General features: G+C 41.0%; 1 protein-coding gene and 1 long non-coding RNA gene across 2 annotated transcripts; one reads left to right on the top strand and one right to left on the bottom strand.

The window, feature by feature from the left end:
- Positions 1 to 41,173: 41,173 nt before the first annotated feature.
- Positions 41,174 to 41,776, bottom strand: LOC119494657. The gene is made up of 2 exons (XR_005208261.1): positions 41,476 to 41,776; positions 41,174 to 41,223 (listed from the first exon to the last, which is right to left on the bottom strand). It is a non-coding gene; the product is annotated as an uncharacterized LOC119494657 (long non-coding RNA).
- A 2,684-nt stretch (positions 41,777 to 44,460) lies between these two features.
- On the top strand, positions 44,461 to 48,526 carry LOC119494936 (snake venom serine protease BthaTL-like). The gene is made up of 6 exons (XM_037781174.1): positions 44,461 to 44,488; positions 46,393 to 46,588; positions 47,351 to 47,536; positions 47,635 to 47,696; positions 48,077 to 48,234; positions 48,368 to 48,526. The coding sequence occupies exons 3-6, from the start codon at positions 47,355 to 47,357 to the stop codon at positions 48,524 to 48,526; spliced, it is 561 nt and encodes a 186-aa protein (XP_037637102.1). The 5' UTR covers positions 44,461 to 44,488; positions 46,393 to 46,588; positions 47,351 to 47,354.
- The last annotated feature ends 23,563 nt before the right edge of the window (positions 48,527 to 72,089 follow it).

Raw genomic sequence — 72,089 nt, 5'->3', positions numbered from 1 at the left:
CACACACAGCCATGTTCACATTGAAACACACACACACACACACACACACACACACACACACACACACACACACACACACAGCAAAAGAAAAACCCGGTCCCTTAGAGACATGGATGCGTACGCAAGCAAGCGTGAGCACACAGGCATTGACAAGCATCAGTAAGTATACTGGATGTAAAGGGGAAATGCACTCATAAAAGCAGAAATATACACACATACATTTAATATAAGCTACAAATACATTAAAGACCATAATATCCTTAAAATTAATCCAATATCAAGGATATAACTTTTATCACACAAACGTTGACAGCAAACTGATGTCCTATGTTCCCAGTAGGGCTGGGACGATTCACCTATCTCCCTATTTGATACTATCACGATGCTTGGGTGCCGATTAGATATGCGATTCTACAAGTATCGCGACTAGATATTGCGATTTATTGCGATTTTTGTTAACTTTTTTAACACTAAACCATGGGAAAAAGTTGAATCATACACTTCTAGGGACTTTTACTTTGTAAAATGTCTAACATAACATGGTGTGTGTTTGATTTTCAACATGTATGAAGTCTAATATATCAGTAATTGTCAGGCATTATTTGTTACATTTTTTCCAGCAACCCAAAAATCAAAGAATAAAGACATTTCCCTCACACATTAGTGTTATTTTCTTTTTAATTTATAAGGGACATCGCCCTGTCAGGGTTTATTTCACAACAATGACCGGCTCACCGTACATTATCCTGCTTATTACACGGCTACTTACTTAAAAAAATCAATTTGAAACAAAAACGGTCCACCAGAGTCTGACATCAGAACTGCGCCCATAGCAACGGTCTGTTATACATAGCAACGGTCTGCCATAAAGAAATAACAGACTGTAGAACGCAGTGATTGACCAATCAGAATCGAGTACTCAACAAAGCCGTGTAATAAAACCATTTAAAAGCTTTTTCTGTTATTATTTCACTGCCTTTAACATGTTTTGAATGCCATATTTGATCCTATAAGGGCTTCCTGTAAACAACCATATATAATCGATTAAATGTATAACAAAACAAACGGCAATATATTGATCAGTGATAGTCAAGACTCTTATTAATATGAGTGTGACAGCAGTAAAAACAGTACTGTGGTTTTAAAGAAGAGTACATTTGTACAATTTCTTCTTGTAGTACTTTCCAAAATAATCCACCCTGACAAGCCACTTTACTGTCTCATTTCCCTCTCAAAGGCACCTTTGCATGCAATTACTCAACGCCTCACTGTTCCTCTAACACAAGACATGCACACACATACAAATACACACATACTCATACCTTCTATTAACCACAACTGAATGACAAGCAGCAATCGGAAACTCACTCAGAGATCACCACCACTGCAATAAAACGCTGTGTACAATCGCGCTCTCTGACTTCACACAACTCCCTCTTGTGATGTTCAGTGTCAGTTTAAAAGGAAGAAGAAAATAAGCAGTTCTCTTGAGGAGTCAGCAACTAAAAATAGAGCAGTAATTGGACACAATCAAGAGGAAAGGGATGGGAGATGAATATATAGGAGGGGCAGAAGGAGAGTGATGATGATGTAGGGGTAAGAAAGACATGTACAATGTGCAGCGGATAGAGGAAAACAGAGACATGCTCACACTGAAAATGGTCAATAATCAGCAGGAGTCCATTTAGCTTCTGTAGGATTACCTCGGTTTATAGACCTGCGTTGTGTTATCTGTTCTGCAACAGGAGGGGTTGCATTAAGGATGCAGAAAGGCTGTGTTCACGCAGGATGTCGAACAGCTGCAAAGCTGCTGAGCTATTTGTCCCAGAGGCATATCTCTACACTCTGACCAACAAACTTTAACCAGCAGAATAAAACTGTCAATTGGCATTTTGTATATATACTTAAAGTGATAAATGTTCCCTCTCTTTTTTATAGGCAACAGTAAAGACAGTATGAACAGAATACATTGTTTTTGTGCTAATATGTAGTAAATTGATCAAATGATGTGTGAAAATTCAACGAACCGACTGCCAAGCCATGCCCCACTTAGTTACTGTTGCTACAACGGTCAAGTTTTACACTCTCACACGAACCTGCAGTTTAGAATTATAATTATCATATTAAGACGGCCAAACATAAGTGGTGGCTACAAGCTGGACTTTACAGCTGGTCTTATTGGAAAATTCTAGGAGCATTTTACATGTGCTAATATACTAAATGAAAAAAATAATTGTCCCCCGTCCTGACGAAAACACTGTGCATGAGTGCATACATATGCGCATGCATGAATGTGCGGTACACTTAAAGCTGCAATGCGTAGAAATGGAGCAAAATGTCATTTTTTTATAAGTTGTAAGTTATTTTTATAAAACGGTCACTCTATCCTGACAGTAGTTCATGAGACAAGTAATGTGAAAAAAATAATGTGTCTCTGGTGTCCTCCGGTGCTCCTAATGGCATCTGCAAGATTTCACAGACCGGAGGAAAACAAGCAGTAAGAGCTGATCTGGAGTCTACCGTCCAGCTTCTGTCTATGAAAGCCAAGAGTCAATCACTCACGAACTCCGACCAAACAGTCAAACTAGGCAGCGCTGATCAAATATGAATCAACTTTCTGTTACTGTAATGCCTATTTCTCTCCTCAAATGTTGTCAGAATCATCTTGTAGTGTACTGTTTAGCTGTGAAATGAGAAAGTCTATGACCCGGCAGCCATGTTGAGATCTCTTAAGGAAATACCAAGCACCGCCCACCGGCCGGAGCACAGCCAATAGGATCGCTCTCTCTCTCTGAAATGACCTGTGATTGGTCAAAGTCTCCCGTCACGGGCTAGATGTTTTAAAGCCTGTAAACAGAGCCATGAGGAGGTGCAGAAGTCTAGTTTTCTCTCCGAACACTTGAATTACAACATACTGAAAGGTTATTATGGAGTTTTTGCCAAATGATGCCAAGACATTTCTGCCTACTGAAGTGTTAAGACCAAACATCCTACCTTAAAACATTTTAGACCATAGGATTTATATCACTAAAACATAATGGCAATGAACTTGTAACAAACCGTTGTGTTAACAGCCCTAGTTGGTGTCATTACAATCAGCCCCATCTACATGGTAAGAAATGGCAAATCACAAAACAAATCCTTTTCTTGTTTCAATGTTTCCAATCATCAGCCAGTCATTTATTACCCCGTAGTCTGTTTTTGTTCAGAGTTTATTTTTTTTTGCTTAAAAGGTGTGTAAGAAAGGAAGAGAATGACAGAAAAACGATTTCTGAGGTGATAGTGCGAGGAGGAGGTTGACAGAAAAAAAAAAAAGAAGTTTGTCGCTTCATGAAAACGAATGGATACTGTTCTGTTCCTTGGATCATTTTAACGCATCATAAACTCTCCCCGTCTCTCGCTTTCCCTCCTAGCTTTCCTTTTCTTTCAGCAACTCTCGCTCTGGTTTCATTTGAAAGGTGCATGCCTCAGAGGTTTGAGTAATATTCCCAACTGACTGTCAGATTTCATATGGAGGCAGCTTTTTTTCCCCCTTGCTAACGCAGCATCCGACCACTGGCCTTTGTTAAAGGGGATGAGTGGCACCTCAAAGAGATGCAGTATTAAAGGGAATCATTTTTGGACAGCAGAGACAGAAGAGACAAAAGAGCGGAGATCAATACAATGTGTGAGACTGAACTATCAAGAAGCGCGATGACTGTATCTGTTTCTAACATCGTCTCCTTTGAGTCCTGCTGATCAGTGAGTTTAACTTACAGACAGTGAGTTAAACTTCAGTCTTGAAAGTGCATCTGCTGCTCATTTTATGTCACTGGAGTCACATTAGTATCACTCAAGTCTTCTTAAGGAAACTTTGTTGGTTTTCCGACACCCACGTATGTCAGATTTTAGGCATCATCTTCTCAGTATCTACACTTTAGTTTGAAGCCAAGATCTCCAAACTCTTACTAATGCCAAGAGTCAGAGTCAACTGTCACATATAGTAGCTCCAAAAATACACTGTACATTTCAAAAAGTTGTAAAGAAGTAAGAAATATGTCATATTTTTAGATTGGTTTCCAAAACTTCTTTAATTATTCAGTACTGTCTTGAAAAGGTTATTTAGGCCCCATGTTTACACAGTGCTTCAAGCAAAATAGATTAAAATAGACAATGTCTGTTCAGTTCAAGATGAAAATAAAGTAGACAGCTCACAAATTTGGATGAAAAAGGTTCAAAAGCAGTAGTTCACTCCAATCAGTTTACTGTTCCTCTAAAGCAGTAACTCCCAAAGACTGGGACGAGACCCACAGGTGGGTCGCAGGAGATTTTATTATATGAATAAAAATAAATATATATAATATAAATATAAAGACAAATCAATTTGCATAATTTCTTCCGTAGTCTTTTTATTTAAGATTTATATTTGCAGTACACCTTTGAGCCACATGAGGGAGCCTGAATGTTTGTATTGTTCTGATAATTGTAGCCTACTAACAGCATTGAATCTAATATGAAAGGCTGGTGTACATTCTGTTTGTTTTACTGATGGCCGGAAAAAACGAGAGCCTGTTAACTCCGCCTACACTGATGAGAGGAAATGAAAAGAATAAGATAGCCTGTTAATTCTGCCTAAGTGTATTTATTTGGTCTAATTTAAGCATTTAACATATGTATATATAATGTTTTTATTAACGCATGCATAAAAGGAAGTTGTGATTTATCAAACGTATATCTCTTTAAAATGGCTGGTCTATTAAAGATGATATGAGGTGATGTGGAAATGGCAATAAAAATGGTCAGGAACGTTCATTTAAGCATAAATTTTCACTTCTCATGATTTATAGTTTTATCTCCGGCTCTGGCTGCAACCACTGTCACAATAAAAAATAACTGTATCTACTGGGTTTGTTTTCACCTTGTGAGTGTGCGTGTGTGTCATCATGGAGGTTATAAGTCTGTCTGTGGAAATCAACGCGATAGCATCACAACCATGCAAACATGCACTCGTAAAATGAAGGCTGAGTTTGAAGATGGGTGTGGTCCGAGCAAGAGGGCCAGAAGCAGAGGGTAGGAAGTGAAGGAAGGGACCTTTGACCCCCAACTTTACGCCCGATTAGGGGTAGCGGCTGGTGTGATCCCTTTTGCATGATGGTCTCTCGTTTATAGTTTGCAATAGTTCATTATTTACTATAATCTACCTACTTTTCCTGCTAAGGAGAAGTTAACTGTTTTCCATTTCTTTAAGTCCAGTTTGATTTTCTCAAAAAGAGAAGGAAAGTTGTCCTGATAAAGGCTCAGCATGTCTCTTGTGATGTTAAAGCTGGAAAATGTCAGTTTATCAGTCTGGCCTGGTTCGCCTGTTTGACCAGAAATCTTGAAATCTTTGCGCCAGTATGAGCTTGACTGAGCACTGGGTGAGGGCTGCATGCTCACTCGGGGGCTGACAGTGATGTGGGGCTGGTGCAGGAAATCCTTAACAGTGATATTAACTGTATAGTTGTCTGCTCAATTTCCTCTGTTTCTCTCTCATATTCAGTTTGTTCCATCTCGTTATCGATGCCTCTAATCATATCTGTAATTTTGTCTTTCAGTAGCAACAAAACCAACTCTGTCAAGCTACCTCATAATATGATTGGATTGTCCTTCAACATCTGCTCTTGCTAAGCTTGATATGTGGAGAAAATCACAGATTTCCAGTAAATTGTCTCTAGTCAGGGTGTGCAGCTCTACTACCTCTTCCTATAGCTCTTCCAGGGTTGTCATGTTGACAGGAGAGGAGGGACTTTTACTGCGCAGGAGCTGACTCTGAACCGGATGGTCTTTAATGTCCCCAATGATCTCTGATTGGCCTCAGGTGAGGCGTACTCAACCACCAGCTTCCACCTCGAACAGCAACACTTTCTTCAATGCAGCCTACCTGGGTTTTAGTGTGGGGGATTTAGCTGCCTCGGAATTCAGAGTATGGATACCGGACATCTGGACAGCAATACCCAGCGGTACCTCCAAAATGTTACGCCCCTGAAAAATGGTAAGAATAGAATAGAATAGGCTACATCTAATAAACCCATTAATTTACCGGAATACACACATTATAGATATAGTCAGATCTATTCAAGCTCTAGTTGGGACAGTGATATTTTAAGCCTATTAACGCATTCACACTGTCTACGATTTCTTTGGCGGCTGTCCTTCCTGCATTTGGCAGTTTAAACTGTGTTTTAGCTTTTAGTCTGAATTATGTCTTTAACTTATTCGTATTTGTGTAGTAGTATCTTATAATCCACGCACTTTGATTGGTCAGCAGGCGGTGCTTTTATATATGAACTGATCTGGTATCTCCAACATAACCTGCTCCGGAGGACTAAAAACCCAGGGTTAAACCTGAAGTTACCTCACTAAACCCAATCCAGCTTCGCAGTACAGGCCTCTGAAAAATGGGGAGAAATAATCACAGGAGTGATAGTGATGTTTCCTCAGCGAGAACTTTACAAGCGACTTCCCTAGGTATGTGGGTGGAGACCAAAATAATCCATCTCAGGATACTAGATTAAGACCATTTTGTAGATCACAGATCACCACTTTTACATCTTAAATTAAACAATAAAGTAAACAATGTAACACACCTTTTTAACCATTTTTAAACAATATAAGACAGGTTTTAACTATCTTACCCAATTATACGGGTTTTAGGCAATCCTTGTATGTATGATGTAATGTATGATCTTTTGAACTTCTTTTTAATATCAATATTGACTATGAACTTACTATGCTTTTGTAATTTATTAACAGGCTATGAGTGCATCTTTTAACTTGTCACATATGCATAGCCTTTAAGAAATCCACATGTTTGCAACCATGTTGGTTCCAGTTTGAAAACTGTGAGAAGCCGCCCGAGAGGGAAATCATTCGTCCAATCAGGTGCCTAGTGCCTTGTGTCTCATGGCAGCCCATCGAGCATCCAGTGCTGGGAAGAGAGGCGATCCCTCGTGATAGTAAACACCCCAGTGGACATGTACCTTTGGTAGTTTTTAACTTTTGTAACGCATTAACGCGCACCGCATGTCATGTGAGGAGGAACAACCAAATCAATGCCGGCTAATATCTTTTTTTCTTCCGTAAAATATCAGTCTACAGTAAACATATGGAGGAGAAGTTAATCATTTTAGTGCAGGGCTACCCAGAGCTTTACATGTGTCCCGTGGATTATTTTACTTGCTTCGCCCCTTTCCGTCCAAGGATGTCACAACATCCGGTTGAAAGGTAAGCCAAATAGACACAGACAAATCGAGCAGTAAAGCTAGTGCTGGAAATCCATTTATCTTTGTTCTGACTTTGTATAGTTAGTGAGGCTCACTGCTAAATTACAGCAACTTCATCATCATCGTAATCACAGCGTGCAGGTTTTGGTTGCTTAGTAACGACAGGAGCGTCAGGAGCGAAAGCTTTCATCCCTTCATCCAAGCACCTTGCATAAAAGGATGAAAGCGGCACGGTTGGCGTCTTCCACACATTTTCAACAGGTGAAAAATGTGCTGGGTTCCATTTAGACTGGTAATACAGTATAGGCAGGGCTTGAAGTGGAAAAAATAAGTGTCAGTACTCCTTTTATTCACATGTGTATCGGCCAGCATCAGCAATCTCTTGTGACTTATTCTTATTTATTCATTATTTCTTTAAGCATGTTATACTGTGTCAATCATAATCAGCAGTGGTTTTATTGCTATTATTATACTTGGGCTTTGCATCTTCTATAGTAGGCCTATAATACTCCAATAATAATCCAACTGAAACATTATAGGGTTAAGGTGGTGTGTTTGTTTACCCATAGTGTTAATACTTACAATGCTTTCCTCTGTTATTAGTAGCCTATAGTACAGTATCATTCAAGTTTTAGGAGTAGTGTCCCAGTCAGGATGCTCCTACATATTATACAGCAGGAGAAGGAGACACATTCTGAATTTCTACAGTGAATAAAAGATGTATGGTTTGGGGGTCCCCCCCAAGAAAATTTGAAGGTTTTTGACTTAAAACTATGCAATTTTACATAATTTTGAACCATTATTATCACTATTTAAATGATTATTTTAGTATTTACATATATCACAGCCTTCTGAACATTTAATTCTTCTGGAACTGTTTGCCCTAAAAGAGCAGATTCAGAAAACTTTTAAATAATGTTTAATCATTTAATTCTCACCCCTCCTCTCCCGTGCCGTGTGTCGGCTCATCCAGATCCTCCCCACGTAGTTTTTCGGTTCATTACGGCGTATGAGGCGCGGCACAATTGGGTGGCGCTGCATCGTTACGAATCGCCATTATGTACATCCCAGAGAACCTGAAATGGAGAGGGCAGAAAAGAGTACAGGCAGCTTGTGAGAAGTGCCGGTGTGCAAGAAAAAGTCAAGGAGTAAGATGAAGAAGTGCCAGTACTGCGTATACTGGTGAGTATCAGCCCACTTTGAGCACTGAGTTTATGTAAATTTGGTAGGAAATTCAGAGTATCCACTGAAGCTGTCCGTGCTGTAGCCACTGTTTGCCATGTGTCAGATACGCATTAGCCCCCTTACATACTCTCATATTCTTCTAAAAATGAGAGACACAGCAAAAAATCTGAAAGACGGTGTGGGAGGATACGATGCTTTCGTGCCTAACAGAGAAACAGAGACAGGCGGAGAGAGCCTGCAGAACCAGCCAGTAATTTGGACTAAAAAGGTCAGAGCAGCTGATGGCTCCATCCATCTAAAATGACAGCTGACCTGCGAGAGAGGGTTTTGGGTCGGGGTGGATTAGAAAGAGAGATATGTAACAGCTACACAACAACCAACATCTACTGCTGTAGCTCCAGTGCAGACTGTTATAGCTATTGTTTGTGCTGTATTCACAGTCAACCTGGATGTGTGCACAGATGTGTCTGTCTCCATTTTCTGTTTACATTTCATTAAGTCGATGATGCGTCCTAATACCTCTCCTTCATCTCATCTCCAGCGAGGAGTCACAAAGGGCCGACTGATGGCTCAATCCATCTAACATGGCAGCTGACCCCTGTGAGTGTGCACCACGACCGAGAGGTGTGGAAGAAACACAGGAAACACAGATGCACACAAGTTAAAAAGAAAGTGAGAAAATATCTGTGGATTTTTGAGTTTTGTTTGAATCTCTTCTATTGCCATGTACCTCCATCATATCTAACACCCCTCTCCACCACAGGCTGTCCGCTGATGGCGTCATCGATCTAACATGACAACCAACCACTGAGAATTGCTTTGGGTGTCATGATGGGTCAATGCTGGAGAAAGAAAGAAAGATAGAAAGAGAAAGAGAGAGAATAACGGGTTGATTGAGTTCATTGCGCTTTGATACAGCATCAATGATAAACGACCTAATCAAGGATCAGTATTGACGTGACGGGGCCGTGTGAAACCCGGCTAAAGTTCAAGATGTGTAAGATGCAGCCACATGCTCCGAACAAATAGGGGTCAGCATTTCACCTCCACTACTGCGTTCATCTAAATACACTCATGAAATAAAGAGAGCCGGTCAAAATAACACTGCTGTCTTATATTCTTCACGTGTGGCATGGGCCTGTAGTTTACGTTAGCCATCTTTGCATTTACTGTGCAACTAACCGTGTAGAAGCGGTTCTACTCGGGTCCGTGTAGAAAACGACCCGCACCTTTGTCTTGTCCTCTAAGAGACCACCCTGCCGGGAGGAGAGCAGTCGGCACTCGGCAGCTCCAGGAGACGGACGCCCAGTCAGCGGCCACAGCAAATCAAATTCATCCAGCACAAACTCCAGCGCCGGGAGTCACGGCGGGCTGGTGAAGCACTGGGTCTAACCTGTGTAACGGCAACAACAGAAAGTTTGCAGATCCGTGGTCTGATCGTGGCAGTCGCCCAGGATCAGACCCCTGGGCACTGGGGTTTGCACTGGCTGAATTCTGGGGGTAGCTATGTTTCCTGGAGCTGCCGTATGTTCTACTTCCGGTGAAGCAGCCTCCTGGCGGCAGGGAAAACGAGGCGAGGGTGCGTGTCATTTTCTCGTTTCTGCCATCATCCATCCATCCATCCATCCATTTTCTTACGCTTATCCGGGGCCGGGTCGCAGAGGGCAGCAGGCTTAGCAGAGAATTCCAGACATTCCTCTCCCCAGCAACTATTTCCAGCTCTTCCTGGGGGACCCCGAGACGTTCCCAGGCCAGACAAGATATATAATCATACCCCCGCGAAAACGTAGTCGGGGGTATATAGCGCTCTGTGTGTCCGTCCTTCCGCGTGTCCATCCTTCCGTTCGTTCGCGTGTCACACTTTCGTTTCCGGAGCAGAACTCGAAAGCTATTTAACTTAGGATCTTCAAATTTGGTATGATGGTTGACAGTGAGGTCTAATTGTGCCTTTTGGGGGTTAGAAGTCCAGGGTGCCCAAAATCTTTGAAATTTTTCCAAAAGGGCAAAACCTTTGGCCCTACTTTAGTAGGGGTCAAGCAGTGAGCGGGGTATGTGAGCCATGCTCACTTTTGCCTTGTCTCTCCAGCGTGTTCTGGCTCAACCCCGGGGCCTCTTACCAGTTGGCCGTGTCCGGAAAACCTCCCAAAGGAGTCGTCCAGGAGGCATCCTGATCAGATGCCCGAACCACCTCAGCTGGCCCCTTTCGACGCGAAGGAGCAGCAGCTCTACTCTGAGCTCTGCCACTTTGGATTTAATACAATAACACACACAAACCATGGATGTATAATTGACAAGCCCCCGGGGCAGCTGTAGACGTCTCTGACATAACGTCAACACTTTAACCTCTTCACATTCTGCTGACAATGCTAGTTCATTTCTGAACGTTTTAAACTAAAATTCTGTCCAGATCTTACACATTGCATCTTTCAAAGAAATGTCTACCTTTAAAAGAAGCCCTACTGTCTACTGTTTTGTAAATCACCTGGGATACTGGAGTGCCGGAGGAATTGCGTTAATCTTTAATGCCAACCTTAACCTTCCCATAAACTTGAAAACTGAACTCTCATGTGGAGGTGCTCATTATGTTTGTCCCTGACATCATGCTGGCCCATTGCCATTCCAATCCAATAACCGTCAGTCAAGGTCATGGAAAGATTTATTCATTAACAGATTGAGCAGTCCATGTCATACTAGTCCTTATATTTCATATGAATTACAGTCAGGTTTTAGACTGTACCACTCCACCAAAACCTGTATTTTGTGTACAATCAGCCACATCAAGGAAGTAGGTTGCTAAGTGACAGGGTCGTGTTGGATCATATTTTTGAACCTGGGCATTTAGCTGTATAAATTAAGAACCATTGGTTCCTGCAAAGAAGTAATCAAAAGGGCGTCATCCTATTTAAGAGGTAGCTTTTAAAAACAGCTGATTGCCAGTTCCAGGTCTATAAGTCCTGGGGCCAATATTTGTTTTATTACATTGTTACGGCCACAGCTGACGCCCGCTCCATGTGTCTAGCCCTCGTCGTGTTTTGATGTGAAGATGCGAGGTCCCCTGCACGAGACTGACTCCACCTGCTAAGGCATCACACATCTCCTCCCTGTCTGACGAGCCGCGAATCCTGATTGGAGAAGCTCCTGGTTCAGCTTTCCAATGCAATTTGGGTACTGAGCAGAACTTTACAAATGCTCGGCCAGTACGGAGGACCACAAGAGTCATGTAAATAGTAACAGAACTATTAATTAATAATGAATTGTACAATAAAAATTGGCATTAATAGATGCGTTTACAAATTAATTTGTTAATTGTACAATAAAAACAGGTATCAATAAATGTTTCATTATTTGACATTTTAATGGGCAATAAAAGATGAATTATGAAAATAATTTACAAATGAAATATTAATCCATCAATAAATACTTCAAATTAAAAAAAGGATTTACAAAAACACCATTAAGCAGTCAATAAGTACATCATTTAAAAATGCATTAATGAACTCATAAATAAATAAATAATGGAATTTAAAATTCTATTTGAAAACGCAGTTTAAAAAGAAGAATAACTGGATTCACAAAGTGAATTAAGAATACTGGTTTTATTCGTGATTCATCTTTTTATTTCCCATTAAAATGTCAAATAATTAAACACATGTATTAATACCTGCTTTTATTGTACAATTAACTTAATTTGTGACAGGTATTTGTCAACATTTCACTATCAGCTTTTATAGGAGAATTTATTTGTATGTGTATGTTGTATGTCCGAGCTGCAAATATATTTCAATGTGGCTTAAATAATAAACATTCCTCTTATTTATGGAAAACTGAGAACATTCTTTTTGGAGCTCAAAGAAGAGGATACCATGAATGTTTAGTTCAGTCAGTAACTTCTTTACAGTATATAAGAAGCAAGTAAGCAATCACCTTAACACACAACTCTTCATTATAAACACTTTAAAGCTGCAGTGCGTAGAAATCCGGAAAACGCAAAATCCTGCATCCCCTCGAGCTGCTCTCTCCTCTCTCTCCTCTCTCCGCTCTCCCCTCTCTGTCCGAAGCCCCTCCCCCCACACGAGAACGGGCATATGCACGCGCTTCATACGTGCTCGCTACATCTGAGGAGGCTACCACAGCGAGCTACACATTACCTTCTAACGACATCAACAGTTACCATGGTAACATCATCTTCTAACGACATCAACAGTTACCATGGTAACATCATCTTCTAACGACATCAACAGTTACCATGGCTGAGTCACAGGTGAGAAAAATACTTTGTCACAGACCACATTTAGCTACCACGGACAACTTTGAACATATGACAACAAACAGTATTTATGCTTAGTGTAAAATAACGCTGGAGACCGACGTCAACAAAAGCTAAAGTATTGTAAGACTTTGCTGCATTTGAAGTGTTTCGTTTATAGACCGAATAAAAGCAACTGTTTATTTTCTAGACGAAATGACGAGCTAAACTTTAGAAACAACGTAGCCCAATGTTTTATTCAATCTATAGCATAGCTAGCTGGCTAACGTTAGCCAACGGCCAGTTGCTTCTTCAAGTTTCAGTAATGCTATCTTTCTAACTTCAGTGTTTTTAGTCTGTATAGATAACTTTACACATCTGAAAATAAATGAAACCATGACCATGTTATTCATAATGGAAATGGTAATTTTACATTTGTTACATATATATTACTAACAGAGCACCGTCGAGTCAGATCCTGACTATGTCCTGGAGCAGCCGGCTACGAATGGACGAGGAAGAGGGCGAGGAAGAGGGCGAGCTAGTGGACGTGGACGTGGCAGAGGGTCTGGCCGGGGGAGAGGACAGAGTCAGCTTGAAGACCCTCTGGCTGAAGATGACTTCAGCAGAGTACAACAACTACAAGCTCGACAGATATCAGATGAACAGGTATCTCAAAATATAACATGTCCATACTTTATGTCCACATTATGATCATTATTGTTTATTCATAAATAAAGTAATACTTTTTCCCTGATCTACTGTCTTTCTAGGCCAGAATTCAGTGTTTGAGCCTGCAGCAGTGTCAGGAGCTTCTGGGGAGATGTCTGTTGAGGGATCCCAGCCTCATATTTGATTTAATGGTCAGCGCTCCTCCACCAGGTCCTCCTGGCCAGGACCCCAATCAACCTGAGGTGTGTCTGCATGAGGTGCAGGGAAATGCCCACTGACGTGGAAAGGAAGTGCTGTGGCCAGCCACCACAGAACTGCATTTCCCTGCTACCTCATGTGGACCTCTACATCCTCCATGAGGGTGTCCTTCGCCTGGCCAGGAGGATCTGGAACGACATTAGGGCTCAGCAGGACGTACCCAATCCCGGAGAGGACAACAGACAGTTCCGGTATGCTGCTTACCGGCAGTTTGTTGTGTGGCAGTATGGAGCCTTGGGGCGGGGTAACAGAACTGTAATTCCCAGCTGTTGTGTGTGGAGGATTAGGGACAGATATCCTGACCCCCACCACCAATATGTGGGCTTTATCCCACACAGGCTCTGAAACAACCCCCCCCCACCCCTCCTGTGTGATGTGATATTTTTGTAGAGTATTTACATTTTACTTATTGTTATTCTTGCCATTGTTTTTGTAAAAATAAATCCATTGAAGGATGACCACCTGCTTTTTTTGTTCACGACTGCCAGTGTCAATACCATGCAGTAAAGAAATTCAGCTCACTTGGGTAACACTTTTATTACATTCAAAAATATAGATGACAATCCCAAACATTCATAACACACCACAAAAAAAGTTTAAAAAAAGGTAAATTAAAAAACAAGTACACCATCTTTCAGTGGGGCTAGGCCTATAGAACATGTCTGACCCCTGGTCAGTATTTTTGAGTGGTGGCCATAGTAGGGGTGTAGATGGGATCGACTCAGGTGAGGTGTCGCAGGGGTCACATCTTCTCCTATGGTCGGCTGCTCACTTAGGTAGTCCTTGGCCCTGCGAATGAACAAAGAATAGCATGTTAGAATTTTGAAATCAGTTGTTTAGTTTTGACTATAACGTCACACATATAGGCCATATATATAGGCTATAATATTTTTTAAAAGGCTGCTGTAATGCATATATAATAACTTATTTAGCATGCAACTCTATGCTGGTCTTTTGTTGGTTGAGAAGTTTCTTACTCTGCCTCTCATGCTATAGTACCATATTATTTCAATGACAATATGTCAATGCGTCTCTTTTTGTGTGTCAATGCGTGATGTCTTTACATTATCATAAATGATACCTTTCATATAACATCTCTGTAGTCGTCAAAAAGCTGCTTGTAATTAACAAAATCTATATGCAACCTTTATCAACTAAAATCAGAATCAGTGTAATGAGAAACTATGTTGTGAAGGCTGCAAGGGTTAGTGTGAAAACATGCAATTTAGGTTTCTGAAGAAGGGATGTTGAATGAGGCCCACTGAAAGAACTTCTATACCTTGTCGTCGACTGACTTGTGTGTGCAGTAGCTCCTCTGTGGTTGGAGGTGGAATACCACATAGCACACCATACTGCCGCGGGTCATCAGGCCTCTGGCGTCTCACACGCGGCATGCCTCTGTCTGCTGTGGTGCAGCTACGGAGGATGGCCCTCTAGAGGTCAGGAATGTAGCCATAGTCCTTGTCGACCTTCATTGTGTACAGGCTCCACTTCCGCGACTTCTTGTTGTACAGCTTCCGGTATCTGACATAATGAAATTAGCATATGACCGAAACAGGAAAAGATGGTTATTGAAAAATGAATTTGTGATAAATTTGCAAAACTGCTGCCTGTGCAAGGGCAACATTCATTATAATTATTCATGTATAAATTTGACCTTATATTATAAAACTAATATACTTCCGTTTTAGTGGGTATACTGTTGTCAATTTTAAGAACTTACTCAATGGAGCCATCAGCTTTTCTCTGCACTGGTCGGTGGACATGATGATTATAATCCAAACCAGCAAGTAGGGTGCGAGCTGAATAGACGGGCGGGGTGAAACTGAATCTCTTGCTGGCATACATCAGTATGTGGTTGTGAAAGGACTCAAGTTCTGCTGTAGACCTAAACAGTAAAAAACAAGTGTTAGATCTTTTATGTTGTCATTAGTCATTAGTTGATACATATAGTCACAATCAGTGGTGGACAGTAAAAAAATAAAAAGGACTTTGATCAAGTCACTGCATGATTTACAATCATCTGTATTTTAGAGATTTTTCAAAAAGGGACCCACTCTCTGCATGATCTTTCCCAAGATTTACTCACTTTTTTCTTCCCTATGTGGGTTTATAGGGAGTAAGCCAGGAGCTTCCTTTGTTTGAGTTAAATACTTGTGAACATAAACATTACATGTAAAACCCATGCCCACATACCTAAATCCCAGGTACTTCACTACTTCACCCAGCCAGCATGCATTTAGCACTATCTCAATGAGTGCTCTGTGTGCCACAGATCCCTTCTCTATCCATTCCTTGTCCCTGTTGTCCGACAAGGGTCCATGGTGACAGGCGCCAAGAGCCCACTCGTGTTCTCCTGTGACGTGATGGAGTAGGCCAGCCCACATGTCCTAAGAGAACAATAACGCATCAGCAATGATCCGACACATTACGCTGAAATGATGTCTGCAGCTGTGAAATATTTCTGGCTCCACAAGTGTAGCAATATAAATAACAGTTCATATAGTACTTACAAAGAAATCGTCATAGGTTGCCGACATTTTGGCACAAAACCAAAAGTGGTTGCACACTGGCTCGCCTGACCACAGAATGAAATGCAAAAACAATCAAAGAAAATTATTGGTGTAAGCAAGTTTTGTGACGAAGTGACAATGAGTTCAAATGAAATACATTCCATAATATTACCTGGTGGATCTTCTTTCCAAGGTTTTTCGATCCGTGCCACATGTCAAGGGTATGGCGAACTCCCCATGACTTATATATGCCCTTGGCTGTATGAACAGTGAACAAAAGACATTTGTAAGTACAGACATCTGCACGACTCCTGCACAAGTCAACACACATATTAAAAATGAATAACAAACTAAAAACCTATATACGTACTAAAGAGTGCAGCTATCTGGCTATGAGCATCAGTACATATTTCGCTCAAATTTCCTATTTACTGACGAAGTGTGTCAAAAGTCCGGATGAAGGCTTCCTTCTCCATGATGACACTGTTCCGCGCCGTTTCACGTTTGTCCACTGTCACCATGGAGATGATGTCTTTAGAGTCATTCTCCATCACACTATATGTGCAGTACTGTGCACAGAATCCAGGGCTGTCCATCCGACCATCTCCTTTTAAAACAAAACATAAATAATAATTTCAGAAATTGGAACACACTTTTTTTATGATTCACTCTAGTGGATATGATACTGACCACTTCCGGTTGTACAACAACCGGTATTTGTCAGTATCATATCCACAAATCTATGTCAAAATAGAACTTACCCAGGGCCACGACACTGGCTTTGGGCTTTAGCTGGGAAATAACTAATCCTCGCTTTTCTTCCCAGAACTGTTTTATGGTGTCCACACAGTAGGTGTCCTGTATTTTGAAAAATGTGGACCTTCCCACCATCCCCATGTTCATAAATTTGAACAGTAATGCCACTTTCGCATAGTTGTTTCCAGAGAGGAGGATATTGACAGCCAACATGAAGTCCCCTATCAGCATCCCATACTTGAGAGCGGACTGTGAACTTGAACGCCACACAATATGACCAAAGGGAAACGTCTAGAAAAAAAAGAAGAGTGACAGAAAGCAAAATGGGTTTTATTGTGCATATCAAAGCTTAGTGCGGTGCTGCATATATTTTGCACTATACAACACATAATATGGGCAAAAAGTACCACGCACTCCAAAGTCATGAAGTACACATATTTTCCAAAAATGGCTGTTCCTGGCTGGTGTCAGCTCAATGTACAAGATTCTTCACAGCCTTGCCCAATTCCCACCAAGGCAGTTTGTAACAGTTTGTGATGCAGCAATTACGATTTGCTGCTTACATTGTTAAAACATTTTAAAAGACAACATAATATCAATACTGTAAAATAAATACTCACCCACTCAATGATGGCAGCTGTGGCCCTGGATTTGACCGTCACCTGAAAGGGTCCATGGGCCTGGCACGCTGCATTGGTAACAGGGTCCTTCCATCACTGTCGACTTCCCTGGTCTCCTCCTCCTCCTCCAAAGATGAGACAGACTCTCTCTCTTCAGCGTGGCACAAAGTGTCATCTGCCCAGTCAATGCTATAGACAGGATCAAATTATTTAGTAATATTATCTTGCACCAATATACAAAGGGGCACATGCTCAAAATATAAAGAGGAAATTCAAAAACAGATAAACTTATATGGAATTCTGAATGTCGTTGAACTCCTCTACATTGATGCGGTCAGCATTCAAATCAAGTGATGTCATACTAAGCACAATGAAATAATAAGAGAATAAGATCACATTACTGCTCATCACAAACTCTGAGACCAGAATATAACCACCAAGAATGCAGGATATAACTCATATGCTACCATAATTAGTAACCTGTATGAGTAATGCTACTCATACAGGTTATTGTATGAGTAACACTACTGTATGAGTAACGCTACTCATACAGGTTACTGTATGAGTAACACTACTGTATGAGTAACGCTACTCCTACAGGTTACTGTATGAGTAGCAGTAACGCTACTCATACAGTAACCTGTATGAGTAACGTTACTGTATGAGTAGCGTTACTGCTACTCATACAGTAACCTGTAGGAGTAGCGTTACTGTATGAGTAGTGTTACTCATACAGTAACGCTACTCATACAGGTTACTGTATCGAGTACTACTGACTGTGATGTGTCGTTATATAGCGGCAATTCTATGGGAATTACCGTCCGTTATTTCTCTTAGTAAACTTATGGGTCTCTAAAGCCCTTTGAGATGACAGACTGTGATTCAAGGATCCAGCTACAGTAGCTACATAAACATAAACATGGACTTGAATTAGCCGCAGCAAGCCTCGGGCTACGGTTAGCAGAAGGCTAACGTACTTTCAACCTGGCTACTCATCGCCTGTTTTCACGGTAAAGCTACCTACAAACAAATCAGTACAAAACATTTAGATATTACAGGAAAACGAAGTTAGTAGCTTACCTGTCCAGGAGAAGAACTGCAAGCTCGGAGTCCAACGTGAGGCCGATGCTGTCCCGGAGATCTCTCCACCGCTGAAACGCTTCGCCGATATTGACACGCGTTTTATTCCGCTTATTGTCGGACTCTCTTTTGGACTGTCTTTTTGAAAGTCTGTCTTTCTTTTTTTGGGTTGTTTTGAGGTGTAGGCAGTTGCTGCCAATGCTGGAATAGCAAGCTTTTCAGTAGGTTGTTCCGCCATTGACCGAGTCTTTCACTATCTACAGAGACCAGACGTGAACGCGCATCTCCTTTTGTGGAACAGCCAATAGGAACGCTCTCTCTGAAATGCCCTGTGATTGGTCAAAGTCTGCCGTCACGGGCAAGATTTTCTAAAGCCTGTAAACAGAGCCATGAGGAGGTGCAGAGGTGTAGTTTTCTCTCAGATCACTTGAATTACAATATGCTGAAAGGTTATTATGGAATTTTTGCCAAATTATGCCAAAATATTGTTGCCTACTGCCACTTTAATCAAAGTGCTATCCCTAAAATTGACTCCAAACAGCATGTATGCATGTACAACACTAGAAGTGACTTGTTTATGTACTCTGAGTGGAATTTCATCCAACTATGTTTCAGGCCCCTTGCACCACTTCTTCATCTTAATTATTGAAGACTTCAATAATCATCTAAATAATGTATGTGAGGGCTATGTCATCACTTATCGACACGTTTGTCTTCAATTTGTACATGAAAAGACACTAACACTTTTGATCTGGTTCCTGGCTCATTGCAATACGGTTTTGTCATATCCTTCAGCTCTGTCTGATCATGTCTTCATTCATTTTTGATTTGAACTGCTTTATCAGAACACCAAACATGTTTGAACTAACCAGGGCACCATCAAAAATGAGACCTCAGCCTCAAATTGGTCTTCCCTGGCTAAATAACGTTTAAATAAATACAAAATAAAATTTAATTTTCATCACTTCAGCCATGCTAGTGGCTCTGTAGGGCTGTACTTATGCACAGTGTTGCTTTGAGCTAAATGCTAATGTCACATGCTAACATATTTATGATAGCAAGTTTAGCAGGTATAATATTTTAGCTTGTCTGCATGATAAGATGTGCTAATGAGCAGTAAACACAACTGAGGCTGATGGGAATGTCATTAGTTTTGCAGGTCATAAACCAAAGTACTGGACAAATTAACAGGACTTGATGGTGGTGTTAGATGAAACGTGAAGGGATCACTGGAGTTATTACTGGTGAATTTTTTTTTGCAATGTCTCTATTAATTTAAAGGAAAAGGCACCAGGTGAAAATTCTAAATATAATGGAATATAATGCAGTGTGGCTCTCAGGCATTCTGTATTGCTTTCATATATTTGTGCTCCTGTATATCAACTTTTCTCATTTAATGTTGTCCCTGCTGAGTCAGAACACAGGCATGATTTACTCTTCCATCCTCTTTTGTCTGGGGAATGTGGCATTTATTCATGCCAATAATACATGAATTCACTTTGATTCATTTATAAACCCTTATAAACCCTTCAATAACTCATACAGTATGCGTGTTTCAGCAAGATTTCTGGTCATGTTCAAAACCTGCACATTCAAAACATATCCCACGTACAGTATGTGTTCTCTGAGAAGTCGAGAATAAAGTTATAGCCTAATATATTGAGGAAAAAAGTAATGTTAGCCTACGATAATAAAGTTGTGATTTAATGACAATAAGGTCATAATATTTTAAGAAAATATGAACCTGCCCTATAGTCTGCTGTGCATTATATTATTGCTCTGCGCTCTGCTGATATAGTAGTATTCCCTTCAAACCGTCTGAGGGGACACAGATCAGTTTAGAGAAGCGGCTGCTCTTCTTCGAAGGTGGAAAACCGAAACTAACCGAAAACCCTATCACCCTGTATAGTTCTAGGCTAGCAGTTTCCTGCTGTTTCTAGCCTTTGTGTCTGTAGGCTATACATTATCTAAACTATCTGTGTACAAAAGAGATGGAACTGTTATGGATCTTTTCATCTGACTCTGAGTAAACAGACGATTAGACTGTTATCAGATCATTAAATGTGTATTATCAGTGGTTATAAACCTCATGTGTGCATCTGCTATACCCAGAAGTAGGTTTTGTCGTCTATTCACATGGTCGATCACCGAAACAAGGAACAAAAGAAGACGACAGCGACCTCAAGCAAACATCGGAATTATGACAGGAGCAAAAGCGGAAATGAGCCGCTGTACTATAGACAGCGTGAAACTCCATATCGCGGTAAAAAAATAGGCGAGACCTCGAATCTCTAGAAGAGATGCAGCTGACACGCAGCCGAGCCGAGCCGACCCGAGCTGAGCTGAGCGTCTCACGCGGGCTGTGTAGCTGCTCTAACCTGTTAACATGGACGCCGAAATTAAAAAACAACAGGTTCAGCAGCCGCCACGCGCTGCTCATGCGGGCGGTGTGGACACGCCGTTAGGGTTAGGTTGAGGTCATAATATGCGTACATTCAATGTACATTATTCACAAATAGAAAACTGTTGATGTCCCTCACTTTTCACTCAACTGTTTCTACCTGGGTCCTCCATCCAATGCTTTTGTTGTGGTGAAATATATTTCCCTCACTCTTTGTGCATAGAACACATTTGCATTGAAAGAGGAAAGATTCAAGAAAACATCACAGTAGAGGGGGCAAGAAGAAGAAGAAGTGGAAAACAGACTAGTTACTTGCCGGCCCAGGAGACTGCGGTGGCTGGGCAGACATGACAGACATCTTGGAGGAGCGTTTTCATTCCGTATGTTGCCTGTCAGGCGACAAAGCTTCGCCCTGTTGCACACACACCCAGGAGAGCGGAGATTTATAACGGAGCTGCTCGCACACACATATTGACAGACTCACACACCCTCACTCATGCATGGAAAACCACACACACAGGAGAGGAGGGATTTACACCTGAAATGCTGTTAACATGGGGCCTCTTGTGGAGCACGCGCGCGCGCGCGCGCACACACACACACACACACACACACACACACACACACACACACACACACACACACACACACACACACACACACACACACACACACACACACACACACACACACACACACACACACACACACACACTGATGTTAAATCCAGAGTGCTGTACTGTACAACACTGAGGCCGTCATTCTATGTGAAAACGTCATGGAGTAATAAATTTCACTCTCAAAATAACTAGAGGGATTTTAGTGTTACAGTACCATGAAGTCACATGTGTGATTTATCCAGAGAATACAGGATGAGATGAGGAGGCCATTCAGTCATGACAGCATCACTTTGCTTCACACACACCTTAGAGATATCCTTAATTGGAACATATGTCCCATAATACTGAGCTAGAATCTGTCTCTCTTGAGTTTTTTTTACCTTCATTTTGTTCCACAGCCAACAACAAAAAAAATAAAAAATAAATTAAATAAAAAATATTTTTTTTATATATATATATATATATATATATAATATATATATATATATGTAAATAACAGCAGGCCTAGCAGAGTGCATATGATCTGACAAGAAAATAAATTGTGAATTGATGTATTTAATTCAAACAAGATTTAATATCTTCTAGGTTGCCCTGCTGAAACCACAAAGGCAATGGCAATCTTTTAAAAATGAAATGATAAAAGAAGAGATGATTAATGCTGAAAATGCAAGTGTCGTTCTTACTTTCACTTGATGACTCATCTCTCTTTTATTCCAATTCAAAAGCATTTGCTAGGACTGAAAGATTCATCTTTGTGAACGTGATTCTGTGACTTGGCCAAATAATGAAAAGAAACTCTTGGCTGCCGTCTGGTTAATGTGCTCTTTGACTGTCTGTCTGTATTATTAGCTCTCACCCAAAGATGGTTTATTTAAAGCTACTATGAAGACATTTTGTGTTGATTTTGGCGGTCCCTGTGTACAAAAGTGTTGGTGATTCCGAGCACCAGAATCCCTTCAGAAAACCTCTCACTTTCAATCAGATGTCTCCTCCTTTTGAGCCAATCACATGAGCTAGCTTTGGTGAAGTGGTCCAAACATTTGACTTGTGCACCCCAGCTGTAGAAACAATCAAACATGGAGAGATAAGTCTGTTAAGATCCCCAAAAGAATCCAAACATGGGATAAAGCAACGGGGTCAACGTATTCTCATACAATGGTTCCTATGATATCTTATGAAAAGTTATTCCTCATTTTTCCTACAAATGTCCAGCGTCAATTTCCACTCCAGTCTTTTCTCAATAAACTTCCGTTTTCACAGGAAACAACTTGGTTAGGTTTAGGCAACAAAACAACTAAGTTAGGATTAGGAAATGATCGTGGTTGCGTTAAACAACACTAGAAGTGGTTACACTGCAACAGAGGTGGAGTAAATTTCATTATGGTTTCAGTCAAAGTTGAGGTTAGCATACGGTGACCAGACGTCCCGGTTTGTCCAGGATAGTCCCGGTTTCAAACTGATGTGTCTGACACATATCTGTAAAACACTCAAATATCTTGGTCTTCAACAGTCACTAACAAATTATCCCAGTTTTCACCACAATTAAAATAATAATATCATACTTACATAGATGTTTATCATGTCCCACTCATTAATTAATTTGTGCGCATGAGATAAGTATAAAGAGAGCCAGCACAGCGCACCGCTGCAATCTCTATAGAGTGATGTTGTGCGCAGTCAAGTCACAATTACGCACGAACACGGCACACAGAACCCTCCGTGCTTATGTGCACATCAAACGGGTCATTTTGATTAATTATTCTACACAGTTCCTTCTGCGCATCAACAGGCATTTCGTTCCGCTTATAACTCCGTCAGGGACCGTCCGTTCCGTCTCTCACCCGGTGTCTTCATCCTGTCCAAAATTTCATCTGAGCTCCACCATTTTAATTATAATTGCCTGAGACAAAACAAGTTGAAAAATAATGTATGTAGTCCCAGACAACAATACGTTTCCTCTGAGGGAAACTCTCTACAGGACACCCAAACTGTCAGTGCATCATGGCGGGGATAGCTCTATGATTAAATGGGGAGAAAGTAGTGAAGTCATGATTGTCACAGCCTCTAATGCAGCCTCTAATGCACCCCCCCATAATACTGCCTTCTTTCTGATCCCACTCTGTGCTCAAATGCGGCACAGGTGCACCAAGTAAGCCATCCTGATGAAAACACCTATGGTGCGAGCATATTAGCACGTGAACGTGCGTGCATCAACGTGTGGAACACTTAAGTGTCCCGGTTTGGGGATTTGAAAAAATGGTCACCCTAGGGTAGCAGCACTATATTATACAGCAAAGTCACAAATATCACCAAACAAACTTATAGCTAACGTTAGCCAACATTAGCTAGCTTAGCCAACTGCTCCTATATTACTAATATATCAAACTAATACAGGCTGGTCATGTCTCCTCTGACAAAATAGTTAATTGTGATGTCGACACTGAAAGCCATTTATTCTTTATAACAACTTTAGCTAGCAAGTTAGCTAGCCTACTACCGGGTGCCGGTAGTCTTTCCTTCAACACCGTGGATGTAACCCTCTGATTCTTAGACATAAGACGCATTTGAGAACATCTTGTAGACTACAAACACAGGTCTGATGTTTAATTTGTAGAAAAGTATCTCAATTTAAATCATAATCATCATCATCATCAGAAACATTCTAATTTTTCCTCAAAGTATGAAGGTCCAGCATTTACATATATTACAGGTTTTATTCCAAACAGGTGTAAAAATCTAAATAGCAAATGACCTCCACCATGTTTTATGTGTGTGTAGTCAGCACATGTTGCAACTGCAAACCATTTAACCTCATGTTTTAGCTCTTTTCCTTCATTAATTGGAAGTTTGCACGGTGATTAAAGAGTAAAGTTCGCCAGGGGACACATGAATCCTGTTAAAAACCCTTAAATCCAAAGAAAGGCTTCATGAGCATCAACGAGCTGTTACTTTTTATCCTTCAGCTGTGAATCAAGTAAGCAGCTATGGGCTTAAAGTTCGCTGCAATAAAATTAAACGGTTGTAGGCTACTAATTAGACTACTTATACTAATAATAATGTGTAATATTACATGAGCAGGGTCATAAATTTAATTACACTAGCCGTCAGTGAGGAACTGAGCCTTCAGACATAAATCCTATTAAACATGAAATATCTTTTAAATCGCCCGGAAACCTTCAGCCTCCTTTCATTTAACAATGAGGAATACTGTTGCAATCCACAGTAATTGTCAACCAAACTAGAAGCCATTAGGCTGCAAATCAAGGGAAATAAAAACCAACAAAGCCTGAATTTAAAATAGAGAAAGTAGTGGTGGAAAGAAAGAAAAAAAATACTGTTTCAATCCACCTAAAAAGCCCGAATGCTGCACTCTCAAGCTGAAGAGAGTAAACTCACACGTACTTTGAGGCACATACACCGCGGCTATAATATGGGGATTATTAATTGACAAAATGAGTTTGACGCCGGCTTGATAGATGTGCCGAACAGAGCAGACGGCAGACCTAATCAGTCCGGCCCTAAATGGATTCATTATGACGACCAGCCTGACGTGCTGCTGCTGCTGCAGTGTGGAGAGAAAGGCAGGGAGTGAACGGAGGGAGTTGACTAGAGGCCTAATATAGCACAATGACAGCAATAAAATCAGCTTTTGCTTTACGACAGGACATTAAACTGAGCTGAGAGTGGTGTACAGTGAGGGGAAGACAGTAAGTACAGGTTTTATACAGTCTCTTAGGCATTCCATTGTGATGGCATATAGACCTAATTAATTACCAGTTTATCTGCATGTAATTTCTGGCCCCTAGTTTATCATGTAGCCCAGAACAAATGGCATATACTGTACATTGGCGGCTACGCGTGTTTTTAGAAGTACAAATTGTGACACCACGCATACATACATGGGGGATTTGAACCATCTACACAGGATATAATCGGCTGACTACTGGTGTAATCCAACTAGGCATGCTACTTTTGAATTAGTTTTTCCAACCGATAACCGACCCACGATTATTAACGGTACTGTTTGTAACTTCTTACACGTATAAATCATTGCGGGTTGGTGTCCCATGCGCGCTCGCGTGTGGCTACGTTGTTCTGACTCAGACTCCAACACAAACTACACGGAAGCACCAAAACCGCAAAGTTATATCTAGTGAGGCCCGTCTTGCAAAACAGTGTTAACTCTTCCTGCTTCAGCCTCCCGACCGTGGTCAGAAGACACAGGGGAGACCGTAGCTTTGGTCTCCAGAACCGGAGTCTCTGCTGTACTCTGCTCCTCTGCCTGCTTGCCTTCATTCACACACCACGCTCATTCTCACTCGCTCTCTCGCTCCACCTCTCACGTTCATGCAAGCACACTACACACTGCAGAAGAGTTAGTTTAGCTCTGAGAATATCTAGTGAATGTACAGTGGACGTTTGTGCAAAAAATAAATGCTACAGCTCCTCCAGACCAACAGAGGTTTCCCGTGTCTTGTGAAGTGACGGGGCTCTGCAGAGAGAAACGTTATCGTCTCCGACCAAAACTCCGGTGTCTCCCCTGTTCCTTCTCACCGCGGTCGGGAGGCTGAAGCAGGAAAAGCCAACACTAGGATCAGCATTGATTCATGGCGAGACCTTTGTCTGGTCAGCTAACATTACTGCCAAGCAGCTGAAATATAGAGTGATATTGTGGTTTTAGCTGATGTGTGTCGCCTCACTGTTTTGACCGAGCGCGAGCAACAGGACGCTGACTTTCGTTGACTTAATGAGCACAGGTTTCGCTGTTAACAAGCAATTTCTGATTCTTACAAAGAGTCCCTTTAACCGTTAACCGACAAGATTTGTGCGTCACATGCAACGGTGCTATTTTTAGTGCCTAACAAGCCGCCCAGCTGCAACGAAAAGCCGACGAAAGTTAGCAGCCACAATGCTGCATGTAACTTTGTCTGCCCGGCGTAAGGTTAGCGAGTAGCCGACAGACCGCGCGTGTGTGTGTGTTTGTGCTTCGTTCACAGCTGTAGCATTGCTGGTGGCTTTGTGCCCACCGTTGTAACACACATACGGTCTGTCAGCGTGGCGTAGCGTTAGCGAGTGTCTGACAGACAGTGTGTGTGTGTGGCGGCGGTGAGTGTGGGGTTGTCGGTGGCGTTATAGCTGTGAGCGTAGCAGTGCAGTCTATGTACGGGCTTATGTACCCAAATTACTTGGCTCTCAAAGACCATTGTGTCATTGTAAAAAGAGTGCAACAGAGACTTTGACATAGAGTGAGAGCAAGGAGCGATGTTAAACAGAGAAAAAGAGACAGTGGGTAGTTGTTTCACAGCATCCGTTTATAACAGTACAAAGAGAGGGCTTGTTTTTGGAGCATCAGCTCTGGGACCAGCTTCTTACACTGAGACATCAGCTCAACAGTATGTGTGTGTCTGTTTGATGAGTGTGCATGTCAAAATTGTAAGTTCCACATTCACACAAGGCGCCGTAAACAGGACAGGTTTCTAAAACGTTGACCTGAGTTTTACACTCTCCACTCTTTGACTGTTTTGGTTGTTCTGGAAGACAGATCACATTTGCGGTGTACTGGCTGTGTCGGTGTGCCTTTAAGTATACAAAGCAGTTTTTCTACGGAGAAAACAAATAACATCACAGGAAAGTGTGATCTGGTTTTGCACACTGTGTGTCGAAGTTTACTTGTTTGTCTTGCAGTATTATATCTGTGTCAGAGTTTGACATTATGACCCCAAATGTTTAGACAAAAATAGAATGTGTCTACTTCTAAAGTGGAATGAGTGTGTTCTACTTGGGAGGACTAAGAATAGGAGTTATATAAGGGATTATGAGCAAGAACAAATTAGAAAAACTGACTTTGACAGCAAAAAAGTTGACAATTCAGCAGAAGGTCCTCTGTGCCAAGACCTTTGTTGTTTAAGAGACTAGAACGATGTCCGTGTTTAAGTGATCAAATGCTCCAGTGACCCATCAGTTGCTATCTTTGTTTGTACCCTGGGCACTGGGTCGGTTTTGTGTTATAAACCGTGGTTTTTATTTCGGCGTCCGTGTTGACAGGTTAACAGGCTGCGTGTCTTCTAGAGATTCGAGGTGTCACCTATTTTTAACGCGAGCCGCGCACGATTCACAGCAAAGACAGACAGTGAAAGTGATCATTTGATAGTATATTGACATCATACCAGCTACATTACTACAGTTTTGATGTCTAGACATCGGTAGAATATGTCACGGAGAGTGAAGCATTTTTTTCTGTGGACAGAATTCCTTAATTTGTTAACACAAGGCTTTTACTCAGAAATATTTGCAGGACAGTGTTGTAGAACATGCAGTGAATTGCAGAGCTCAATGAATGAATATACTATGGGGTTTTAATTGTGGATTATGTTGGAAATATCTCAGGATGTATTTTAAGATATGTCTCTGCGTAAGTAGAAAATCTAGTGTTACGTATGAAGTAACTGGGTCTAATCTCACTAGCAGACTGGTAGACGCCTAGCTATCAGAAAACCGGTTGAAATTGGATAATGACTTGCAAGGAATGTATGTATTTATGAAACAAAGATAGTCTATCTTTCTCTTTGTTTGAGTCTATACACTAATACAATCAAGTAGAAGTAGAGGTAAATAACATAAGGGTGTAAGAACATAGAATTATAATTGATCATACTAATAAAGGGATAATGTATGTAGAACATCTGTTTTATATGTAATAGTAATTCAATTGTAGGACTGGGTAATAGCATGTATGGTATGTGTGTACAAGTGTCATCTTTATATCTTATCGAGCCTGGGACAGAGGGAGGAAGGGGGTAGGGAACAGGGTGTTCTTGCAGAATGGATAACGTAGAATGGAGTCAGAAGTAGCAGAAGTGAGAGGTCATCTAGGTCACAAGAAAAGTAACATAACAAAGCTATGGAAAAGTACTGGGTCTTGCCCATTAAGAACGCCCTGTCCCTCCTTCAGACCCTAAAGGTGCATAAATATCAAGTGTAAAGAACGACTATTCATTCATTCTCTGCGAACTGACCTCCGTGCTGCGTGACGTCAGAGACACATTGATGAATCCAGATCTGTTGTAATAACTCTGTGCAACTATTGATGAGTATATCTTCGGAATAAATTGTTTGACTTTAACTAACATAATATCTTGTGTATGATTTATCTTTGAGCTTGTAGCTGCTTAGAAGACAAACCAACACGCAGAAGGTGAGACATCCCTGAGGGGATTTCCCTTCAATTGGTGACCCCGACGTGATCTTCCAAAAAGAGTGAAGCAAGCGACCAGAGACTGGACGACTCGGTGAGAGAGAAAAACAGGCCTGACAACATCAAAAGGTAAGCAGAACCTGTTAAATCAAATCTGCTAATTGGCATATTACTAAATTTAATCTCTCTTGCTGAGGAGTACTCCTCTCTGTTTTATTAGTTACATCATAGTCGCACAGTAAGAGGATTTGGGATCCTGGGGCTGGGAGCCCACAAAAGGTTAAAGTCCTTATGAATTAGGATTTGGGATCCTGGGGCTGGGAGCCCACAAAAGGTTAAAGTCCTTATGAATTCACAGTAAGAGGATTTGGGATCCTGGGGCTGGGAGCCCACAAAAGGTTAAAGTCCTTATGAATTAATGTTCTGAATTGTACTAACTGATATACTGAACTTGTATTAATAGTGTCATCAGAGGAAATTTAAAACTGCCTCAGATACCGTGCCTACACCGCTGACGAGAAATCGTTAGTAGAAGCTTGTGAAGGTGGGATCTGTTGTGGGGGCATGACGACCCAATTACTCTGATATCACTACTGTTTGAAAACTAAAAGGAGGAAAGTTGCCCTTTTAGTAACGTCTGGGACGTTAGAAAAGCGTTTGGAACGCTGCGCTTGGAGCGCTAGAGTAGTGCGCTTGGAGCGCTAGTTTAGTAACGTCTGGGACGTTAGAGTTTAGTAAAAATAGCGCTTGGAGCGCCTGTATGAGTGTACATTAATAACTAGTATTCAGAGGAAAAATTAAAACTGCCTCAGATACCGGGCCAGCACCGCTGACGGGAGACCGTTAGTAGAAGCTTGTGTTGGTGGGATCTGTGGTGGGGGCATAACGACCCATTTACTCTGAATCTAGTTACTGTCATAAACTGAATAAACCTGTGTGAAATAGTACTGGATAAAATGGATGGGGAATTTGATAGAGAATGTGAGGAACTCGGTGGTTGTAATAAAACAGGTCTGACCTTTGGCCAACAGTGGGCCAAGGTGCGGACAAATGTCATCTGTACCTTCAGTCCGAGGAAGGTAGATGAGAAGGCCAAGGATTTAGATGACTGGTATAATGAAATGGTTAAAACTAAAGAGTTTCCATCCGAGGATTCCACCGCAGCTGTTACCCCGGCAATAAAGAAGTGCGTATTAAAACAGCAGACTCAGTTGGCTGATGGACTAAAGAGAGTCCAAAATAGTAACATATTTACACGAGCAAAAGCAAAAAAAACATGTTGAACAGCAGGCCAGTTTACTGGCTCAGGCCAATTGCGTTTACCTCGCCGCAGTAGCTGAATTGGGACAACAGACTAAAAAAAAGGAGAAGAGCGAGGCCCCGCTCTACCCTTCCTTAGGTGGTTATCCCGGACCGTTTCCCGATCCTCCCCCCACTTCTCAACACCAGATGATGGTAAGAGAAAAACCTACAGCCCCTCCTCCATATGGGGAACCCACACGAACGCCGAATGAACCCGACCCTCCACAACCTATAATGAGAAACCTTACTGCTGAGTTAGAATGGTCTCAAGAAGGGGAGGAGGGGTTCATACGGCTTAAACAGGAAATGGCGGCGGCAGCAGCTTTGGCTCTTCCGGATTATACGCAGCCTTTCCATTTAGACGTATCCGAGCAACTGTCAACTGCTCACGGTGTACTATATCAGAAACAAAGAGGAGAAAGAAAGGTGCTATACTATTGTAGTATCCTTTTGGATACTCCAGAACAAAGAGCAAGTCCCTGTGTCAGATATGCAGCAGCCCTAGCTAAAATAGTAGAGAAAGTCGGACACATTGTCATGCATCATCCATTGCACATTCTCACGTCACATAGTACTGTGGCTTACGTCACCTCTTCGTGTTTTACTCTCACACCACTAAGACAAACCAAGATCTTACAGATCCTTTCCAAACCGAACGTGTCATTCGTACATGAAGGTTGCAATATGGCAGATGGTATGGGAGAAGGAATAGCGGAGAAGCATTCCTGTATGGAGAAATCAGAACCATTTGTAAAACTAAGACCAGGGCTGGAAGCCCTCCCACTGCCAGAACCACAGCTCAATCTTTACACAGACGGTTGTTGCTTTAGGCATCCTACTGAGGGACTGAAAGCAGGCTATGCTGTTGTCTCACTTGTCAATCCCGGTAATCAACCAGTTACTCTATGTGCGTCCCCATTGGAGGGTAAACAATCTGCACAGGCGGCTGAGCTAACTGCTGTGGTATGTGCGCTTCGTATTGCCGAGGGTAAAACTGTGAATATCTTTACTGATTCTGCCTATGTTTGTAATGCTATACACAGGGACATGTCTGGCTGGGTTCAGGCAGGGTTCAAAACGAGTGGGAATAAATCCATGGCTCATGAAGGCCTCATGAGGGATTTATTGGCTGCCGTCCACCTTCCGGAGAAGGTGGCTGTGATTAAGGTTAAAGGGCACTCAGAAGGGAGTGACCCGGAAAGCATTGGGAATAATGCCGCCGATGAAGCAGCTAAGGGAGCTGCAGGCTATGTTGTTAATAGTATGATGATGTTACAGTTTAATTCGTTTGATGAACTGGGTACCTTTTTAGATGATGTGAAAAAGGCTCAGGAGGACGCTCCTGGGCATGAAAGAAAAGCCTGGGAAGATGCAGGTGCCACTAACTGTGTGTCAGAACTTTGGACAAAGGATGGTAAAACAGTTATGCCAAACAGTTGGATTCCAACTATGTTGAAACAAACCCATGGGCTATGCCATGCTGGTGTGGCCATTATGATGTTTGCCCTTGATGCGTGGTGGTTCCCGCAGAAAAGGAAGACTGTTGTGGACTATGTCCAAAGGTGTGAAATATGTCAAGCGTGTAACATCAGACCTACAGACAAACCACCGGTGGGCAAATACCCTAAACCCCAGGGACCTGGGGAACAGGTGGTCATGGATTTCACGGATATGGGTGTCCGGGTGGGAGGGAAACGATTTTTGTTAGTCATAGTGGATGCCTTCTCCAGGTGGATAGAAGCCTATCCGACTGGAAAAGAGGATGCAAAAGCGGTCATAAAATGTCTGGTGAATGACTACATTCCTAAACACGGTTTCCCAAAACTCATTCGGACTGATAATGGCTCTCATTTTAAAAACAAACATTTGAGAGAAGTAGAGACTGTTTTGGGTCTGGAACACAAATATGGCTCGGTGTACCACCCGGAATCGCAGGGAAAGGTCGAGAGGGCTAATAGAACCATTAAAGGGAAGTTGTTAAAAGTCTGTAAGACCACAGGAATGTCCTGGCCTGATGCACTCCCTGTTGTTCTATTATCAATTCGCTCTTCCGTTAACTCGTCAACAGGGCTGACTCCGTTTGAGCTTACCTGTGGCAGACCCTTTCCCGGTCCTTTGCATCCTTTCTGTGTGCTTCCCGCTGTTGGGTACCGCCCCTATTATCAGTCGGTTAATGCTATTGTTTCAGCTTTCTCCTGTCCAGGTGCTCCTTATCCTGCTCCACCTCAGAGGTCAGAACTCAAGGCGGGTCCCCCTGAACACCTCTGGTTGAAGGTGTTAAAGAGGAAGTGGTCGGAACCACGTTGGACGGGACCACATCAGGTGACAGCAAGGACCTCCACAGCGGTTCAACTGAAAGGGAAAGGCTGCGTCTGGTGGCACTTGACACAGTGCTGTTCCACCAACGGTCCACCACCAGGAGGCGATCTCATCTCCGGCGGCATCGATACAGGGGAGCCAACACCGCCGGAAATCGCTCTGCAGGGACACCAGTCATCGGAACAGCACCTGGGGTAGATGCAAGCGTCACTGCAGGGACACCAGTCATCGGAACAGCACCTGGGGTAGATGCAAGCTTCACTGCAGGGACACCAGTCATCGGAACAGCACCTGGGGTAGATGCAAGCTTCTCTGCAGGGACACCAGTCATCGGAACAGCACCTGGGGTAGATGCAAGCTTCTCTGCAGGGACACCAGAGAAGACCAACTGACAGACACGTGAGATAACAACATCACGGTCAAAAACATTGAGTAACTGGTTGACTTTTTGCATTTCCAGTAAAATAAAATTGCATGTAAATGAGTTGAAAGAGATACAACAGGGTAAGAAGGTTTCAAGGTCTTGCTGATTTTACAGTTAAAATACGGCTTACAAGAATGAATAGGTAACTCTTCAGGTGGACATATATTCCATTATTTTTTATTTTTTACTGCTTTACAATATAAAGGTTGTAGTACTTTTCGTGCTCCTTGTTCTCCGTCATATAACAACTATAGTTTAGGGAACGTGGGGAGGGCCAGGGTTCCTCAACATGGAGTTTCTGTATCAAGAAACCGAGGGTTCCGCAGAAGGGATGGTGTGATTTCATTTTAATTATGTTACAGGAACAGATAATACAAGGATTGTACCGTTCTTTGATATTTCAGTGTGCCAAGGGTGAACTTTAATAAGTTCAAAAGAGGAAATGTTGGAAATATCTCAGGATGTATTTTAAGATATGTCTCTGCGTAAGTAGAAAATCTAGTGTTACGTATGAAGTAACTGGGTCTAATCTCACTAGCAGACTGGTAGACGCCTAGCTATCAGAAAACCGGTTGAAATTGGATAATGACTTGCAAGGAATGTATGTATTTATGAAACAAAGATAGTCTATCTTTCTCTTTGTTTGAGTCTATACACTAATACAATCAAGTAGAAGTAGAGGTAAATAACATAAGGGTGTAAGAACATAGAATTATAATTGATCATACTAATAAAGGGATAATGTATGTAGAACATCTGTTTTATATGTAATAGTAATTCAATTGTAGGACTGGGTAATAGCATGTATGGTATGTGTGTACAAGTGTCATCTTTATATCTTATCGAGCCTGGGACAGAGGGAGGAAGGGGGTAGGGAACAGGGTGTTCTTGCAGAATGGATAACGTAGAATGGAGTCAGAAGTAGCAGAAGTGAGAGGTCATCTAGGTCACAAGAAAAGTAACATAACAAAGCTATGGAAAAGTACTGGGTCTTGCCCATTAAGAACGCCCTGTCCCTCCTTCAGACCCTAAAGGTGCATAAATATCAAGTGTAAAGAACGACTATTCATTCATTCTCTGCGAACTGACCTCCGTGCTGCGTGACGTCAGAGACACATTGATGAATCCAGATCTGTTGTAATAACTCTGTGCAACTATTGATGAGTATATCTTCGGAATAAATTGTTTGACTTTAACTAACATAATATCTTGTGTATGATTTATCTTTGAGCTTGTAGCTGCTTAGAAGACAAACCAACACGCAGAAGGTGAGACATCCCTGAGGGGATTTCCCTTCAATTATTACTATTATTTACAGATTACAACACATTTCTTAAACTTTTTATGTCTAAAATAAATATAAATGACATTTATAATGAAATGAAAGGCCATTATGAAAGGCAAACTCTATGTAGAAAGAAAGGGCTGGCGCAGCTGGTGTGAACACCAGACGCGTGAATCACGCAGTAGTTCAGCGAGGCGGCCGTCAGGCGCTGCTCATGCAGGCGGCTTGGACACTGCCATTAGGAAGTGCTCTGAGTATTGTAGCGACAGGGACGGCCCACATTTCCCATCATGCCTGCCTAGTACTGAGTGCTGGACTGAGCAGTTTAAGTTTGCTGTTTAATGTTCCAAAATGCAAAAGCTACTTTAGTTAGTGTTTGTAATGCAATGTGTCCGGTCAGAACATGGTGGCTTATGGTGGTAATTGTGATTTTTGTGCTGGTTTATAGTTTTAACCATGAGTGAGAAGGCTGTTACATTACACACAAGTAGGTAAGGGTGAAGTATATTAAAAGTGAAGTCAAACACTGAAGGTCTCCAGGAAATTGGTTCTCAAAAGGGCTTAATGTGCTCACGAAACCACATACTAGTCAAATAAAGTAAAACAGGCAGATATATTCCAGATATGTGGCAGTGGTTTAACCGGACAGAAGGCAGTGAATGTGCTTGTGTAACTAAAGGAAACATACAGACACGAACAGCCATTTTTCAATTTGTATTTCAGCTTTGGGTGTCTTCAATGACGTTATTGGTCTAAAAAGATACAAGCCTTAATACGCACTTCACAGAAAACTTCCTGGATTACTCGACACGCGCTCCAAAGCCTCAGCACAGCACGTAACATCACTAGCGAAGAGAGAGAGAGAGATAAAAAAATGATTTTGATGGTTAAGATCGGAAGCTAGTTTTGATCGATTTCTGATGTGGCATCGAGATCGTGACACCCCTACTTATGACAGAGCAACAATGCCTGTCTTATTTTAATGGCTCCACCAATTGCAGCAGTCTTTTGTCCAAATCTAGACACAGACACTGCATCATTACTCACAGTTTTTCACAATCCAGAAGGCCCTTATACTGGGACACAGCTAAGGACATAAACAGCTGCTTAGGGCCCTGAATGTTTGTCATCTCAGCTGTCTAAGTGCCAGTTCAGTGTCCTCTTTAGCATGAAGTATCAGAAGTGGCATTAGTACCAGAGGGGGGTAGTACTTCCAGAGAGGTCCTTTCCCAAACCGGTCCCTCTCCATCACCCTTCACCTCACAGTATCACTCCACATGAACTCACACTCACAGCTGTGGAGGGCGCCGACTAAATTGATGCTTACAATGGAGAGTTTATGTGCGTCCCACTGTTTACCAAACATCACCGTGGATACTGATAGACGCCTTGCTTGCCGAGCTGCTGTGACATATCTCCTCATTTCTCTACTATACGATACAATACACAGACTTTATGTGTCACAAAATACATCGACGATCCTTTTTCTTTTCATTGCTTCACCCTCTGAGACCCACAATAGACCTAGTTTTGTCTTTTTTATGGGGGGTACAGGGGGTGTTTAAGGGAAGATAGCAGGTCAACAGTAGATGCCACATAGAAGTGGTGTAAATCATCTGAAAGCTTTAAATAAATTGTGAGACTGAATAAAGGTTTAGAACATTATGATATATGATGACCATCCCCATGCTCTATTATGTCTCATAAGTTGTTGCAGCAATTTTTGGGTTGATACCATTTATTACACAGATTTGCTGCTTAATTTGACCATTTTTTACCACTCGAGAATTGATAAAAACAATGAATAATCCCTCCAAAATACCACATTAAGACCCCGAGACCTTGAGGAACAACATAGAAAAAGCCATGCTGTGATTTGGTATTAAAAGTTTGACATTTGGAGATTTGCGTGCACATTAGCACGTGCACATACACTTAAAGGTCCCGGCTTGCGGGTTTGAAAATATGGTCACCTTAGCAGCTAATGTAGCCATGAGTTACTGGCATTAAGCAGAGATAAGGAGCCGGCTATGGAGGTTTGGTTGTCTCACTTCTTTCTAATGCCACAGCCCCGGATTTTTTTTTTTCATTTTCAAACTTGTAGTCTTCAACGCCGACCAAAGTTGACTCAAGTCGCATCACTCAAGGACATTTATCAGACTTCACACAGCTCCCTCTGGAGCCGACACCTGTACACAAACTTTGATGTGTAAAATCAATGGAATTCCCCTTTATGGATTCTAACTTTAAGAGCCAAATTAAAATTGTCTTTCTCTCTGTCTGTAGTTTAACTTCATTACACATTACACACCTTATTTCAACTCAACATGAAAAAGCAGTGTAAGAAAACTAGCTGTACAAGAGCAAAATAATATTTAACAAAGCAGCAGGACATAGAGGGTAAAGCTCCATTGATCAATATATTCTATATTCACCGTGTGTCACGGTGTCTTTCAGCCCTTTTGTGTGTGTGTGTGTGTGTGTGTGTGTGTGTGTGTGTGTGCGTGTGCGCGTGCGCGTGTGCGTGCAGAGAAGCAATCTCAGCTTCCATCAACCTTGTTTCCATCAGCCAGCTATTTTCAGTGTAAATGCTCTGATAAAGCGACTGTACACCACCCTGTCCCAGCATCAGACAGACACAGTTAGTGACTAGCTGGTGAACATAGTGGAGTATTTAGCAGCTAAGGAGCCACATATTTTGTTGGTTGAGGCCAATAAAGAGCTAAAGGAGAGTGAATGCTGGAGTTACATTAATCAGGCTGACAAAAAACACAAATATATGCAGGTATATAATGTGCGAATAAGCAAATGTTTACTAATACCATTGCCTACATTGAAGAAGGAAGGTTAAACGCGCCACAGCCGCCTCACGAGGAATAGCAGGCCTTTTTCGGTGCTCACAGAGTAGGGCAATCTAGTAACAGGTGAGACTTCAGAGAACAGTTCCAAAGCACACTGGAGCGCACGGATTTAAGGCAGTCAACTTTATTAAATACTAACATTTCGACGCCAACTGCGTCTTCATCAGAGGCAAACAGATCTGAGACTCACATCCTAAATAACCTCCCCTAGTTGGGAACTGATTCAGCATAGGCTGGGAAAAAAAAGGGGAGGGAACAATAAGCTGCATTTAGGCAGGTTAAACAATCATCCATCATATAATAATAATAATAAAAAGAGAGGTAAAAGTAAATATATATATATAGCAGTTTCAGTGACAACATCCATGTACATATATCAAAAATAACTGTAATAATAGTGATAAATAACGACAAAGATAAAAACATCCCTCACCCAAATATCAAAAAATGTCTTAAATATCTTAAATGCCAGTGAGCTACAATCAGATGATCAACAGACAAAAAAAACATACATGACGGGATAAAGAAAGTCCGTATCATAAATGATAATATCATCAGCCTGCGTCAAGCAATGTGGTTAAGTAACGAGTACGGCTTGGTTCAGGCTATAAAAAACACGTCAGGCTTAGTTCTTCATTAAGTCCTGATGGTTCAACAGCGTTAAGTTCACTGATCCAGAGAGCTTCTCTACGTAGCAATCTATTGATGATATCTAAGGGATTGTGTAATACGTTCAATACATCAGAATTAAAGAGCCGCAGGAGAGCCATGATTACACTGAATATAATGACGTACACCATTGCCTACTTTATAAGGTGAAGATGGGTCAATGTGTCCAGCTTGTTCTGCTGCCCCCGAGTGGTAGGTAAGAAAAATGCAGCTTTAAATTATCATCATTCTTTGCTTTCCTTATTTCAGCGTAGTGGAGTATTGTAAATCAGCAACAGTGCACATTCTAGCTGGTTTGGGATAGGACTATGGTGAACCTTCAATTTGGCAGAAAACTCCTTATGTACTCCTTTTATACTCCTTTTTTTAAATGTGTTTGCTCTCTCCTGTCTAATACTGTATATCAATGTTGTATCTCAGCTAATGGAGTATGAAAGTGGAAATGAAACGGGATTTCAACTCCCTTCCCTTCCACAGAAATACAAAGAATTCAAACACACATCATGCAGGCCAAAAGTAACACAGTTGCAGCTGCCAAACGCAGGAAGAACAGCTGGCAAAAAAAATTGCTGACTGTGTGAATGCGTAAATTAATAGGCTTATTATATCACTGCATAATGAAAAGCAGCAGCATGCTGAGCTCACACTGGTGTATCAGCTGCACGGCAGTGATATAAAAGAAAGAAAAGTGAGGCTACTCTGAGCACCACACAGGCAGGTGAAGTGTGCTTTTATGTTGCCAAAGGTCATTTTTTCTCCTGACCCTAGTTTTGGTAAGGGCCAGGGGTGAATCTTGTTTGCATCAGGGGTCAGGATAAGGGGTCATTAGCAAGGGCTGGCAGGTGTACCACCTGTCACCAAGCAGCACTCCACTGAGCAGCTCTGCAGATAAAAAAGGAACCCATGGCTATGATTAGTATCACAAAATGCAGTTTAAAAAATAACATGTAAGGTTCAGTTGCCATAACCTGCTTAAATCTATGGCGTAGTGCAGACTCCCTGAAGATCCGGTTGTCATGGACTGACCCGGACCACTTCGCCTCAACACTCGTTACTATGATGGTCTCAAGTGAACTGCAAAAGCATTTGGGGCTTACAGTACTTTCACAAGATAACAGCATCAAAGTCAGTGTAGCATCAATGTGCATTTGAGAGGAACTCCATGGTAGAGAGACAGATAGTCCAACTGTGACACCTGTGCTGAATATTTCAATATGTTCTGACCTTTGAGCTTTAATTACCCAGGCTACTGCATTTTCTGAAAAACCCTTTGCACGAATATCTCACGTGGGCAGTGTGGCTGCTCTAACCTGTTAACACGGATGCCAAAATAAAAAAACAACAGGTAACGCAGCCGTCACGCCCTCCTGACGTTCCCAGTGTGGACGAGGCTTCAGTTACCATGGTGATCTACCCCGGTAAGAAGTGAGCCACCGTCGTAGGACTGATAACAAAAGGTTAAACCTGAATTTAACCTCACTAACCCCAAATCCTGCTTCTTAGTACAGGCCTCATTTGAGTGAATAATTTAATATGTGTGCAATGATCAAGTAACATGCTATCATCATGTTAATTATCATAATAGTAGTAATTACACAGCATTATACTCAACTGTTTGGCTCACTGGGCAACATCAGAGGCGGCACATTTTTGCAATGTTCAGAGACATTTTCTTGTTATCCCTGGATCAGAGCCCTCTATTATCCAAAGGCTAATAACCGCTTGGCCATGTAGCTGTGTGGCTGCTTTTTTTTATGGGTGTTAATACATTTATCTAGGGTGTTTTTAACCATTCTGTGTAACTCTTGCATCTCCAAAGTATTTTTTTCAGCGGGTTCAGATGGTGGTGGTGGTAGACTGAATACAGTATTACTGACTTAGCCTGGTCCTAGAGTCATGGAAGATAATGTCAGCAGTTTCAATTAAGGAAAACACCATTAATAGTTGTTTTCTTTCGTCTTTTTTAATTTACACAGCACTTCTCAAGAGAAATAAAACGGAGCTAATAAAAGTAGGCAAATGCAAAAAGACAGAAACACAAACAACTAGAAGAAGAACGTAGACCTCCGCCAAGGCCGTTTCCATAAGAAAATAATGTGTGTATCCACCCTGTGGTTCGGAACCGCTCCAAAATGGGTTTACCCCTCTGAGACCCACGATCCCGACCGGCTTTACTGTCTTTCAGAGGCTGCAGCAGGTTCAGTTTAAGAGCTAGAGTGAACATTCAGATATCATATGAAACTAGAAAACCATCTAACCAACTAGAAAAAAATCCATTGGTACCAACCATGTTATACTAGCTTGTCGGGAAGGAGTGTGTTATATTTTAATATTTCTACATACTGGGGTCCCTAAACAGTCTTGGTATTACATAAATTGGGTCTCACTGTAAAGCTGGGACTCTTGTGGATCCAATGAGCCCAACTGTATTCATGTGGGATGATGTTAGTCCCCATAGGAGCCTTTTTATCGTATTGAGACCTTTTTTTTAAACATGACCTCACTGTATAAAATGACCTGTAGTGACCTATAGGATAATCACAGCCTCATGAAACTTGACAGCCACAAACTACAGAACTAGAGCATTCAGAGGATTGATGGCTTTCCTAGGTAAATGGACGTTAAGGGGGTTTCTCTGCAGTTTACAGAACGGAAGGGCTCGCCATTCAATCACAGAAAAATACAATTCTTGAAGAAATCTCTAAAAGTCAAAAGTTTTTAATACCAAATGACAGCATGGCTTTTTCTATGGTGTTCCTCAAGGTCTTGGATTCCTAATGTGATATTTTGGAGGGATTATTGATCATTTTTATCAATTCTCGATGGGTACAAAATGGTTAAACTGTATAAAATATGTTGTCAACCCAAAAATTGCTGCAGCAACTTATGAGACATAATAGAGCATGGGAATGGCCATCATATACTTCTATCATAATGTACTCAGCCCTTATACACTTTCACAATCCATCTTAAATAATTCATTCATTCATGTTTATTACAGATTTATGACTAGAAGAACTTGACACAGTGCTGAGCTGCATCTCAAATTAACCTCAAGGTTCCTATCTTTCAGATGATGTACACCACTTCTATGGGACATCTACTGTTGACCTGCTATGTCCCCCTAAACACCCCCCTAAACACCACCTGGCACTGTATTCTGTTTGAGTGCTGGGTTTGCCTGTATATACTGTATGTCTGCTCCTGTCTTCAGGTAGTCAGGCAGCTAATTGCAGATGAGTGGCACCTGTGAGGCACAGTGTCTCTGAGACATCAGGGCTGCAGTCGAATAGTCAAAAATATTTATATTAATGTCTTTTCCTGACCACTTTTCCTTGAGCTCAAGGGAAAGCGTCGTGAGGTCCAAAACAAAAACAGATGTTCTGGACCAGAATGGAAATTTCAAAGCAGATCATACCAGCTGTAGCATTGTTGTCGGAGAAGCCAGTGTAGTGTTCTCGTTCAGTGTGTTGAAACTCTGACTAAACACCAAGTTAAACCGCAGCCAATGAAGACAGAGTCGTAGTAAGGTTGACCATTTACTGTCACAATTCCTCATTGACATGTTGGTGAAAACTGTAAATAAAAGGATACAAAAATATTTAGAGTGTGTTTTTTAACTAAATATATTGTACATACAGTAGCTGTAAATATGAATATACACTCTATACAGCTCTAGTAGCAGTTATCATGGCTACTGGCATTGTTTTAGCTTGTATACAATTGTAAACAAAAACGTTTTAAACAACTTATCAAACATCATTTTTTAACGAAATCTTGATTAATATATGATCCTTAACATGTCTACCATCAAGTGAATCAACTTACGGCATTGCCTCTATGATGCTTCAATATGGATGCTAGCGGATTGAATTCGGACTGTGCTCATGTCTGCCATGCTTTCAACAAACCCAGGTAGAGCTAAACAGGAAGTTAGTCAACAGGAAGTGACTACACAGGAAGTGACTTCCAAAGGAAGTGACATCGTGAAATGACAGGAACTGACAAATAATGTAACTTTACAAATGAATTTCTTTTTAACTATAAAGTAATTATTTCCATCTCGTTTTTTATATATAATTGCTTAAAGAAGATGTGAGAAAATTAAATAAATGCCTTGAAAGGCAACACAGCCAGTATTTCAATTTAGCACATTTCCTTAATCTCTGATAACATATTATGGTCATTTTAAGATTTATTACACTTAATATATATCATATTGGTCCTTTAATTTGCATATTGTGTAAAACAAAAATAGACAGAGCACATGGGGAAATCTGCAGTGCAGTGTCTGTCGCAACTACGTTTCCTTCACAATGAAATTAGGACCCATGGCAAATCTATTCTATTTTATATCTTTTAACTGCAGAGGCTGCAGTCGGGTGCTGTTGACTGGGGTCCCCTAGGACCCCAATACATTGGTCTTTTCATAAAGTACTACTTAAAACAAAAAAACAATGATATGAAGTCATTAGGAACAAATTGATTGAAAAAGTCATGAAATATTACAATGATAGAATAAAGCACCTTTGAGATATGAGGAAAAAGTAGGCCTCTGGAGTCTGCTGACGGGGACCCTCGTCGGTAGGATGAGGGTTTTAATCAGGTCAATATGTCTTCGGCTCCAGTTTCACTTAAGGGTTTCAGAGCAAATCAGATCAGGCTATCTGATTAGGTAAAGTGCATATTAAACTGGTGCCACTCACATTTAGTCTAAACTCTATGGAGTCGCTGTTGAAGGAGAAGGAGGGGGAAAGGTAATGTATGATATGGAGATGAAAGCAGATGTGAGGGACATTTCCAGGTTATATAGAGGATGCTGAGAGAATCTGCTGGATAAAAGAAACATTAAAAAAAATAACGGCTTTCCAAAATCACATTGGAATGACGAGCGTACCTGCAGCCTTCGCGTGTCGTCTTTTCATAATTTGTTTGAAGAGCACGGTGCTCGACAACTCCTGTCTACTCTACTGCACTAACTCCGCATACCTTAACAAAAGAAGCTCCCTCCTGCCAATTAAAAGCACATTAGCCTAATCACCCCGTAAAAACTACTCATCCATTATTGCTCACTTTGTAAATTTTATCGATGCATTTCACCAGAGAAATGGCTCCGCTCCACTGCGAGGGCCCCGTAAGTCATTAGCATGGCTGCGTGAGCATTAATGGAGATGACTGAAAAAAAAAAAAATGTGTTGACGAATCAAATCACGCATGCTGATAACCGGGCATTACAAGCTCCAGAATCTATGTTTCTTGTTAAATTAAAAAACATTTTTTCGGGTTGGGAGGCAAGATCAGATATGAAGTTTACAGTAATTGTCTGCACGTATCAGAAGTTGAAATACAGTTTTGTTTCTTCCTCTCTTTATCAGTCTTTCTTTGTCACTGGTGATGTCTTTATATACAGTGTACCTGTGTGTGTGTGTGTGTGTGTGTGTGTGTGTGTGTGTGTGTGTGTGTGTGCGTGCGTGCGTGCGTGCGTGCGTGTGTGTGTGTTTACTTGTCATTTCCTCTTTCAACTCTAGTCTTATGGGGAACCACAGGTTGGGAACCACTCTCTCATCTCCTCTTTCCTCCTCTGTTTCCTCAACTCTCCTCTTCTTCTTCTTCTTTTTCTTCTTCTTCTTCAGCGGTACAATGACTGATCATTTCTCATATGACAGGCTATCTGGTGCTCTTTGTGCTTTGATACTGCATAGTGTGTCTGAATGTGCACATGCATTTGAGGGAGAGAGAGAGAGAGAGAGAGTTTCCTCACTACTGGTGAGTGAACTGTCAGTGTGATCAAAACTTATCCTTCCAATACAGAACAATACCTGACTTATTACCTGGAAATACAGACTACATCCTAGTACAGAAAGCTGTCAGCAAAATATACATTATACTGTTTCTGTTAGATCACCACCAATTTTAAAATGTCAGTGAACACAAAGATCGTTGCGTAAACGAGATAGTGAGATTTAAATATGCATTTGGTTACATTACCTGCTCGGACAACGTAACCGTAGTGTGCTAACGTTTAGTTTATTAAAATATGGTGTACTATCACACCATGAGGCCAGTAAAAACTCTGTGAATTTACAGACCTCACCTGAGCTCCTCTGTTTGGATAAGCCAACGGCAAGAGGGAATATTTTACTTATTAACTGGCATAAAACCTGTTGTTTAATCTCCAGAGGACAGTTACATATGAAAATACTCTGAGCACCCAAGACAGACAGAAAAAGATATATAAAAAAAATGTACCACTATCCACCTACATGTAGTCTTAAGTGTTTTTGCATAAGAGGAGGTTAGAAAAAAGTAGAAGAAAAGAGATCTGTTTGGTTTTAGAGGAGGATCCTAACGGGGTTCTGGGGATGTTTCTGGACAAAGATGAAGAAGTTATATGAAGGAGTGTTTTAATAGACCTACAGTACAGGTATACAGTAACAATTTCACCTAATTACTTTAAAGGAATTCCTCTCAATTAAAATATTGACTTAAAACCAACTTTAATGAATCTCTCTATTATATACTTAAATAATATCTGTGTTCATCTACTGCAGCACACAATGATGTCTGTTTCATGTTGGTGTAATCTGCCTGCTTTTTTCTTCTCTGGCTATTGTAGTGTGTGTGTATTGTAGTAACTGTCCAGTCGTTGCTTTAACTTTGCATATGTGCAGACCTTTGTAGCCAATGGGGTTGTGTTGATAAACCTTCATGAGGTGATTGGTGGTTCGAAGGCCAGCAGGACAGTGTGAACAGATTTGAAAAGGCACCACTGTTCCACCAGGCGGGCAGTCGTTGAACGAGTTGGGTGGCATGACACGTCTTCTCCTTTTGCTGTGGGCCGGTGAGTAGTTACCTGTTGCTGCTTACTTTAACCAATCTATGTGCTTGACATAGTTTTTATTTAAATAATGTATTTTGAGTTAATCCATTAGAAGTACTGTTATTACACCTCTCATAGGATGTTAAGAGACTTTTAAATCTGTAAGCAACAGCACTTTTAAATCAATTTCAAAATGTGTAAAGGAAGCCAGTGTGACTTGATGTCTTCTTCTGATGCCCATTAATACCCTGGCAGCTGAGTTCCAGATCACTTGGAGGTGTGAGGTGGCCTCTGACTGAACAATGACAGAAAACAGCCAATACAACTGAGAAGTGTCTGTTTTCATAATGGCTCTCGCCTGTTTCTTTTTTAAATAGGTGGTATGATGCAGCTCTTAGTGATGAGGGGCAGAGTTGCCAAGTCGCATATAAATATTGGTGGTCACGGGTTGCATTTTTTTGAGCATGTTTCTAAAGTGTAGTTGCTTATTTGGTCTTGCTCCCGTCTCTCTCAGACGATTCAAAGACAGTTTGCTGTAATTGTAGGTGTGATATACGAACTAATAATGCTGATCTGGTTCAACATGCTGGCACTGAAAAACATAAAAGAAACGCAGCAGCGTTCTCTTCGATGAGGATTACCAACACTGGATTCAGTCTTTGCAAAAATGAAATTAAAAGATCAACTTCTTTAAGTTTAGGTGACAAGAAAAATGTAAAGTTACAAGCTAAAAATAGATGCAAATGAAATGCATGCAATCCAAAATAATTTCATTCATATATATGAAGTGATCAAGTGGCTGCCTCTCTCATGTTGTGGTAGGAAGGTAAGATTGCTTGTTTTGGGCTTTTTATTGAGGGGGAGTTGCTTCTTTTGGGCTTGTTTCTATAGACCTGGTTGCTTGTTTCTCTCGTGAGATCTGGCAACACTGTCCAGGGTTGAGACAGCAGATGGTGGATGACATTAAGAAAGTAAGAAGGAACTAAAGGACATTTATGTGCTCTATCTGGAGCTTGGCTAATGAAAAACATAAAATACTTAAATGTATTTAAAAAATGTGCCATGTGGACAATTTCTTGATTCATATATATTTTTATAGTTATTTTATTATGACTCATTTATTTCATATTACTTTTTTTAAACAGTTGCATCATCAGCCTAACATAGGCAAAACAGTTACTTTGCATGAACATGTCTGTCTGTGCATATGTCTGATTTCTGTCTGTTTTTACTTGCCCAAATTCATATTGCTTTCTTGAATTATTAAAGTTGTATTATATTGAATTGAATTGAAAAAAAGCTAGGCTGCAGATGGCACTGTGAAAATGGAGGGACTCGGCAGGGAGGAAGTGGCAGCACTCAGACATAGAGATATTGTTAGGTATTGTTCTGAATGGTTCTTAACAGACAGTAACAGTCAATTTATGTCAGATTAATCTCACTTTCTGGTGACCATGTAAACTTGCCTTTCCTCTTACACAAACACCATCTTCACATTGAAACCGTGTACCTTCCTCTCCATTCCTCAACCCCATAGAGGAATTCATGCAGTAAAGAAAATAAAGAAGCCCTTCTTTTTGTTGTAATGGAATTGTGGTTTATGCTAATTATATAAGACACTTCAAAGACAATAGTGATACATATATCTAATGCTTCCTGTTCTTAGTGTTGTTTTAGGTCGCTGTGCTGAGTTTCATGTCAGTAAAGAGAACTGAACAGTTTTGAAAAAGTGAACACATAGAGATGTGTGTGTAACCTATTGTAAAAAAATAACCTGTAATGCTGGGTTTCCATAGGAACAATCAGACAACTTTTACCACAATTCAACATGTATATTAATAACTTTCTAGAGAGTGGATGAGTTGTTCTCCACAATAACCACTGTTCTAACTCACAGTCACCTGGTGGAGGACTTTCTGTTTCAGGTGTCACAGCGAGCACAGTGGTGGATCTGCAGAAGAGAATCATCGGAGGTCGGAATTGTACACAAACTGAGCGTCTGTACCATGTTGAAGTGAGAGCATATACAGCTTTTCCTGGTGCAGTTTTCACAATATGTGGCGGCTCTCTGATCGGTGACCAGTGGATTCTGACTGCAGAACACTGCTGGAATCCAGCAAGGTAAGAAAGGCATTAGTTACACTTAAAGGCCCACTTCACTCAAAAATATGTTTCGCTTATTGTTACATTCAAATGTTCAGAGTTTGACACTAAAAGGCTGTTTTCAAATTTGCCTTAAAGAAATCTCGGTTTAAAACTTAACAAAACTGAGCATCTGTACTTTGTGAGATTGATAGCAGATAATGGTAGGTAATGGTGGCTCTCTGATCAGTGACCAGTGGACTGATACAAAAATGATACCTCTCAATCATGACTTCTGACCCACAAGAAGTATGTGGTGTTTGTATCTACAGAGACTCTGCAGCCCTCTGCCTGCATTTCCTCTTTTCCCCTTATCTTGCTGTGTTCAGGACTTCAACAATAATGTTTTATTTCTCTGATTCACTGCTTTGTTTTCACTAATGTCGCTCCCTCTCTTCAGTCACTGTGTAGCTCGCTCGGCCATCGCTGCTCTCTCTCTCCCTCGCATGCTCGTTGAGCCGAGGAGGAGTGGCCAACGTTGAACGCCGGTTGTTCACAAACAGCAACAGACAATTTTTACATATTATACCTTTAAATGAAACTGTCACTCATACATTTGATAAATGTCATAAAGTCCTGAAGCAGCAGTCAGTAATGGTGTGATGAACTATAGCATTCCCATAAAGAAGATAGAATTGATTATGTTCATGTTCAGTAGGTACTGACCTATTCAAATTTGATATGTATTAGGTATTTACATTAATTCAGTGATGGTCCTCTTTAACCTTTACTTATTTGTAGGATTATGAGAGCAGTTTTAGGTATCCATCCAGGAGGTCAAGGGACACCAGTGGAAATCCAACAACATCACATCTATACCGACGACCAGAACAGGAGCCATGACATCATGCTGCTGGAGCTAACTAACCCTACTCTGATTCAACCTGTTCCACTTCCTGACTGTGGCCCTCCCAATCCTCTCAATATGTGAGTTGTGATCTTCCCTCTTTAATAAGTCTGAAAGCTCAACTCTTCAGGAACTCTGAGGAAAACTGTTCATTTTTGTTCTTTGTCTTGTATTTCAGAGATGATACAGTTGAGATTGCAGGTCGTGCATCCATGACTATGGGCCCTAATAATGAAAGACGTGAGAAAATCTTTTATTATTATTATTACTTTATGCTAACAATTATCACGGTTAGTGTTCGGTTAGTAACACTACTGACACATATTTACATTCAATACATATTAATTTAGTCTTAAATGTTTGCAGCTTCTTAATTATATTTCTGTATATACAAAATAAAACATAAATCACCGTACACCGTTTTCATAACACTCTTTTTGAACCAATTGACACATTTATCTACTTTTAATAAATCAGATGAATAACCTAATTTAAAGATGATGTTGGATTCTTAAAAAAAAATATTTTTTTTGAATAATTTTCTGTGTACAAGTTAAGTAGGTAACGATGAAGCTTCTTAATTTTCTAGTAAAGAAACACTTTCTTTTATTTTCATCTAGAACCTGGTAGAGCAACTGTTCTCCAATGTGCAAACACCACGGTTATCAACTGTCAGCGGCTCATAAACTGTTTGCAGACGAACTACCAAGGATTCTACGCGACCAGACAGTATCAACACTGGAAATGTTACCAAAGTCCTGGAGTGTCTACAAGTCCAGTGAGTGGGCATGGCTTTTAACTTTATATCTTTCCTAAAAGTCATTACACGTTTTACTACTTTAATATAAATGAGAATATCAATAAACAAATATAAAAGTTTGTAACAAACAATATTTACATCTCTCTCACAGGGTGACTCTGGTGGAGGAGTGGTGTTCAATGGCAGGATTTGCGGTGTCCATGTATTCAGCGGTAATGCTACCCATGCCTGTGTTGAAGCAGCTGGATTCATGGACGTCTGTAGATACATGGATTGGATTGTAACAACTACCGGTATTCCCAGACCCTGAGTGGGATGATAAGGGTGTGTTATACTGTGAAATGTCCTGTCATGTAACAGGAATTGCTGCATTAAGAAAATTGTTGAGTTACTCAAAATGTATAGAATTGATACATTTACAATTGATTTAATGTTCAACTGTTATTTGTAAAGCCCTTTAAGACAAACAATACTTGTGATTCTAAGACTGGTTTTCTAGTATCTAAGTTACAAATTACACATTGTTACTGTCAAACTGTTGTTCTGGTAAAAAAAAAAAAGAAGATATCTATATTTTTTACAAATTTCCCTATATGTAAACGTAACAGATTTTGCATGCTATTATACAGTGAATGTATTGAAAAACTATAAGGCACCAAATACAATAGTCTGCTATTATTTTCAAAATACTGATAACTATGATGAACATGACTCTTTAACAAGCTTGTGTCAGTTTAAATAAAATGAAGATGACTCACAATCATTACAGGTTGTTATTTTTTGTTTCCGGTGTCACAGAAAAAGTACATGAACAGATTTCTGCACAATTTAATACCGCCATGTGGGGGCAGCTTCTTCTTATAATAACATTGATTATAGCTGCTTCATATTACCAATTAATCAAATTACTACCTTGTTATTAATGAAGAAGGGACAGGAAAAGGGGATGGTTTTGTATTTCTTTTAGAAGTCTGCTTTTATTGTCAGCTTTTTTAGGGGTGGGGTAGAGTACTGGAGAGTATCTTGCTCACAGTTTAATAACAATAATATCCCTGTTTTACCCAGGCTCAGGATGAAACTTGTTGTGGACCGATGCTTTTGGGCATACAGTATATATATATATAAATACATGCTGAAATAATTGATTGAATTAATAAGTATGACTTTTTTTACCGTCCAAAAATGTGCCCTACCAAACGGTTGAATTTTCTTTTAGAGGTAAAATTAGAGATGTTAAGATAATAAATGTACTATTTTTATGAAACAAAAAAAATATAAACATCCACTTTTGTTAACATAATTTTTTAAGATCATACATTTAGTTTTATTCCATTATGTATTTGATGAAACCATCATATCAGTATGATTTCAGATCATTTCTGAGATGTTTTATTATCTTTTTATAAATATGGTAAATATCTAGAATAAATACATAGAAATAATACTAGCACTGTATTACTATTTCCATGGTAACAAATTGACTATATGTTGGTATACTAACACATTAGTAACATAATAACAGTACATTGTGTTTTACTTTTGCCACGAAGCGACATCTCAACCGTTTGGTAGAGGCTTATATTAAAATAAAAAACATTTATTGTTGGTATTATTGTCCCAAGGACATGAAAAATACAAAGAGAGAATTATTCCATTGCTTTTGTCTTCATGAGGACATTAAAGGGTTAAAAATAATATAATTATTGTAAGATGGTACAAGGTAAATCATTTAATATTTCAGTGATATTGCACAGGGGTGTATCAGTTTTTGTTATATACTAGGCAGGCTATAGTAACGCTGTTGTGTTGATAATGACTATATGGACATGCTGCTAGTCTTCTCTTGTCTCGGCCCACTCACACCGCTGCATTGTCGCCTAGGCCACGTTTGTTTATTCATGAGCCCATGAGCAAAGTACTAGTACCACTGCTTGTGACCCCTCGTCACTAGTTATGGTCTTCTCGTGTGGACATGAGCTGTGAGCAGGTCAACCTCAGATTGTTTCATTTGAAGGATGTTTAGAGGCGTGCAGTGTCACCGCCGTACTCCAGCTGTTTTCCCAGTGTCTCCCTCTCTCCTGTGTTTCCAGTGGTCCCCTGTTAGTCTGTCTGTCTTTGTGTGTGTCTGTGTGTGTGTGTGTGTTCTTGTACACCTGTCTTTGTGAGGACCACTTTGAGTTTTAGACCTTCAGAGTGAGGACATTTTTGGAAAGTGAGGATTTTGGCCGGTCCTCTCTTTGGGACGGACCTTCAAAGGTCTGTTTGAGGGTTCAAAACTTGGTTTTAAGGTCCAGGTTAGAATTAGGTTTAGGTTAGGGTTAGTGTAAGGGTTGGGATCAGGCATTTAGTTGTGATGGTTAAGGTTAGGGTAAGGGGCTAGGGAATGCATTATGTCAATGAGTGTCCTCACAAAGATAGAAGTACACAGCTGTGTGTGTGTGTGTGTGTGTGTGTGTGTGCGTGCGTGCGTGCGTGCGCGCGTGCGTGCGTGCGTGCGTGCGTGCGTGGCTTCTCCATTCACTCTCCCACCTCCCTGATTGCTACTAAGCTGTTTCACCTGCTCCAAGCCACACACCTGCAGTACATCATCTCATCAGCCCTGCAGTGTTTCAACCTCGGCTCTTCACACTTCCAGGGGTCTAATCATTGTCTCAGCTACCGAGGTTGCTCACCTCAGTTTTTCTAAGAATTATTCCTAGTATTTTTTTTGGAGCCTGACATTAACTGTTCTTTCAGGATCATCCACCTTCCTGCCTGCTAGTTTGCTCGTTCCTTAAATAAACCATCTTATCTTCACCTCCCTCTTGTCAGTGTCCTGCGTTTGGGTCCACCTACCTGCATCGTAACATGCAGAGGTTAAAGTATCTGGTATTTGACAAGAAAAAAAAAAAACATTAGGTCAAGAAAAAGTCAAATAAAAGCTAATTTGTGCAACCGAATATATATCTATGATAATAACTGTCTGTGAATGTCTAATATCTCTACTACTGTTTACTTAAATGGTGCCCTTTGTGCTTTGATACTGCACTGTATGCTTTAATGTGTGTGTGTGGGGGGGGGGGGGGGGGGGCGGGGGGGGGGGGGGGGGGGGGTGCATGCGTGTCTCATCATAGCCCGATAATGCTCAGGACTTTACTGCGCTACACAGTTATAGATTTTTATTTGTAATAAAAATATGTGAAGTTGATTTATTGAGTAAATTAACTTAATATGTGGCATGCAAAAAGTAAATTGTGCAAGTGTGCATGTAGGAGAAACACATTAACTGTCACAAACACTTCAATGTTTGAATGTATGAACTGATTTTAAATAGTTCTGAGGGGAAAGAGGCAGGGATACCCATTCAGCATGATCATATTGCACACTTAACAATAAAACTAACTAGAGAGCATCTTGTGATGGGATCACACCAGTTGCAATGGACCCTTCCCCACTTCATACCCCCCTATACTTCCGGCACCCTCGTTCGGACCACACTGATGGCTGAATTTCATTTAGCTGCTTCAGTTTCAGGGTCCTGGTATTGCGCATAGCCTACTGGCTAATTGTCACACTGCCATGGCTTACTTAATTCCCCACAAGTAATCCTCCTCTCAATCAAACGAATAACAGATCTCTGTTAAAGAGAATAAACATCTCTGGTACAACACGGACAACTCCCAGACCGGACAACGGCGTGGTAGCGACCTGTCAATCACAAGGTTGGCCACACCCTAAAGCATCCCCTGCTTTATAGTCTATTTTACACTAAATGGGACCATAATTTATTAAATGAACATCATGCTGTATTGAAGAAGACTTGAAACTAGCGATTGAGACCATAAACTCATCAAACTCAAATCGTCAAATCGCTTCTTGCCCCGTCTGACTTCTTTTTAGCAATGCCAGTGTGTTCCCAAATCTCAACAATTTAATTTGGAGAGTACAATTTTATCACAACTGATTTAAATGATGAATAGTTGTAATGAAGAGGATTTATCCTTCAGGGAACACAAATGACAGATGTGTAATGTCTTCTTTTTCAGAGATTTAGATTCATAATTAGAGAGAGAGGATCAAATGAGAAATGTCGTGAGCTGGATTCACAACTCATCCACCGCTGAACATGTGATTCATCCACTGGGCGGCAGGATGTCCCTGTGCTGATCAAATGACCATACTAAGGGTGGATGAGTAGTTTTCACCGGGTGATCAGGCTAATGCGATTTTAATTGGCCATAGGGGAGCTGCTACTGTTAAGGTATGCAGATTTGAAAGGTAAAGGCAGAGTAGAGGAAATCTCTAGAGGGTCACTACATACAGTTGACGTCAATGTTTCTAGGCAAGCTGAGATCATTTCAGAATGGGATTCCAGAAGTGTGAGGTGGAGTGTGAGATGAAGTGTGACATTGTCAAGCAGATTGGTGCAGCATCTGCAGTGATGTTGGGCTGTCATGGAGAAGAGGGAGCTTGACTTTAATTATATAGCTCTCAGTTTAGCTGTAGATCTATAGTCCAAACCTTCACCTGATGTCATAAGCATTGGGTAGTGACCAAAATAATGAGATTAGTTTCAACCACAAAAGGGCGTTGTGGAGATGGGCATGGCCGGTGTTCAGCTGCATCAGTCTCTCCCTTTAAAATGCAGTGGCTGAGCTGAGCGGTAGACAGACAGGGGAAGGAGAGCGAACCTCGGAGTGAGGAGGTGGAGTGCTCTGAAGGAAGATTGTGTCTGTGAGAAGAATATTAAAGACTGTTAAGTTGTGTCATCAAGTTTTCCTGTGTCGTATGTGCTGGGGAGAACCCACGGGTGTAGCGAAGCAGGCTACACTGGCGCCCAATCAGACCTCAGCACAGGCATAGGCTAGGCCGGACGGCTCCCCGACCTATATATCGGGCAGTGGGGGTACGTGGAGGTCGGCATGGCCGGTGTTCAGCTGCGGGAGAGGCAGAGGTGTGGAGTGGGCTCATGAGAGCAGAGCCAGGGTGAGTTGATTGACACAGCTGGTGCTTATTGTGTTTAATCTAAGAGACACAAAACGACTACAACGACACACAAAATGACCTTAAAAAGGCACAAAAGGACTTCAAAGAGACACAAAAAGACCACTGAGACACAAAACAACTACAAAGAGACACAGAATTACCTCAAAGAGACACAAATGATTACAAAGAGACACAAAGTTACCTTAAAGAGACACAAAACAACTAAAAAAGACACTGTTTGTGTCTGTAATTATACAACTAATCAACTGAGAAGATGTCACTCGAAGAGACATGTACTGACCACAAAGAGATGCAAAATGACCACAAAAAAACAACAACTACAAAGAGACACAAAAAGACAACAAAGATACGAAAAACAACCGGAGAGATATGCTAAAATGTTAAACTGAAATAAACAGTATTAATATGTGAGTGCTGCTATAAATGTGTTAAACTGCAGCTGCAGGTGGCACTTTTAAATTACTATGATGAATGTACTCTTTTAGCCTGAACATCGATATCAATGTTTACACATTCATCTTCACATATAACAAGAGGGTAATTATATTAGCACAAGCAGTGAAGAATACATAGAGCAGCCTTTTAAGAAATGAAGCTGACATGAAGTGCTTTTTTCCTGTTTTTTCCACAGTAAAGCACAGAGCTGATAGCACTGTACTGTAGAAATAACCTGTTGATTATACAAACCCAGAGGCCCAAAGCAATAATAAGATAAACATCAGCTGACACAGAGAGGACAAGACAAACAGGAGATGGAGACAAGGGAACAGAGAGGGAAGAAGGGCATGGAAAGACACAGTGGACTTCAGCTGATGTTGGTTTTTAAAGGCTGGTTATTTGCAAATAAAGCTTCTGGTAGTTAATGTTTGTATTGACTAGTGCAGTGCACGTTCAAAAAGTGCTGGAGACCCCGACGTCGCACGTCCAACAAGCATCGAACGGTGTAGGCAGGATGGTTGTCAATGAGCCAGGCGGGTGGAGGGGGATCGGCCGGTGGGTATAATGGGACAAGAGGTCAGGGAACACAGGGAAACACTGGGAAAACTCAGGAGGAGGCTGATATTATACAGATACAGATACAGATAGCTTTATTTATCCCCAAAGGGCAATTCAGTTTCTACAGTCCACCAGGACATATACACATTCATACTGCACAGTCATCAATAACAGAGGGAACACAGTAGATGGCATATGGGGAGGTGCAAGATCAATAAAAGTACAAGAATAAAAATATGTGCATGGGGATGTTCACAAGTATCCCGTGGTGCCGGTAGAAATTAGACATAAGGGGAGAAAACATAATGTTAAGGCTGCAGTTAGCCCCCGCCTGATGCACCCCCTGATTTTGGGCCCGGATTGGCCCGGGTTTAATAGCTTAGTGGGGCAATGTGCGGAGGTGCGTTCATGGCCAACAGGGACGTGGGATGTGTGCGCTGTGCTCAGTGGTGACGCAAGGTTGTCCGATACTGCAGACGGGGAGGAGGAACCGGCTTATGACACGGTTGCAGTTTTAAAAAGATTCAAACACATGGTTAACATTGTAAATTGAAACAAAACTAAACAAAAACCCAACAAAACTACGTGGTTAAGTTTAGGCAACAAAACTACTTGGTTAGGTTTAGAAAAAAAAAATTCATGGTTTTGCTTAAAATGACTGCGTAAATTAAAAATAGAGGACGTTGACTTGGAACGTTGACAGGAACAGTGACTTCCTGGGTGAAAGTCCTGTGTTTGTTTGACCGGTCCGCCACACAGACCTCCTCCCTCCCTCCGCGGACCGTCATTACAAACGTATTTGTGATACGTTAAAAACAAATGTAATCCGCGACAAAATACATTTCCCCTCGACACATAATTCAGGATGCAGTTTCGTTGTATGGGAACGTAATTTTGAGGACACAGGGCTGCTTGGTTAAGTACTTGGTTACAGTTAGATGGTAAATGGACTTGCATTTATATAGCACCTTTTTGGTCTTTTGACCATTCAAAGCGCTTTGACACTACATGTCAGCATTCACGCACACATTCATACTGCACACTGATGGCAGAGGCTGTCATGCAAGGTGCCAACCTGCCCATCAGGATCTAATCTAAATACTCATTCACACACCGATGGCTCAATTTTCAGGAGCAATTTGGGGTTAAGGATCTTGCTTGGTTGGCATGGAGCCAGGAGCCGGGGATCAAACTTTCCCTCTGAGCCACAGCCACCTCGTTAGAGAAAGATTGTGGTCTGGGGTAAATATGGAAAAAAACTAAAAAACACTGACTTCATGCACAAGACGGGACATGTTAAGTAAACCATAAGGAAGTGTTTTAGCAGCCTTAATCTGACACCACAGACCAGAGTTCCTGTCATGCATTCCACTCCTATTTTTTTGGGGAGGTAAAGCAAATTAGTAGAACATATTTGTTTGTATGCTCTATATGTTCACTATTCAGGTTTGTTTCACTATATAGGGTTCACTTCGGCCACATCCTTCAGTTCACTAAATGAAGGAGGTATGTAATCAAAAGGTCCTGAGACAAAGAGATGGAGATAAAGAGGTAGAGGCAGATGATGGAAAGCTTATCGGGAAAAGTAGCAAAGCACAGGATGTGCTAAACGTGTGTGTGCGTGTGTGTGTGTGTGTGTGTGTGTGTGTGTGTGACAGAGTGCGGCAGGTCCTGAGGTGATGATGGTGGTGGGGGATTAGTAAATGACCCTGTCTCCCTCTTGCTGGCAGAAGAATAACTACTACAACTCTGACTTTCACCACACAGCCATAGCAGGGGAGACTAGTGTGTGTGTGTGTGTGGTGTGTGTGGTGTGTGCGTGTGTGTGTTTGTGTGTGTGTGTGTGTGTGTGTGTGTGTCCTACAGGGCTACCTAGAGGAGTAATGGAATTTTCTGCCTTTGTGTCTGCAGAGAAAAAGACCAATTGTGTGGATTTGCCCTTTACTGCCACTGCTGCTGCACTACTTGGCGGTTGAAATATTGCTGCCTGTGGAAATGACGTGTGTGTGTGTGTGTGTGTGTGTGTGTGTGTGTGTGTGTGTGTGCGTGCGTGCGTGCGTGCGTCATTCTAGGTATCAAGGTAAAGAAAGCACAAGTCTTCTTTTCAGGTGATTATATACTAAAGAAAACATACTTTTTTTTCCATTTCTGTTAATAGATTCCCCTAACTGTTACACACTGGTCCTTTAAGTTGTTAAATTTCATTCATTTAGCAGGTGGCTAGTTAGTTAACTTTCCTGCTAATTCCAAGACACATTAAGCTCATCTTTTGTTCAATGTTGAGTAATAAATACACAACAGTTGCTTATTTATATATAAAGTAGTTACGGAGCAACATTAGTAACATTAGCATTTATTTGGAGTTGTGCTTCTGGCCGCCAAAGTTCAATATGAACTTTTTTTTTGTTATATGTTTTGATCTCCATTAACTTTTCAGTGAAATATCTGGCTCTTTAGCTGCTAAATGTTCTGCAGCTAGTCGCTAACTGTATCTCTCTGCTGTTTGGCACTGAGTAGGTAGTGTAAAGTGGATTTAAGAGCTTTTTCCTCTGAAAAACAGCTGCCTGCTTCATCCCAATACAACACTTTGAGAGCAGTGAGAGTGAACCAAAACAGTGAAGTTGCAGGCTAAACAAGGGGAGCTGCAGATTTAGGTGAAAATTCTCTGTAGGTTCATCGCATTTTCACATTGTTATTTTTTGCAACTTTTATATTTTTTATTGACCGTTACGGGCAAAAAGAAGGGGTTGACATGGGCAACATTATACTTGTGCAGGAAAGGATCTTTCAATGACGGGTTTCATCTTCTAGACACGTGTGTGTTTTTCTTCTGTATTTTACGTATTGATCATATGGAAGTCATATGGTCAATGCAAATTTCTCCATCTGGTTTATTTCATTGCTGATTGCAGTCCAGTCATCCTTTGTTGCAGAGTTTGGCTGCAGCCGTTTCTGTGTCCCAATCTTAAGCAACTTTCAAGACATTGTGTGGCTGAATGCCAAACTCCATTGTGGGCCTGATTTCTCTTTTTTTACACAAGAACAGGTTTTCCCTCCATCACAACTTTCTCCCCGTCCTCCATCCTCTGCAGTTGTTATTTATCACTCTTAAGCTTCAACAATAAATGAATTCTTTCTCTCCTTCCCTTTGGGCCATGCTGGCTGGGAATGTTTTCATTGTGGGTTTCCTCGCTCAACTCTCTGAGAGCAATTACTTAGACTTGGTAGCTGCACCCTGGATCAGCCTTAAGCTTTTGTGTGTGTGTGTGTATGTGTGTGTGTGTGTGTGTCTCTGTGTTGGACAGCTCCACCATCAGTTTTCACACTAGGTCTTGCCAGAGCTCCTGCACGGTTAACAATCTAAATCTCAACCTTCTATCCATCACATCCTGTAGTATTCAGAGAAAAACGGTCTCTTTCAGAAATGAAATGGAACGAATGAGCCTTTATTTACTCTCAAATGCTCTGTATGGAGGTGGTCAGGTTTATCCAACATATATTTGGCATATCCTTCCTGATGCCTTTACTGTGATGATACTAAAAACATACTGATTGAAAACACTTACAATAAAACGTTCACATTTTGAGTGCTGCGTCTTCTTCACCTTATTTTGTTGTGCCAAGCTTATGGTTTCATTGCTCCTCTGTTCCTGAGATGCCCAAATCAACTGCCTCATCATTTATTTGACTGGAGCCAGTCCAGTGGTGAAGCAAGGGTGCCAACATAGGAGGCTCTGGCAAAACATGCACGGATGTCCGACAAAAATGTTTAATCAGACTCAATTCTTTCCCCAACACAACATGATATCATCCGGCATGTTAAATGTAATAACTCGATCTCATGGGAAGGCGTACAAATAGCACGACATTACGAGGACATTCCGCCTGTCCAACACACTCTCACTCCCACTCAACTCCCAAATACTGCTGTTTGGTCAGTGCCCCTTGGCATTGGAGACCGACACCTCTTGCGTTACTTCTGGACGGACCAGGGACGACGTGTCAATATACGCTTGTCACATGCATAGCGTTCTTTCAAAATAAACTTCCATTTTCACAGGAAGTTAGGTTTAGGCAACATAACCACTTAGGTAGGGTTAGGAAACGGTCGTGGTTGACGTTTACTTCACTGCAAGAGCACAAAATTGTTTACAAGAGCACACAAGATCTAGCCTAGACTCTTCATAGATCTAGCCTCCTGAATTTGCTCTCAAAGTGCACCAGATTGATGCGTTTAACTTTAAAATGTACAAAATGTTCTTCCCGGGATTACGCCCCCAGACTCCCCTCAACGATCTAAGGTCCACCCACCCAGCTCTTTCTCATTTCCAGGCTATCACATACCAACTCTTTGTCACGGCCGTCGGCATTAGATACAGCCGCGCAAGGCACCCTTTAGCGCCGGTATGCGATACACAAAGTGTGCGAAAAGTAACGCCGAGAGGTTGTTAAGCACGCGTTTACATGTGACCGAAAAGTGACGCAGAGGGGTCGTTAAGCATGTGTTTCCATGCAACCGAAAGTGACGCTGAGGGGTCTGACAAAGCATCAGCATGTGATAAGTTGAGATGAGAACGTGTTGACCCACCAAACAGAAAATAGCAGCGAGCATGTCTCCAAATCTTGACCAGTATCGGGTGCCAGGTAGTGGTAAGAACAGAAGAAACAAATCACCGGCACTCACAGATAAAGAGTCTTTTTTAGTTTATTTTGGGCAATCAAACAAACACGTTTCAGCTGTAAGCCGTCATCAGCGTGATCATTCAAGACGTAATGCCAGTTTTAAACATTTCAGGTGAGGCACAGACACCAATCAGGAAAGGGACTACATGATTACATAATAGGAATCATCTGAGGATGCACCGCCAGGACACATCCTCTCACAACAACAGAGACGTGGCCAAAACAGTCATAAACAACCAGCAATACAATGAAAGAAATATATATATATATATATATATATATATCTTGAAAGCCCACATGGCAAAAGCCACTCCATAAAAATAGAGCGGTGACACACTCATCAATAACACATATTTGATATACATTTTCTATAGCCTCTATTGAGGGAAGAGATGAATAAAATAAATATGTGCTTACAAACTGTACAATATAACCTCATGAATGTTCAGTGGCTCGTGGGCTGAAAATACCTAGCACTAACAAAGAGCACAGAAAAAAATCCAAAAATAGAGGGAATCAATAGCATGAGCTATGACCCCGTAAGGCAGTAAAAACTTTTTCCAGAGTTTATAGTGAAAAGGCCATAGAAAAAAATCATAGAAAAATGTATAGAAAGATATCATAGGAAAAATAGTAGAAAAATGTGTTAAGACATCAAGAAAGATATGTAGAAAAATAGAGTGTTGACCCACCACATTCTCACAAAATCCTGTGGGAAACACTGCTGCAACGCCAGTGTGCGTCTCTTAACACCCAGTGAAATGTAAAGAAATAAAATAGTTGTTATTTTATCAACTTTGTTTCCCACACTATAGGTTACAAAAGTTCAAACAGACATCTGTAAAACGTAAAATTAGTTAATTACAATACATCTGGGAACATGACTGCCACAAAAGTCTTTGCTTAAGCCAGTTGAAGGCATGCTGCCACGGTACACATGCACTTGTGTGCACATGATCAAGATGTTACCACCTTCACCTCATTTTGAACCAGGAAAAAAACCCTGGATGTGTTTTTGATATGATCGGCTAGTAAATTCCAAATCCTACATGGATTTACGAACCTGCAGCGCCGGGACGACACAAAGATTTACCAAAGCTGTCCTTTGTGAGTGTTATACGGAGATTCATTCATGTAGTCTGTGCCGAAGAGTTTCCTGCCTGAGGTTTGCAGTATGCTATACTAGTTCTGTCTAGCTGCATTATCTCCAGCTCCAGAGTTATTTAAGCCCTCACATGGAAGTGTTTGCCTTTGCCCCTTTCCTGGCTCTCTAACGGCAGATTTACTTGTGCACTGGCGAAGTCCGAGCTATGGCTGGCTCCACTCACCTCTTCATCCAGCTGTGTGAAATATACCAGCCCCCGTCAATAGATCACCCAACTTATATCTAACAGGAATATCCATACTCAAATCCAGGAGAACAAAAAGCTCTTCAACACCCTCATATTATTTGGATGACACCAAAGAACTGGATTCTATGGATTCCCCAATTTCGTCCATGGATCCTCCTGGGTGCAAAACCTAAGCTCTATACCACCAAATGGCAATGGACTGTAATTGTCAAACATAGGTCAAAATTGCTCTTTCTCAGTTGAAGGTATACCATCGCGAACCAGACTTGATGGACTGGGTGAAGAGTTGTTCTTTCTGGACCATCATTAGGCCTATGGCATTTGCCTACAACAAGAACAATGTAGAATTTCACCAGACTTATCCATTCATTTTCATTTTTTACCCACAAAATGCCTTTCAAGAAAAGGCAATATCACAGTACAATTCACCCGTCTTCCCTTTCAGTATCATTTCCACGCCAATAGACATGACATTTGAGTTGAGTGTACTGTATGAGCACCTCCAGGTTGAAGCACTGACCTGATCTGTGCAGACACCTGTAACAGCCTGCGACTGCTGTCGGACCTTGATTTACACCCACGGAGTGCTACTTGAAGTCAAGTGCTTGCTTTAAGGGTGATAAAACTGGAAATGAAAGTGGGTTGTTAAAGGAGCAGAGTGTTTTGTCATGAGTTGAACAGGATCTGTCTTAGCTGTGGTGTGATGAGATTTCCTGACTTGAAATGAGATGAGGAGCCGAATGACGGTGAAAACTAGCAGTACTTAGACAAATAGGTTTATTTGAAGGCAGCTGCAGCGACGAAAACAATGAGGTGATGTCCTTTCATTCTGTTCTCGAGATGTAATGTGTTGGAAAAATACAAATTAGCTTAATTAGCAGGTGCGTGTGCACCTGTCTCAGCAAATGGTTCCCAATGGAAACACATTACAGATTGAAGGAAAGAGGTTTGATTCAATGTTTTTCTTCGTCACCACCACAGGGTTGACACTGAACTGTCAGCTGGTTTACTCACTGCTGAGCTCTGCAGATAGGACACTGTATTGACAGTTCATTAGCCCATCTGTCTGTCTTTCTACCTGTCTCACCTTCCTGAGATGGAACTGTATGTACTCAATCTTTCTTGGCCTTCGGTGTCAACAGCACATCTTTACCACTTGGCTAAGCTGTCACTCATCCAGTAGTGTACTGTCAGCGTGTGTGAGAGGTTGATGTGCCGTCATGTGATGTACAGGGCTCTTAGACAGTACTTCACATGAAAGACATCTTCAGTCATATAGGACACATTTGCTCCTTTGTGTATAAGATATACAGTTAAAACTATAGGTTGATAAAACTAGTTTAGTTAAAGCTGCAGTGGGTAGAAAATGGAGCAAATATGATTACAAAAAAGTTATTTTTATAAAAAAAGGTCGCTATATCCTGACAGTAGTGCATGAGACAGGTAATTGAAAAAAGATCATGTTCCTCTGTGTCCTCCGGTGTCCTCCTGTGCTCCTAACGGCAGGAGCTGGAGTCTGCCATCCATCTGCCGTCTATGAGAGCCAGCTGTCAATCACTCACAAACTTCAACCAAACAGTCAAACTAAGATTTTTTTACTTTATACACACCTAAAATTGGTGTGTATAATGTTAAAAAAAAAAAAACATTATTATTATTAATCAGTCGAAACAACAGTGCTTTACAAACAGGTAAGCAAAGAAGAAAAGAAAGAATAGACAGACAAGACTGCATAAAATGATGGATACAAATGGTACGAACAACAAAATATAAAGTTGTAAGATCAAGAAAACAACTTATAAGATCCTTTTTGCCCTTATTTGACTCCTCTGAGACTTCGCTGGAGGCTGTTGTGAAATCGAGGGGAAATGACAAAAAGCGCACTGCTGGTACTGCTGCGCTGCGTTATGCCCTCACTTGTTTGGCTGGAAGGGATGCACTTAGAGTTATTGACGACATGTTGTTCTTGTCATCAGAGTCGACAAACATCACAGCGGTGTTTGAGCAACAAAGAGTGCTGCTCTCTGTTGAGTGTAGTCCGCAGAAACCAGATTGATTAGAATATTAAGCAACACTTTATTTTACAGGTCTGCAAATGTCATGGTAAGTAGGTGATAATTAGCAAATTTGAGATTTCTTTGAAATTACCCCAAAATGTAGCAAAACTTACCCTAATATTATTTAATAATTATATTCCGAAGCAGGTAATAAATAGCTGGTAGTCTCACTGTTTACTGGTAAGTACTGTAGATGACCTCATCTAATATTCACATATCTTATATGTAACTTCTGCATAAGAGGCGTGTAACTGAATTGTTACATCTTAACTTCCAACTATTTCCTGTCTAACTTCTGCTGATCAGGCCACTAAATTGAAGTTAGTTTATACATTTTAGTGTATTTATTAAGAAATTTCAAAGAAGTTACTTGCTAAATATTATTTACTTACCGGCGGACATGGAAATAAAGCGTTTGTAATAATGCCTATCAATAACCTTTGTATTCTTTCCCTGGAAATGTATTTAATAAATCACCAGCTATTTATCATTGCTTATTAGAAAATAGCGGAATATAATCATTAAATAATATTGTAGTAATCTCATAGACAGCAGATGGACAGCAGACCTCAGATCAGCTCATACTGCTTGTTTTCCTCCGGTCTGGGAAATCTTGCAGATGCCGTTAAGAGCACCGGAGGACACAGAGGAACATGTTTTCTTTCAGGTTACGTGTATCATGTACTACTGTCACTATACAGCGACCGTTTTATAAAAATTAAAAAAATATTTTTTTAATCATATTTGCTCCAATCTCACCAACTTCAGCTTTAATCTCTTTTTACAGAAAAGATGGCAGCACTGTATATAAGGGGCTGGTAGATGGCTTATATATGAAATAAAGAATCTATTGGCATCAGGAGACAGTCGAGAAATCCAACATGTACAATATTTATGAACCCATATTAGCATTGATATTTGTATATTATGAAAGTGTGAACTATTCTACTCACAAGCACATCCACTCCTGTAATTCTTTATTTTCCACTCAGTACTACATTGGCTTGATTCCTCCTCCGGTCTGAGCCACTGTCTGATTAAACAGGCCACCCAGTAACGGATTAGATAATCACCCCTATCCCTCCTTCCATGTATGGCATATTCAATCACCTCAGTGTTTTCATCCACAGCCTTTGGCAGATTAGGCCCAGGGCTTCCAGTCTGTGATTATGGCCACCTTTGAAATGAATCTCCACTAATCATTTTAGCAGGAGTGAGTAACCTACTGCTGCCGCTGCTGCAAAAAAAAAACAAAGCAAAAGGCTAATGGAGCTGAAGGCTGGCTGAACAGAGGTCTAAAATTGTCTTGAAGGAACCTATGATTAAGGGAGCACAGAGGGGATCCCAGCCTGCGGTGTTAAAGAGGGAGAGGAAGACAAACAGTGATAAAAGATATTGGAAAAGAAGAAATCGCATCTAAACTGAAATTGGTACCAAATCTGGTTTCCAATGATCTCTCAGTGGCAAGAGAGATGAAGCAAGGATGAAAATTTCACCATAATTGTAACCTCACAATTTGAAAATAAATCACATTTAGGTATTAAGCAGTTCCCTTTGAAACCACGTAATCGGAGAGGGGATGTGTGCTCAGGCGCCCCCATCATCGACCGCATTACAAACAACGATAAGACTTCATATCGGGAATAAATCAACAATCTTGCTCAACGTCAGCAAAACCAAGGAGCTGATCATCGGTTTTAGTGAAAATGGAGGCGAAGAAACACACACACTCCTGTCTACATCAATAGAGCTGAGGTGGAGCAAGTGAACAGTTTTAGGTTCCTGGGAATCGGCATTACAAACAAGCGGACATGGTCATCACACATCTCCATCCTGGTGGAAAAAGCTCAAAAAGCTGTATTTCTTAAGGAAACTTAAAGTGGCAGTAGTCAGTATATTTTTGGCATCATTGGGGCAAAACTTCCATAATAACCTTTCAGCATATTGTAATTCAAGTGTTCTGAGAGAAAACTAGACTTCTGCACCTCCTCATAGCTCTGTTTTCAGGCTTTAAAAAAAAAATCTAGCACGTGACGGGAGACTTTGGCCAATCACAGGTCATTTCAGAGAGAGTATTCCTATCGAGCGTTCCTATTGGCTGTGCTCCGGCTGGTGGGCGGTGCTTGGTATTTCCTCAATAGATCTCAACATGGCTGCCGGGTCAGAAACATTCTCATTTTACAGCTAAACAGTACACTACAAGATGATTCTGAAAACATTTGAGGAGAGAAATAGGCATTACAGTAACAGAATATTGATTCATATTTGATCAGCACTGCGTAGTTTTGACCGTTTCATCATTGTTTGTGAGTGACTACATCCTGACTACTGTCAGGATATAGTGACTGTTTTATAAAAAATAACTTTTTTGAATCATATTTGCTTCATTTCTTACAGCTGCAGTGGGTATACTGCAGCTGTAAGAAAGTCCAAATTCCGCTGTCTCCACCAACTCCTGGGGAGATATATCTGGCTCTTTAGCTGCTAAATGCTGCACTATGTTCACCTGCTAGTCTCTAACTATGTCCGCATGACTGCCATTTAATGCTAGGCGGATAGCAAACAGTAGGTTTGTTAAAACCTTTTTGCAAAAAAATATCTGCCTGTTGCAGCTAGAAACCAGGGGGGTTAATGAGGGGAATTTGTGGACTGAAAAAACAAAAATCTGGCTCTTCGTTGCAAAATGCTTCACTATAGCCCTGTTCAGACCTGGCATTGACATGCGTCTTGGGTGATCTGATCACAAGGGAACAGCTCTAAGTGTTAATTCACTCAAGATGCATTGATATCAGATCTTTAAGACCACATTTGGAGGTGGTCTGGGCCACATATGGCCACAATCTTTTAACAGTGTATGCACGAATGTATCCTGGGCCACATTAAGAACCGCCTACTCATCTGACATCCGCGGGGTCTCTCTGCGCTCCTCATGTGAATAGACACAATTACCAAAAAGAAGTTTATTCAAGTGTGCTAGAAGTACACTTCTTTTAAACTTAAAATAAGAGAGTATACTTTCAGTCTACTTTTTATTTTATGTACTTATCAGAGATATACATGACAAAATGATACTAAAGTATACAGTACTTGGCTTATACCGACAAGTATACAGAAAAGTCTAAGTGTACTTGGCTTATGCTTACTTTTGTAGCCCATTAAAGTGTGTGAGAGTTTGAAAACATATACTTTGATATGAATTTACTTCAATTCATCAAGAATTTTGTACGTTCTTGCAGAAAAACTCATATTATTTATTTATTTAATCTTATCACAAAACATCAAATCAAAAGGGGAAGGAGCAAGTCTCTTTATGTAATGCATAAATCATTGGCTAAGTACTAGAAGTTAAAGAAAACGTACAAGTGTAGTTGCAGTAAAAAACTATTGAACTAGTAGTTTACTGGGAATATACTTTAAAGTGTACTTTCATAAACTAAAAAGTGTGCTACAAGTAAACTTACAGTATACCTATAAGTTCACTTGTAGTATAGTTAACTTCATAAAACACAACTTAGATGTAAACCAGTTGTGTATTCAAATATATTATATATTCTTACACTTAAAGTACACTTAAAAGTATACTTTTATGAACTAAAAAGTGGGCCAATTTAGTCCCAAGAAGTATTGAAGTAGTACACTTGCAAGTATATTACTAGTACATAATTGATATTAGTATACTTACTACATAAAGTATACTTGAAAAATAAACTTTAACTTTACTTAAGTTTACTTCATAAAATAAACAAGTATACTGAATACTTTTTCGTAAGGGCAGGCAGATGTGAGGCCTGTCTGCTTTGTGGCATGGAAACGGCTTTTATGCTCTGCTGTATACTTGTTGGTATAACTTTATTTTCTTTATAGGCTATAGCAACATATTAAAAAAAAAAAAATATATATATATATATATATGTATATATATATGCTATCTATATCAGACTAGGCACAGGAAGTGCATTGCTGCCTGCTGTATTTCTCATGTCCCAGAAACCATTGAGAGTGAATCTTGTGTTATCTTGAAGTTATTATCATACTGTCGATGATGTGTCAGTATTTTTGTTCTGGTGCCCTGCACAGATCTGACGCCCACTCACTCGCTTGCCCTCTTGCTCTCCCGCTGTCATCCCTCGCTCACTGAAGTTCTGTACGCCGCTGGTCCCCGGGGCCTGCCAGTAGACAATAACCTTATATTTTTATGTTAATAAAAGCTACCCGAATTTTACGAATATGTAGCTGACATTGGTGTAATATTACGTTGCATCGTCTGCTGTATTAGCCACATGTTTACTTTGTCTTTATTCGCATACAGAACGGGGAAGTGGGATCCGATCACAAGCCGTCATTGGAGACGCATTCTATTGCCAGGTGTGAACAGACGTACTTGGCTGTCCACGTGTGATCAGATCACCCTGGACGCATGATAAGGCCAGGTCTGAACAGGGCCTGTGTCCACCAGCTGATGTCTAATGTTGTCTGCCATCTGGTGCTGGACAGGAAGGGTACAGTGGATCTGTTGTAAGAGTTGTTACACACATACGTACACAAACTGCCTGTTGTGGCAGGTTGATGAGAGGAATTTGTCTACACAACCATAACTAAAAGAGGCAAAAGAGCTCCATAGAGTTGAGAGAACCGCAGTGTCAGGTGATAATTCTCTCACTCTTTGTGACAAACCCAAAGTTCATGTAAAATATTGACCTAGTGCAGCTTTAACAGATGAGTTTTTACAGTATAAAATGCTTAATCCACCTCCCTCTGAATCACCTGCCAAATGAGAAGGCAGTTTGCCATTGAGCCTCTCGTCCAATAGAAGTCCCCCTCTTTGTCCATACATGACAGATTTTTAATCAGTTCAGTGTTGCTAACCCTGCGCGTTGGCAGGAGGGCCCAGGGGTTCGTGCTCTGTGGTTTCAGCTGCCTTCAAAGTGTAGCTAATTATGTTAGCACGGACTGCTAATGCACTGCTTTAAATGTGAATTGCCAGCTTCACTGAATCATAACTGTTAGACCTAATCACCAAAGGAGAGGAGGCCATATATCACAGTGATGGCGGCACTAAGGCTTTAAGCTTTGGCACCAAATACCTGACCTGGACTTCCAGGAAGAGAGAGTGAGAGTACAAACTAAAATGCACTCAATTTATTTATATGCTGTCAATATTGTTAATCCCACACCCATGCCAATGAAAGAGATACAGGATATTTAAATTGAATGGAGTGTCGCAAAGAGTCAGAATGGATCATGGAAAAGAGAGAGAGGGGGAGCTCACTGAGTCAGCACTTCACATCTTAGTGATCCAAACTCTACAATTTAATGCTTTGATAAGTGCTTTAATAAGCAGGGAAATTAGAGTTGATACTTGCATGGTTGCATACTTGCCAACCCTCCAGATTTTCCCAGGAGACTCCCGTTTTTCTTCGCCCTCTCCCGGTTTCCTCCCGGGGTCACAATTCTCTCGTATTTCTCCTGATTTATGGCAGATTTCCACATTTTTAGCCTGTTTCTGGAACTGAACAGCGTGTATAATCCCTACTGTTTCCACCCGGACGACAATAGAGCTACACCAACTGTCGTTCCCCGGCGAAAGAGAGCAGTCTATGCTCGTGACACAGCGCAGTTTGAGCTCATTATACCCCTGTGACAACATAGTCGGGGGTATATAGCGCTCCGCGTTTCCGTCCTTCCGTCTGTCCGTCCTTCCGTCCGTTCGCGTGTCACACTTTCGTTTCTGCAGCAGAACTCGGAAACTATTTAACTTCGGAACTTCAAATTTGGTATGATGGTTGACAGTGAGGTCTAGTTGTGCCTTTTGGGGGTTAGAAGTCCAGGGTGCCCATTAGTTAATTAGTTAATGCCCATTAATTCCATTAGTTCCAAAAGGGCAAAACCTTTGGCCCTACTTTAGTAGGGGTCAAGCAGTGAGCGGGGTTTATGTGAGCCATGCTCACTTTTGCCGACGCAACGAAAAGCCGTCGTGGCGCGGCGCAAGCAATTGGAAATAATAGGTTTGAGAGCACAGTGGTTCCGTTTGTCATGTTCTGTTTGAAAGGACTTTCAGTGAATGAAAGAAGGAGAGAAAAATAGAGTACTAAGAAATAGAAATACTCCAGGGGCATCACTGCACCTACCATAAAAATAATCTAGGACCCCATACATGTGTATGTATATGAGTGTGAGAGGAAGTTATTCAGTGACCATGATGTGCACAGGAACTGTGATTAAATATGAACAAGGATAAATCACATAATTACTATTAACAGAGTTATGTTTCAGAGGACTAATAGGAAAATACAGTGTTGTTTGAATTATGTCGGGGACACACATAAATTGGTATGTAATGGACCTCATATAAAAACCTAATGTTTTCTTTATGTATTAAGTAATGGAGGATAAAATAAAGTGCATCACAACTCACATCACTGCTAACTAGAAATCACACACTGCATTCCCTCTTCCCTTTCATTCGAACCCTGAGAGACAGTAATATATTACCCTTACACTTAACATAAGGAACCAACATTTTGGTCCGCTTATAAATGCTGCTGTGTGAACACAAACCAAACTCGAGGCAATATGCAACATGGTAACAATTCGGTCCCTGATTCGGACCAGAGCAAACGAACTACAGGTGTGAAAACGCCCTTAGGCTACACACGACACCTCTTTTCGTTCTCAAAGATGAAACTGCTAACATTCAGCCACTAAACACATATTTTAACTCAACATAGAAATGTTGCAGGTTTACATGTAAAGTGGTATATGAGCATTTGTGCATCCATGTGCACACATGGAATTATATTTGCACATTTATGGATCACTTCCTGCTGGTCTGTGGGCCACGTGACATCTGTAACTTCCCTCCTGTTTGTTTGCGTAATTTTGTCCAATTTGCAATTCTGCTCATGCAGCCCGTGAAGCCCGGCCATAACTGTCAACTTGATTGCGGAGGCCACAGAGACGCCACGTGATACCAACGTCGTTTTACTACTGGCCCACAAGCATTGTTAAAAGTGGGAACCAAACGTCAGATATCTTCCACAGAGATGAACAAAACATTCATTTTGGACCTGTCAAAATTTTTTAAATGATAAATTCACAATCGTAATAATTTTTTTCACGTGCTTGTGCTTTGAAAAGGAGAAAGGAGAGTCCTCATTTTCTGGAACCTCTGGAACCGTTGGACCGTTTGGCATGGCTTTCTGCTCGAACCCATTTGGCAGAAAGAGAAAAAAGACGAGCCATCCTTTCAGTTGTCATGGTTTTCCTCCTCCAATAGCCACCAGTGGAGGCACCTTTCTAAAAGCTCTGTGGTCAACATAAAAAGGTTATCAATATAACCTTGAATTTCATCTTCAGTGTAATACTTGGAGGTTTATTTTTCATCGTAATTGTGAAAATGTACTCAAATTGAACTTGCTACTAAGCTTCTTGCTGCTGTAACAGACCTCATAACACATGACTGTCGCCACCTAACAGTGAAATTAACATTACATAGTGTTTTATTGAAGTAATTTGTGACCCAATCATCACCTCACGGCACGCTTCATACACTTCCTCTCCCTTGCTCGAAATATAAAATAACCTGGCCTGTTGCCAAACTCACCCAAATGCACTTTGCCCGCGCTCCCCGCCATCGAGTTAATAAAACACAGTCTTTACCACTGATCTTGACCTGTAACAGATTTTCTTAAATACCTTGCTCTATTTCTTCTATGTCTCTTTAGCTCCTGACGTTCTGAGTCCCTTTAAATGGGACATATCATGCTCATCGTGAGATTCATACTTGTATTTTGGGTTTCCTTCTAGAACAGGGGTGTCAAACTCAATTCAGTTCATGGGCCACACACAGCCCAATTTGTCTCAAGTGGGCCGGAACAAGTAAAACAACTGCATGATAACCTATAAGTAACAACACTTCCAAATAATTGTTCCCTTTCTTTTAGTGTAAAGAAGTACAATTACATTCTGAAAACGTTCACAGTTAATGAGCGATCCATTCACAAAACAGATGACGAACAGCCTGAGATGTCTCGCCGATCTCTCGGATATGACAAAAAACAGACAATAATTAATTTATCTTCTCTGTTCTTAGTTGTCCTTGCAAGTTCTTGTTTTTTTTTTGCCATAATGAGTCTGATAGTGGCTCTGAATATTATATTTCTTGAGCACTGAAAGGTGCTGTGAACACACCAAGCACTCATTTACCTCTGTGAAGAAAGGAATTGGTCCATTTCTCTTGGAAAACCTGACACACTGTGTCCACTTTCCATTTTCCAACAATGTCTCCTGCATGAACAGCAGCTTATACGCTTGACAGTGTTGTGTCATGTAGCCTGTACATAAGCATCTGGGATCTAGAATAGGAATAGCAGTGCATTTTATTGAAAAATTGGAATTAATGACTTCTCTGAGTCATTCTATACTTAGGGGTAAATGTCATGTCCATGGGCTGTATTTATCAATTTGACTAAATATTCACTTTAAGCAATGATCAATTTCATATTGGGGCACATTTCTCTTTCATTTAATACAAAGAAGTCAACAGGTACCATCATTTATTTTGAAGAAAATGCATATTCTATACTGGAATTTGCTGTTTTTGTGCTGTCCGATTTGCTAAATGTCAGGTTTTGCTCTTCAGATTAACTCTAACATACATGTTTTTGTATATCATTTTCATAATTATTTGTTTAAAATATGAGAACAATGTTTTAAAAACTATTTGGCTCATTCATGTACATTAAATCATCCACTCTGTGTGTGTCCGAGAAATCTCTGTCAACTGTGATACTCGTTGAAAAAGCCCCTATAAATCAGCAATGGTTTGCTCCAAAGTCACATGTCCAACATCACATGATGTCACTTCCTTCAGGGAGGGAGATTTGAAGGCAGTTTAGTAAGTTTCTACTCCTCCTCTACAATATTTCATCAATATTATTGTGTCCACATAGAGTGGATTAATTGATGTTATCAACATGTTCTTGTGAATTTGCTTCAGATGTTATATTTACAAATGTGCATGAAATGTACCCCTAATTATAGAATGAATAGCTGCAATTTTTTGCAAAGTCATCCAGTGGGCCGGATTGGACCCTATGGCAGGCCAATTCTGGCCCTCGGGCCGTATGTTTGTCACCTCCTGTTCTAGAACATGTTTACATGCTTTAATGTTATAAAACACTATCTACATCTACCTGTATTCAGCCGGGGCGGCTGTGGCTCATAGGTAGAGCGGAGTCGTCCACCAATCGGAAGGTCATGGTTCTATTCCCGGCTTCGGGAAAAGTGTCCTTGAGCAATATACTGAACCCCAAATTGCTCCTGAAGGCTGAGCCATCGGTGTGTGAATGAGTATTTAGATTAGATCCTGATGGGCTGGAATGCACCTTGTATGGCAGCCTCTGCCATCAGTGTATGAATGGGTGTGTGAATGCTGACATGTAAGTGTAAAGCACTTTGAGTGGTGAGAAGACTAGAATGGTGCTATTTAAATGCAAGTCCATTTACCCTCATTGAAACGCTCCATTTTAGTGCCTTTCTGCGAGGAAATAGTTCTCAAGCCGTGGGTGGAGATACTCAGATGGGGGAGGGGTGCAATTTATTCTAACAAGACTGTAAGGCCTTATTGAATCACATGTTTTCTGATCTAGGTAGACCACATAAAATTGGGTTGTCTTATTTCAGTCTGTGGGTTGGTAGGCACTCCAGATACCCAACTGTATGTGCACAAGCACTGAGTTTTTCACAATATGTCCCCTTTAAGTGTAATGCAGCGCGTCCCCCTTACTGGAGCTTCCTT

The sequence above is a fragment of the Sebastes umbrosus genome, chromosome 9 (genome assembly GCF_015220745.1).
Source record: "Sebastes umbrosus isolate fSebUmb1 chromosome 9, fSebUmb1.pri, whole genome shotgun sequence".
NCBI lineage: Eukaryota > Metazoa > Chordata > Actinopteri > Perciformes > Sebastidae > Sebastes > Sebastes umbrosus.
This window is presented reverse-complemented; position numbering and strand designations above follow the sequence as displayed.

What these genes read in the sequence shown, in the direction of transcription:
- LOC119494936 (XM_037781174.1), top strand. Translation starts at nt 47,355, where the DNA reads ATGAGAGCAGTTTTAGGTATCCATCCAGGAGGTCAAGGGACACCAGTG. An exon ending in CCTCCCAATCCTCTCAATAT is followed by an intron (nt 47,537 to 47,634) that starts GTGAGTTGTGAT and finishes CTTGTATTTCAG; the next exon opens with AGATGATACAGTTGAGATTG. An exon ending in CTGGAGTGTCTACAAGTCCA is followed by an intron (nt 48,235 to 48,367) that starts GTGAGTGGGCAT and finishes TCTCTCTCACAG; the next exon opens with GGTGACTCTGGTGGAGGAGT.